The sequence below is a fragment of the Malaclemys terrapin genome, chromosome 10 (assembly GCF_027887155.1).
Source record: "Malaclemys terrapin pileata isolate rMalTer1 chromosome 10, rMalTer1.hap1, whole genome shotgun sequence".
Classification (NCBI taxonomy): domain Eukaryota; kingdom Metazoa; phylum Chordata; order Testudines; family Emydidae; genus Malaclemys; species Malaclemys terrapin.
Window position 1 is genome coordinate 46,764,367 of NC_071514.1, and position 71,898 is coordinate 46,836,264.

General features: G+C 48.0%; 1 protein-coding gene across 1 annotated transcript; it reads left to right on the forward strand.

The window, feature by feature from the left end:
* Window positions 1-14,421: 14,421 nt before the first annotated feature.
* TBC1D21 (TBC1 domain family member 21) lies at window positions 14,422-38,928 on the forward strand. Its single transcript, XM_054042854.1, has 11 exons — window positions 14,422-14,587; window positions 15,498-15,605; window positions 19,026-19,129; window positions 22,415-22,509; window positions 27,060-27,170; window positions 28,721-28,821; window positions 29,925-30,021; window positions 31,076-31,173; window positions 34,847-34,963; window positions 38,700-38,789; window positions 38,875-38,928. The coding sequence occupies exons 1-11, from the start codon at window positions 14,528-14,530 to the stop codon at window positions 38,917-38,919; spliced, it is 1,026 nt and encodes a 341-aa protein (XP_053898829.1). The 5' UTR covers window positions 14,422-14,527; the 3' UTR covers window positions 38,920-38,928.
* The last annotated feature ends 32,970 nt before the right edge of the window (window positions 38,929-71,898 follow it).

Below are 71,898 nucleotides of genomic sequence, written 5' to 3' on the forward strand. Positions count from 1 at the left end.
TTGAGATCAGGGTCCTATTGTTCCTGGTGATGTAGACATTTAATGAGAGACAGCCCTGACCCTGAAATGCTAACAGTAATAGACATGAGAGGCAAAGAAAATAGAGGCTCAGAGAGGTGGAGTAACATGACCAGGGTCACCGTCAAAGCCTGGAACAGACCCCAGATCTCCTAATTTGTTGTCCAGTCCCTTGTTCACTAGATGACCCTGCCAACAAAATGTCTAGTGAGCCACTTAATGGCATTATGCTGAGTAAGGAAAGGTCATGCTCTGTATGCTAGGTAGTGATGGGTTATGCCTTCCAGGCCTAGGGTTTAACCACAGCTAGTTGGTGCCTTTCTGCACCTGAGATGTGCTTGCATGATCTGGGTCAGATATGCTTGTATACCATGGTCGGTCAGCCATGATGTGGGTCAGGTCACCTAGCTTAATGGTTTGAACATGGTTATGTTTCCTAATGCAAACAAAGCTCTTGGATTTTCCACAGTTCAGTTCTATATATTGGGAGAACGTTGCTTCAATTTGTCCCATCTAAGCACATGACCCCAAAATCAGGGCTTTTAAGAAAAACACCAAATATTGCAAGAGCTGTGGTAAAATCACAAGAGATGGCAACTCTGGACTCTCAGCTTCTAACTGGTCTGTCCCAGTCTTAGATTTTCTTCAGAGACACCGGCACCTTGTGGGAGAACTCTCTTGAGTTTGGCTGGATAGAGTCTATTATGCAGCCCCTCTGCTAGTTCTGGCACCATTAATTTCCATCCACCATCGTCACATTGATTAATTAGAGGCCAGTGGGATGGGGTAATGGATAGTGGCATATTTCACCCTCACTGATTTGCAGTCTTTTTGGATCCTCTGTTTTTTCAGGTGAGAAGCATCTGGTGTATCCTTTGTTTTTCAGCTCTTTGGGGCATGGTCTCACTTTTTGTTTTGTGGCTGCATGGTGCCCAGCACAGTGGGGTCCCGGTCTATGACTATGGCTCCTAGTCCATAATGCCAGTAAATAATTGCATGGAGGCCAGATTATCATACCTTCATGCACAACGCATAGCAGCATGTTTCATAAGAAATCCTGTTGACTTCTTGTGAAATAAAGAGGTAATCAATATGTGTAAGGTTATCAGAATCCAGCCCAGACATAGCACTGTTCTCAACTCTCCTCCATTCATCCTTGTTGCCTTGCTGGACTGGTGACATGGTAGATCACATTACGTGATTAACGTGACTGGACCTTATTTAAATCTAACGTGACTGGAGCTTATTTTTTCAAGGCTAGGTGGGGGGGATGCAACTTGATAATAAGGAAGCTGGAAAGTCCTAGATTAGGCCTACATTTGGAGCACTTCCCAGTATAGCTACACCAGTGTACTATCCCACGAAGCACTCCTTGTGTGAATGCAGCTGATAGTGGAAAAATGGTGCTTTTGCTGGAATCATTTATCCCAGTGCAGTTTTGCTGCTATAAGCAGTGTCTAAACTAGGGGGCTTTTGCCTGCACAGCTATATCAGAGAGGGCTCCCATCTCTTCACACCCCTTTCTGAAAAAGCTATATCGTGTAGACAGAGCCCTAGTCACCAGTGCAATCCAACTCCTCTATTGACCTGCAGGCTGTGACATGCAGGTTGCAAAGGTCAAGTCTATTTCAGGCGATTCCTGTCAAGAGTGAGGAATGCCAGAGCCTGCTCTTGTGGAGATGGGCTGTGGAAGTGATGGCTGCTTTCAGTTTGTGTCATCGCTTGCCTTCAGCAGACAGACCCCCTGGTACAAGCTAAGGAAGACTGTCACTTTGTGGGGCAGTGTTACTGAGTTGTCAAATACTTGGGAAGCATCGCAAACGGCATTGAAGGAGGTTCAAAAGCTATGTATCCTCATATAGCAGCAGCTGCTGGCATGTTTCAAGTACATAAAAGGTTGGAGGAGAGAGATAAATTGTTCTTTTTAACCTCTGAGGATAGGACAAGAAGCAATGGGCTTAAATTGCAGCAAGGGTGGTTTAGGTTGGACATTAGGAAAAACTTCCTAACTGTCAGAGTGGTTAAGCACTGGAATAAATTGCCTAGGGAGGTTGTGGAATCTCCATCATTGGGGATTTTTAAGAGCAGGTTGGACAAACACCTGTCAGGGATGGTCTAGATAATACTTAGTCCTGCCTTGAGTCCAGGGGACTGGACTAGATGACCTGTCAAGGATCGAGAGGACTCCGGTTTTACTCTGTGGCTTGGCAGTGAAACATGGGCACCGAGGAAGGCTGATGAGCCTTGGATTGATGAGCACTGGATTGATGTTTTCAATGCTTGGGGCCTTTGTCAACTGCTCCATATTAAGTGGCAGGATGAGATGAGCAACAAAGATATTCATAGCCAAACCCAGCAACCACCTCCATCAGCACTACTTGTTTTTGACAGCTTTCTTGATGTTTATATTTTATTAGGATGGAAGATCAGGGAATGTCATCACTACATGGCCATAAATCACATGGGCACCAAAAGCTTCAGTGGTGTGATAAGATTGCCAGTGGCGGATGTTGACTGAACATCCAAACTTAGCTATAGATGGATCCCAGAGGTGCTAGATCTGCAAGGAGGCAACGTTCTTTGGGATTTGCTAGGATGATGCTGTAACTGAATTGTGTCCCTGCTTTAAGTGAAAAACTCAACTCAACCTGCAACTGACCCTTCTATGACAAATGGCACTGGTTTCAGTTTGCAGGGACTGGCTCAGACAATTTTTTCCATTGTGGCGATATAAGTTCACATCTCCCAGGCTTTACTTTAAGGGTCAGATCATCAGTGAGTAGATTGGCCTAGCTCTATTGCAGTCAATATGAAGTTCAGTTGTCTGCTAGAACTAGCTCCACTGAAGTCAAGAGAGTTATATTAGCAGAAAGTTTGGCCCATCACTTTGTGGTGTGTGTGATGCCTCGATGCCCAGAAGTCACAGTTTTGGGGGCCATCTCCCCAGCTTCACTTTTCTTTGTGAAATAGCTGGGAAAGTGCATAATTTTTTTCATTAAAAATTCATTTTGGAGCGGCTCTGTTTCACAGCACATAATTAACTGAGTTCTACTTCTCCATTAGCCATCCCCAGAGTTTGCAGGGCTCTCACTCATCTCTTTTCCTCTTCATTTCATTCTCTCTCAACCCTTTTGTAACTCTCTCTGGCATCTCTGGAGACGCAGGGAGCCAGAGCAGCAGCTGGTGCAACTCAGCTCCACTCTGCAAAAGTCAGTAGAGCTGTGCTGATTTACACCAGCTGAGGATCTGGCTCAGGTATTTCATCTGGCAGCTGAAGGGGGAGGGAAGAGATAGCTTCCCTTTCTCTCCTACTATTCTCCTTCCCCCAAGATGCACATTTCTTAGCTCTCCCTTGGAAGGATGGTTTTGAGGGGTGAGAAGGGACAGCTGGACTCATGCCCCATGCAGTCCTCTGCCCCTCTGCTTAGACTAGCTACAAGGGAGACAATTACTGATCCATCCATAGGCTATGTCTACTCTCCACACCAGTGCTGGTGGCATGTAGGCAAGGTGTAGCTTAGGGCAGGGCCGGCTTTAAGCCAATTCACCCGATTCCCCGGAATTGGGCCCCGCTCCGGGGGTCTTCGGCAGCATTTCGGCGGCGGGGGTTCCGCTCCGGGGGTCTTCGGTGGCATTTCGGGGGCGAGGGGTCCTTCGGTGCCGTGGAAGACCCAGAGCAGACCTCCTGCCGTGAAGTGCCACTGAAGCCCCGGACTGCCGCTGGGTATTGGAATCGGGCACCGTGGGTCATAAAGCCAGCTCTGGCTTAGGGTGGACAGTCACATGTTCCCACAATACCAGACATTCCAGGACTTCAGGGAATGGCATGGGCCCACCCCTGCTGGTGTGACTCCGTTGCGTGACCTCACATGCACTGTGCCTGCAAAGTTACATTGTACGGGGTGGGGGGTGCCATCTGTAAGAGTGTGCTGTTCCACCCCCATAGGTGTGACCTCACATGAACAGTGCTTTTGAGGTCACGCGGAAAGGGGGAAGAGTGGCACGCTCTTAAAAATGGTGTCCCCCATCCAATACCAGACAAAACCAGGTCCAGTTTTGTCCCAGAGCCAGATAGGGGACAAACCACCCTGAAAGAGGATTGTCTAGGTCAAACCAGACAAGTGGTCTCCCTAGGGTAGCTACATGCCACCGTGAAAAGCAAGCTGTGTCCACACTTCTGGTGTGTAGCAACACATGTCAGGGAAAGACTCTAGCAGTGGGGCAGCAGCGAGACACTACACTGCTAAAAATAGTGTGTAGACAGGGAGACACGGCTTGGGAGAGTAGAGAGCCATGCAGGGTACATATCCCCAGGCTTCAGGGTGTCTTTACTCTACTCGCCTAAGTCATGACTCACCATCTACACTGCTACTGATACCCATGGTAAGTATTACTAGCCAGGTTGGTACTCTACATGCCACCGAAAGAAGTGTGCAGTGTAAACATATCTATGGATTCAAAGGCGAGAAGGAACCATTATGATAATCTAGTCTGACCTACTGGTGACACAGGACAGAGAACTTCAGCCAGTGACTCCTGCCTCACCTCATCTCTCTGTGCCTCCGTTTTCCCATCTGTCAAAGGAGGGTAATGACACTTACCACCCTCATAAAATATTTATGGAAAAAGGCCTACCTCCTGTAACAGCTGTGTTCCTGCCCAGATGATCCGCAGTTGAACTTTGCTCTTTAAAATATCCCCAGAGGGTCTGTTAATACCCCAATGATAGGGCGATTTGCACCTTTGAGATCAGGTTCAGGCTTCCTGCAGACTCAGACAAACATCACTGCAAGGGTTTCTGTTCCTTTCACCTTTGTCAGGTTGGTTTTGTAACTGTAAGTGTGGAGAGACTCAATTTTTTTCTTTTTAAATTTAAGGTTGATTCAGGTTTATTTTTTAACTGACAGCCTGGAACCCAACTGTGCAGTAAATTCAAGAAGAACAATTCTGCTGCAGTTCACAAAGCCTCATAATCACATTATAGATGGAATATGGCCCAAGATGACCCGATCCATTGTAAACAGGTCATCAGCAACCCAATAGAGGGTGACAAAGTTAGTCACCACTAAGTCCTTGGCTGGGGTATGATTTGAGGTAGTGTCTAGAGATGAGCTCTGTGATAAATGAAGGGAGGGGGTAGCTCCCTTTTATGGACACCCACCCAGCCAGTTAGCTATAAAACCCCTGTTAGTAGTACCACCTGCAATAAAGGTTTAACAAGCCCACAGGTAAAAGGAGTGAGCACCTGACCAAAAGAGCCAATGTGAGGGCTAGAAGTTTTTAAAATTGGGAAAAAACTTCCCTTTGTCTGTGTGTTGTGGTTCTCCGGAAAAGAGGGGAACAGGGATCTGTTATGCTGTGAGAAGCTGAAAGCCAGGTATGAAAAACCATCAGATCATACCTAAAGATTTCTTAATTGAAACTGCAGAAATGTAAGTAAATTGGGGAATGTCTAAGAAGACGTGATTAGGGTTATTTCTGTTTATTTCTTATTGGCTTGTGGATGCCTCTGTGCTAACCCCAAATGCTTTTTGTTTTGCTTGTAACCTTTAAGCTGGACCTCAAGAAGGTTATTCTTGATGTTTACATTTTGTAAGAGGGTTTTTTAAATCTAGCAAAAGCCTAAGATCCAGATATATATTCTTTCTGTTTGTTTTTAATAAAATTTACCTTTTTTAAGAACAGCATTGGATTTTTGGTGTCCTAAGAGGTTTGTGCTTTTGTTGTTTAATTAGCTGGTGGCAACAGCTGATTTTCTTTGTTTTTCTTTCTCAGCTCTTCCCTGGAGGGGGGGTTAAAGGGCTTGAGGGTACCCCCACAGGAAGGAATTCCCAAGTGTGCCTTTCTGGTTTCAAAGGGAAGCTAGTAACAGTTGGTGTGGATACCAGAAGAGGCAACCTGAGATTACACCCCACCATTGGGGTCAGTCCAAAGCCCCACCTCACAAAGAATCACATCAGAATTGGAAGGGACCTCAGGAGGTCATCTAGTCCAACCCCCTGCTCAAAGCAGGACCAATCCCCAGACAGATTTTTGCCCCAGATCCCTAAGTGGCCCCCTCAAGGATTGAACTTATAACCCTGGGTTTAGAAGGTCAATGCTTAAACCCCTGAGGTATCCCTCCCCCCAGGAGGAGCCCACCACACAGCCAGGGAGACCCTAGATGCCCTCTCGTCCCACCACCCCACTCTCCAACCACCCACCTTGCCCCAGCCCACTGTCAACTGGGCGATGCTTTAAATCTAATGAGCTGGGACATGTGAAGGGCAACTGCCCCAAGAGCAACAGCTGACTGCAACTCATCACCCCAGAGTCCCACCAAGAGCCTTCAGGCCCAGATGTCTCCCAAATACTCCCAGAGCAAAGGGAAACTGTGAGTGTGGGCTGGAGGAAGATTACTGCATGGAGAGACACTGGAGCACAGGTGTCAGCTATCCACCAGTCCCTGGTGGACCCCAAACTCTTTGAATCAGAGTGATGGTGCAACCCTTTAAGGCCAACTCTTTTAACTTGCCTACAGCCAAGTTGCCTATCCAGTACAAGGGCTGCTCAGGAATATGGACGTTTGCAGTCTATGAGGATTATCCCATTCTCATGCTGCTGGAAGAAGACTTAGCCAACCATGTGAGGCTAACAAAATACGTGGGGATAGTCACCTGCACCCAGGCTAAACAGGCCTCCACAACTAACTCCATTCTTGAGCCTCCTACAGGGACCCAGTCAGAGGTGGTGAAACCAGACCCCAAACCAGAGTTTATGGCAGCAGTTGTAGATCCAGTTCCTGGGACCCAGCCAGAACTAGTCCAAGGATCGGAACTGGTGGAGCAGTCAGCACCAGAGCCTGTGCTTGCAATGCCACCAGAGTCAGGGGAGCCAGCACCAAAGGATGCCACAAAGCCTGAACCTGCAGCAGCAGCAAAACTGGTGCAAGAAGCTCAACCGGAGGCTGAAATACAACCTAGTGTACCAGCGGAGAGTGGTTGACAATCAACGGAGACAACCACATCACCTGCATCGCTTCCAGTGGGACCAAGCCCAAGTCCACAACCCAGCGAGGAACTAATGTCTCCAGCATCAAGGGAGCAGTTCCAGCCAGAGCAGGAAGCAGATGAAAGCCTCAAGCGAGCTTGGACGGCGTCACGGAGCGATCCACCGCCTCTTAGCTCTTCCAATACATATAGGTTTGTTGTAGAAGAAGGACTCTTATACAAGGAGACCCTTTCTGGTGGACAGAAAGAGGACTGGCATTCTCAGAGACAGTTGGTAGTTCCAACTAAGTATAGGGAAAAGCTCTTAAGCTTAGCCCACGATCACCCTAGTGGCTATGCTGGGGTGAACAGAACCAAAGACCATTTGGGGAAGTCAATTCACTGGTAGGGAATGGGCAAGGATGTTCCTACTTATGTCCGGTCTTGTGAGGTATGCCAGAGGGTGGGAAAGCCCCAAGACCAGGTCAAGGCCTCTCGCCAGCCACTCTCCATAGTTGAGGTTCCATTTCAACATGTAGCTGTGGATATTCTGGGTCCTTTCCCTAAGAAGATACCCAGAGGGAAGCTGTACATGCTGTCCTTCATGGATTTTGCCACCTGATGGCCAGAAGCAGTAGCTCTAAGCAATACCAGGGCTAAAAGCATAAGCCAGGCAATGGCATACCTTTTTGCCAGGGTAGGTTGCCCTCAAACATCCTTACAGATTTGGGAACTAACTTCCTGGAAGGGACCATGAAACATCTTTGGGAAGCTCATAGGTTGAACCACTTGGTTGCCACCCCTTACCACCACCAAATAAACGGCGTAGTGGAGAAGTTTAATGGGACTTTGGGGCCCATGATACGTACATTCGTGAATGAGCACTCCAATGATTGGGTGTTATAGCAGTTGCTCTTTGCCTACAGGGCTCCACCATATCTCAGTTTGGGGTTTTCACACTTTGACCTCGTACATGGCCACAAAGCTAAGGGGCCATTACAGTTGGTGAAGCAGCAATGGGAGAGGGTTACATCTTCTCCAGGAACTAACATTTTGGATTTTCTAACCAACCTGCAAAACATCCTCAAGGACTCTCTAGCCCTGGCTCGAGAAAACCTACAGGATGCTCAACAAGAGCAAAAGGCCTGGTATGATAAACATGCCAGAAAGCGTTCCTTCAGAGTAAGTGACCAAATCATGGTCCTGAAAGCGCTCCAGGCCAATAAGATGGAAGCGTCATGGGAGGGGCCATTTATGGTCCAAGAGTGCCTGGGAGCTGTTAATTACCTCATAGTTTTTCCAGAACCTACCCTAAAACCTAAAGTATACCATGTTAATTCTCTAAAGTCCTTTTATTCCTAAGAAATCAAGGTTCTCCAGTTTACAGCCCAGGAGAGAGACGGCACTGAGTGGACTGAAGGAGTCTACTATGAAGGAAAAAGCAATGGTGGCATAGAAGAGATGAGCCTTTCCATGACCTTGGGCGTAAGCAGCTGTGCACCAGGAGCTGTGCACCAGCTTCGCACCAATGTTTTCAGCCACCCCAGCACAGACAGAATGGGTGTACCACTCCATTGACACAGGTGATGCTCTCCCAATTAGAGCCCAACCCTACCGGATGGCTCTGCAAGCCAAAACCGCATTAGAAAGGGAGATCAAGGACATGTTACAGATGGGTGTAATCCGCCCCTCTGAGAGTGCATGAGCCTCTCCAGTGGTTCTGGTTCCCAAACCAGATGGGGAAATCCGCTTTTGTGTGGACTACCATAAGCTAAATGCTGTAACTCACCCAGACAACTATCCAATGCCACACACAGATGAGCTATTGGAGAAACTGGGATGTGCCCAGTTAGTCTCCACCTTAGACTTTAGTAAGGGATACTGGCAAGTGCCGCTAGATGACCCAGCCAAGGAAAGGTCAGCCTTCATCACCCATGTAGGGTTGTATGAATTTAATGTGCTCCCTTTTTGACTGCGAAATGCATCTGCCACCTTCCAGAGACTCGTAGATAACCTTCTGGCTGGATTTGGGGAATTTGCAGTCTCCTACCTTGACAATGTGGCTATATTCTCAGATTCATGGGCAGAACACTTGAAACACCTCCAAGCTGTCTTCCAGCGCATAAGGGAGGCAGGATTAACTGTTAAGGCAAAAAAAGAAGGCAAATAGGCCTAAGCAGGGTAACGTACCTTGGACACCAGGTGGATCAAGGAACTATCAACCCTCTACAGGCTAAAGAAATGTTATCCAAAATTGGCCTGTTCCTAAGTCAAAGAAGTAGGTCCAATCCTTCTCGGGCTTGGCCGGGTATTACCAACAATTGTACCACACTACAGCCAAATTGCGACCCCACTGACAGACCTGACCAGGAAAAAAACAGCCAAATGCAGTTCAGTGGACTGAGAAGGTTCAGAAAGCTTTTAACCACCTTAAGGCGGCACTTACGTCTCACCCTGTTTTAAGGGCCCCAGACTTCGACCAACCGTTCATCGTAACCACAGATGCGTCTGAGCGTGGTGTAGGAGCAGTTTTAATGCAGGAAGGACCATATCAACAATTCCATCCTGTTGTGTTTCTCAGCAAAAAACTTTCTGAGAGGGAAAACTACTGGTCAGTCTCAGAAAAAGAATGTTAAGCCATTCTGTATGCTCTGGAGAAGCTACGCTCATATATTTCGGCGGTTCCACCTGCAGACTGAGCATGCTGCACTGAAGTGGCTTCACACAGTCAAAGAGACTAACAAAAACTTCTTCAGTGGAGTTTAGCTCTTCAAGACTTTGATTTTGAAATACAACACATTTCAGGAGCCTCTAACAAAGTGGCTGATGCAGAAAGTTTCCCAGAATCAGCCGGGTAAAAATGTCCCTGTGTTCTAAGTCATTGTAGTCCTTAAAATGTGAAAAGTACTGTTTAGTTCTTCGTGTAATTATTAGTAAACTTAGAGGTGCATGTATTTTATTAACTGTTTCCTAAATCTCCAGGAAGAAATCCCAGCCGGTGTGGACACAACTTGAACCAGGCTGGCCAGCACCGTCTGTGGTTTGGGGGGGGGGGGGGGGTGATAAATGAAGGTGGGGGTAGCTCCCTTTTATGAACACCCAGCCAGCTAGTTAGCTATAAAACCCCTGTTAGTAGCTGTTCTCTACTTGCTTTACCTCTAAAGGGTTAACAAGCCCACAGGTAAAAGGAAAGGAGTGGGCACCTGACCAAAAGAGCCAAGTTTCTTTGTTTGTTTTTAATAAAATTTACCTTTGTTAAAAACATAAGAATGGCCCTACTGGGTCAGACCAAAGCAGTATCCTGTTTTCTGACAGTGGCCAGTGCCAGGTGCCCCAGAGGGAATGAACAGAACAGGTAACACTGCTCTACAGCCAAAATGCTTCTGAAATAAATGTAGTCAAACTTTACTAATTGTGGGTCACTGAGAACGAAAATGATGCTTAAAATTGTTGATTGGCTCTAGTTTTCAAGATATGCTATTGGGTCAGTATATACGACCCTTGACTTGGGAATGGCGGAGGATAAGTGAGTTATAAAGGGAAGGGATCTCAATTTAAACCAGAAATGATTAAAATACATCTTTGACTGGATCTATGAATAAATCTATGACTGGGTTTGGACAGTACTTGCTTTTTAGGCAAAACAATGAATGATGCAATCTGAAGCTGGCATTGCGTCACACATGATATGAATTGCATCATGTTATTCCTAGAAGTCATGGATGATGCAATCATAATGAAGCTTACATCACTCTGCTGAACAAATTGCCCTATATCAGCTCTAGAAATCATACAGTGTCGTGCTCTCTTATTTGTCAGTGTTTGATTTTGCAAAGGGACACATTTCTGTTTAGCCAAAGTGAGCAGAGATGCCTCGTACTTGTGTGAACAGTGCAGATAATTTCTGCTATGTTTGTGGTGAAGTGACTTTTGCATCACAAAAGCGCAGTATAACCACTATGTTTAAGAAAGCCTATCACCTTTATTTTGGCTGCAAAACTGGAGATCAGGACAAGAGGTGGGCCCCACACATATGCTGCAACACTTGTGCAACAAATCTTCACCAGTGGTTGAACAGGAAAAGGAAATCTATGCCTTTTGCAGTGCCAATGATTTGGAGAGAGACAACAGATCATACCAGCAATTGTTACTTCTGCATGGTGCTTCCAGTTGGGAAAGGTGTATCAAAGAAGAAAAAGTGGACTGTGCATTATCCAAACATTCCATCAGCTATACGCCCAGTACCCCACGGAGAAGGACTGCCGGTTCCTGATGCACCAGAATCATTCTCACTTGAGTCAGACGAGGAAGAGGAAGAGGATGAAACTTCTGGTCCTGAACCATCAATGTCACAGGACCCACATTTTCTCCCATCCTCCTCCTCTGAACCACACCTCATAATACAAGGTGAACTGAATGACCTTGTCAGGGATTTGGAACTACCCAAGAGTAAGGCAGAGCTGTTGGGCTCCAGACCACAGCAGTGGAATCTCCTGGCAGGTGATGTTAGGGTTTCCATGTTCCGTGACCGTCAAAAGGATCTTGTCCCATTCTTCTTCATGGAAGGTGATCTTGTAGCCTGCAACAACATCGATGGTGTGATGGCAGCCCTCAACATCGTTCACGATCCAGATGAGTGGAGACTGTTCATTGATTCATCGAAGACGAGTCTTAAAGCATAATGGTAATGTTTTGCCATCAATTCCAGTTGGTCATGCAGTCCATATGAAGGAAACCTATGACAACATGAAACAACTTTTGAGGTGCGTAAACTATGACCAACATCAGTAGCAACTTTGTGGCGATTTGAAGGTTGTTGCTCTCTTGCTTGGTCTGCAGACTGGATACACAAAGTGCTGCTGTTTTCTCTGCGAATGGGATAGTCGTGCAAGAGATTCCCACTACATCAAGAAAGATTGGCCACTCCGACAGTCATTGGAGCCTGGGAGGAAAAGTGTTCAGCATCCACCACTTGTTGAATCAAGGAAGATTTTGTTACCACCCTTACATATCAAGCTGGGTCTGATGAAGAACTTTGTCAAGGCCATTGACAAAACACAAGCAGCTTTCAAGTACCTCCATGGAAAATTTCCAAGGTTAAGTGAAGCTAAGATAAAGGAAGGTGTCTTTGTTGGTCCTCAGATTCGTGAACTTCTTCGAGATGATGCAATTGACCATGCACTGCGTGGCAAGGAAAAGACGGCATGGAAAGCCTTCCAGTTAGTGGCAATAGATTTTCTCGGAAACAACAAGGCAGACAACTACGGGTTGTTGGTGGAAAACCTCCTCAAGGCATAGAAAAGCCTTGGTTGCAACGTCACTAAAGATACATTTTTTGCACTCTCATCTAGATTTTTTTCCACCGAACTGCGGAGCAGTGAGCGACGAGCACGGCGAGCGATTTCACCAGGACATTGCAACAATGGAGAAACGCTATCAGGGCAAATGGAGCCCATCAATGCTTGCAGACTATTGCTGGACAGTGACAAGAGATGCTCCAGTTAATGAATACAAGAGACAAGCCAAGAAGCACCGAGTAGACACTGAATAGGACTAAACTATGTACATAATAGTTTTTTGCCTTTTGTTTCCTAATAAATTTTATTTATATAACCATTTTGCTGATTTTTAAAGTGTTACATAAACAGGACAGGTGAAATATTATCATGTAAAGCAACCATAAACACATGAAAAGACCTAGGTTTACAATTTATGATTAAAACTCTACTAGCTATACAATATACATAGACATAAAATGTAAAAACTTAAATATCTTAGAAACAGTAGCCAATCAGTTGGTTTAATTGTCATATTTGAATTCAGCACATCAAAATACATAATAAATAGCACATTTTATCTCTGAAGCAGATGACTTCTCAAAAATTGTAGACCAGTGTAATCATCAAGTGATCCATCCCCTGTTGCTCATTCCCAGCTTCTGGCAACAGAGGCTAGGGACACCATTCCTGCCCATCCTGGCTAATAGCCATTGATGGACTGTCATAACTATAAAGGGAAGGGTAATAGCTGTCCTGTGTACAGTACTATAAAACCCCTCCTGGCCAGAGACTCCAAAATCCTTTTCCCTGTAAAGGGTTAAGAAGCTCAGGTAACCTGGCTGGCATCTGACCTAAAGGACCAATAAGGGGACAAGATACTTTCAAATCTTGGGGGGGGAAGGCTGTTGTTTGTGTTCTTTGTTTGGGAGTGTGTTCGTTCTCGGGACTGAGAGGGACCAGACATCAATCCAGGTTCTCCACATCTTTCTAAACAAGTCTCTCCTATTTCAAACTTGTAAGTAAATAGCCAGGCAAGGCGTGTTAGTTTTCCTTTGTTTTTCTCAACTTGTAAATGTACCTTTTACTAGAGTGTTTATCTTTGTTTGCTGTACTTTGAACCTGAGACTAGAGGGGAGTCCTCTGAGCTCTTTAAGTTTGATTACCCTGTAAGGTTATTTCCATACTGATTTTACAGAGATGATTTTTACCTTTTTCTTTAATTAAAAACCTTCTTTTTAAGAACCTGATTGATTTTTACTTGTTCAAGATCCAAGGGGTTTGGATCTTGATTCACCAGGAGTTGGTGGGAGGAAGGAGGGGAATGGTTAATTTCTCCTTGTTTTAAGATCCAAGGGGTTTGGATCTTGATTCACCAGGAGTTGGTGGGAGGAAGGAGGGGAATGGTTAATTTCTCCTTGTTTTAAGATCCAAGGGGTTTGGATTTGTTTTCACCAGGGATTTGGTGAAGGTTTTTCAAGGTTTCCCAGGAATGGAATCCATTGAAATGGTGGCAGCCGAACCAGAGCTAAGCTGGTAGTTAAGCTTAGAAGTTTTCATGCAGGCCCCTACATTTGTGCCCTAAAGTTCAAAGTGGGGATCCAGCCTTGACATGGACCTAAGAACAGTATTGGATTTTTGGTGTCCTAAGAGGTTTGTGCATATGTTGTTTATTCAGCTATTGCCACCAGCTAATTTTCTTTATTTTTTTTCTCAGCTCTTCCCTGGAGGGGGTGTGAAAGGGCTTGAGGGTACCCCACAGGAAGGAATTCCCAAGTGTGCCTTTCTGGTTTCAAAGGCGTTTTCTGCACTTGGGTGGTGACAGCATCTACCCATCCAAGGTCAGAGAGAAACTGTAACCTTGGGAGTTTAATACAAGCCTGGAGTGGACAGTATTAATTTTTAAAATCCTTGCGGGGGCCCCCCTTCTGCACTCAAAGTGCCAGAGTAGGGAATCAGGCTTGACAAGCTGTTATAGAATGTCCTTTGTGGGGATCCATACTCACAAACCCTTTGTGATGAGTCACCTCATATCCCTATGACATCGTGGCAACTATCAGCAACCAGCTCAGTCTCTTTCTGCTCTTGAGACAGGAAGCACCACCTCTACAGTACTCTTGGAGTGGGCAGAGACAGGACAGCCTTTTAAAAAAAAACACTTAAAAAAAGGCGCTACAAAACCCCCAACTTGTTTGGTTTGGTTTCATATGCCCACCTGTCTTGCAGGTCTCTGGTGGGAATTGCCAAAGGCAGGTGGAAAGGGCTATGGAAACCATCTCCCCACATTTGAGCGTCTCACTAATCAAATCTCTCTCATCTCTGCTGGTAAGTGCATCCTCCCCTATTCAAGTGGACTTCCATCCCAGAGTATAGATCCACAGCCCAGGAATATTAATGGAAAGATTCCCTTTGAGCTCAGTGGCAGTTGGAGCAAGCCCCAGAAAACCAGCCATGGTGCCTCTAATAAAGATAGGTTAATAAAGGCATACAAAGGCAAGGGGCTTCCTCCAGAGCAATATTTGCCTCAGCCTGAGACAAACAACTGCTTGCTTTGCCCTCGAGTTCCTGTATGGTCAAGATATTTGGACTCTCTATGCATCAGTTTCCTGTCTTGAAAATAGAGATCACAAACCTATTATAAGGGGAACCATGGAAGAATTGAGATAGAATGTATTTCTGTCACTAATATTCTCTATATGGAACACCTCTTGATCTCAAACCATGAGCTTAAAGCCAACATGTTGGGGATTGAACCAGGGACCTCCAGAACTAAAAGCATAAATGGTTAGAGTTGGAGCTAAGGTTACGTAGCTGGAGGCTGTAACAGATTCTCATCCCAAAGGCAGTCAGAAGATTTTATAAATTCTTGATGAGACAAGCTTTACAATCACTTTACCCGCTACTAAAGTGCAGCCATCTCTGGGGTGAAACATAGCAGCTGTTTAACAGCACAGAGCAACAGTACATAGCAATTTAGGCCAGGACATGAAGGATAATAACTTTCCAGCTGAAGTGCACAGGGAATTAGGTAAGCACAGTGCAATCCCTAAGAGGGAATTTAACCAGGATGCTGGGCACCAATTCTGGAATTTTCCCTGAGTTTTTAACATCCACAGCAGGAGGGACCTGGAGTCGATATCTCCCTGGCTTTCAGAGATTTTTAAGGCCAAATGGGCCCCCTGTGCTCACCTAATTCTTGATTTGAGTTAATTCTGAGCTCTCTTTCTGTCTCCAGGGGATGAAGAAGATGCCTATCGACAAGGCCGAGTGGGAAGGGTATTTTGATGAGAGTGGCCACCTGGTGAAATCTCGGGATTTTATTTCATCCAACATCCTGGACAGGGTGAGCAGGGTGTGCTCTTAAATGTGACAATCAGCAGGGAGGGCTATGCAGGGTGGGCATCGTGTGCCCTGAGGCAGGGTCTCCAGCTGCAGCAAAGAAGCACTCAGGCTGGGCACAAAGGTGGCGTCAAAACTCCTGTATCCTCCCACAGTCCTGAGGCCATACTGGTGCCAGGCTGGACCCTTCCACCAGTGTAAGCGAGAGCAGTCTGCTGCCAATGCAATGCCCCTTCCACACACCTTTTCCCCAGGCCACAGCCTCTGCAGCTGGTGCAGGGAAGAATGATGTAGGAGCAGCTACACTGGCTCTGTGCCAGCCACACTTCTCCCTAGGCGAGGAGCATCCTCCAGGGGGAGGCATGAACCTGCTCCTTCACAAGGAAGGATCTGGTGTTATTTCAGCAATGCCAAACTCCATACAGGGATTAAGAGAAGATTAAGGCTCATTTCAGGACAGCTAATCCATCTGTAGGGTTGGTGACCTCCGCTGGCCATCAGACTTTAGAAGTACCACATGCTGAGGTTGCTATGACGATTTGGAATCCAAGCATTTTTTAGAAGAAATGTCGTTGATCGTTTCAAGTTTGTGCATCACTAGACAAAAAAATCACTGTGAAAAATATTAATTTTTCACTGGCTTCCCAGTAAAACACAGGAATTCCTGGACCACTCCAATACAACCATTATGCTTATTTGGCTTTTGCATTTTGGAGTTTGTTTACAAATGACTCACTTTTGCCCAGTGAGAGAGAACATATTTTATCACAAAATAACCTTTTTTTTTTTAAACCAGTAAAAATAGCTTTTAATTTTCATCAAAGCAGCCATGGAAACCTGAGCTGACTCCGGACAACCTGGCACCTTTTCAGAGAACTGTGACAATGTCCTAGTTCCCCTTCGGCTTTGCTAGTAGTGAGAAATCTTAGTGCTCAGCCTTAAATGCAGGTAGTTAGCTCTTGTGCTGGCTCCTGCAGGCACTAACTTCCCTTGCACAACTCCACTGACCTCAGTTAATTTGCACAAAATCTGATATCTGCATATTTTGCATTTTGTTCTCCTTGTGCCTGTGCTGCAAGATTTCACCTTGTGACTCAAAAATCACCATTGCAGTGCTCTGAGCTTTGGCTATGCTGTGCCCAGAGAAGGGTTATGGCTAGGTCTGTCAAGTAATCACAGTTAACTCATGCAATTAACTCAAAAAAATTAATTGTGATTAAAAAAATTAATCGCAATTAATCACACTTAAATTTCAATTGGTATTCTATTTTTTGTATTAAATATTTTTGGATGTTTTTCTACATTTTCAAATATATTGATTTCTATTACAACACAGAATACAAAGAATACACTGCTCACTTTATATTATTATTTTTATTACAAATATTTGCACTGTAAAAATGATAAACAAAAGAAATAGTATTTTTAAATTCACCTCATACAAGTACTGTAGTGCAATCTCTTTATTGTGAAAGTGTAATTTACAAATGTAGATTTTTTTGTTACATAACTGCACTCAAAAACAAAACAATGTAAAACTTCAGAGCCTAGTCCTACTCAGTCCTACTTCTTTTTCAGCCAGTCGCTAATTTGGTCTACACTACCCCCCCCAATTCGAACTAAGGTACGCAACTTCAGCTACGTGAATAACGTAGCTGAAGTCGAAGTACCTTAGTTCGAACTTACCTTGGTCCACACGCGGCAGGCAGGCTCCCCCGTCGACTCCGCGGTACTCCTCTCGCTGAGCTGGAGTACCACAGTCGACGGCGAGCACTTCCGGGTTCGACTTATCGCGTCCAGACTAGACGCGATAAGTCGAACCCAGAACTTCGATTTCCAGCCGTCGAACTACCTGGTAAGTGTAGCCAAGGCCTTAGACAAACAAGTTTGTTTACATTTACAGGAGATAATGCTGCCTGCTTCTGATTTACAATGTCACCTGAAAGTGAAAACAGGTGTTCGCATGGCACTTTTGCAACCAGTGTTGCAAGGTCTTTAATGCCAGATATGCTAAATATTCGTATGCCCCTTCATGCTTCAGCCACCATTCCAGAGGACATGAGTCCATGCCAAAGATGCTTGTTAAAAAAATAATGCATTAATTAAATTTGTGACTGAACTCCTTGGGGTATGTCTCCTGTTCTGTTTTACCTGCATTCTGCCATATATTTCATGTTATTGTAGTCTCGGATGATGACCCAGCATATGTTGATTTTAAGAACACTTTCACAGCAGATTTGACAAACTGCAAAGAAGGTTCCAATGTGAGATTTCTAAAAATAGCTACAGCACTCAACCCAAGGTTTAAGAATCTGAAGTGCCGTCCAAAATCTGAGAGGGACAAGGTGTGGAGCATGCTTTCAGAAGAGTTAAAAGAGCAACACTCCAATGCACAGGGCCGGCTCCAGGCACCAGCGCAGCAAACAGGTGCTTGGGGCGGCCAACGGAAAGGGATGGCACGTCCGGTTCTTCGGCGGTAATTCGGCAGCGGGTCCCTCAGTCTCTCTCGGAGGGAAGGACCTGCCACCAAATTGCCGCTGAAGAATGAAGCAGCGGCGGTTGAGCTGCCGCCAAAGTGCCACCGATCGCGGCTTTTTTTTTTTTTTCCACCGCTTGGGGCGGCAAAAACGCTGGAGCCGGCCCTGCCAATGCAGAAACTACAGAACCCAAACCACCAAAAATGAAAATCAGCCTTCTGACATCTGACTCAGATGATGAAAATGAATATGTGTCGGTCCGCTCTGCTTTGGATCATTATCAAGCAGAACCTGTCATCAGCATGGACACATGTCCTCTGGAATGGAGGGACATATGAATCTTTAGGGCATCTGGCACGTAAATATCTTGCGACACCGGTTACAACAGTGCCATGTGAATGCCTATTCTTACTTTCAGGTGACATTGGAAACAAAAAGCAGGCAGCATTATCTCCTGCAAATTGTAGCAAAACTTCTTTGTCTGAGCGATTGGCTGAAGTAGGACTGAGTGGACTTGTAGGCTCTAAAGTTTTACATTGTTTTATTTTTGAATGCAATTATTTTTTGTACATAATTCTACATTTTTTAAGTTCAACTTTCATGATAAAGAGATTGCACTACCATACTTGTATTAAGTGAATTGAAAAATACTATTTCTTTTATTTTTACAGTGCAAATATTTGTAATAAAAAATAAATATAAAGTGAGCATTGTACAAATTCAAATTTTTTGCTAAAACTCTGTTTTCATCAAAAAGCTGTTTTCCATCCAAAAAACGTTTTGACCCAAAAATGGTGACCATCTCACCTTATGGCCAAACACCAAGACATGAGGACTAAGGAAATATTCAGAGGTTTGAGGCCGCAGAACTTTCCCTGGGAAATGGGTGCCCCACTGCCCTTTGTGCCAATAAAAACCCCCTGTATTCACTTTGCCATCCCTTTCAGGGTCTGGATCCAGCAGTGAGATCAGAGGCATGGAAGTTTCTCACTGGCTACTACTCCTGGAGGAGTTCGCATGATGAGAGGCTGACTGTTGACAGTATGAGGAGGTATGGATCTATCTGTTTGCAGTGTCCTTCTATATCGGGCTCCAGAAGGTACACAGGTGAAGCCGATGGTTTCACAGGCATCCCTGAAGATTTGATGATGATCATGATGATGATGCAGATTATGGTAGAATCTGTGAACCCCGGCCAAGGATCAAGGCCCCATTGTGCTGGGAGCTCTGCACACAGGAAGCAAAGAAGAGAGCTCACAGTCCACATGTCAGAGAGGGCACTACAAGGAGACGAGACAGACACTCCAGGGTGAATGAGTTGGGAGAAAGAGATATCACAATTGAGCAGAAACCCATCTGTCCCAGCTTGCCACTTGCCAACCCAGTGCACCCTGATGAAGGCTAAGCATCATGGGTGGGTTCCACGGAGGGATTTAACAGGGTAAGGTGGTGGCTTTGCAGATACTGATGGGCCACGCTTATGTCAGCTTTGAATGCGGTAAAATAGATTTAATTAAAACAGGTTCTTAATCTGGTGACAAAAGTCAGGACCCTCATTGTCCACAGGTACCAGCCCCAATGGTGTGATCCCACAGCAACTGTGCTGAGCTTCTCTTTTGGTTTCTTCCCTTCCAGCCTCAGGGCTGCTCCAACTTACACTCTGTTTCCCATGGGCCTCCTATGGTCCTTGGAAAACAGACCAGCTGTAGTACCGAGCATTCGAACTATGTCCCTGAGCCACCCGCTATGCTATGACCTGGCACAGCCCCTATGCCAGCTTTGCACTGGCTGAGGAGGGAATGTTCTGAGACCCCTTTCTATCCCCTTGAAGCTGAGTGGTACAGAATGGCCTTAGCATAAATGAGATGTAGGTTCTAGCCGTTTTAATAACAGGCTCAGTGGCTCCATTACAGTTGCATGGTGGATTTTGCACCTTTCCATGCACTCAGGACCATTACTTTGTAGAGGTCAGACATGGTGTCACGGACTCACAAACAGACTCACAGATCGTGCCCACTTAGCCCCGTGCGGTCCGTGCGGGGTGCCCCTTTTAGTGAGACAGCCCTTCTCGGGGGTCCACTCTCTCTCTGGATCAGGCCCCTCCACCTCCTGGATCCGCACCTCTCTGAGCCTTAGCACGTCTGTCTCTGCCGTGGGCCCCCTCAGGGAGTCTACTCGCTCTGGACCCCCGGGGCCTTCACCCCCGAAGGGGTTGATGCAACCCTGTTCTCTAGACTGGAGTGACTCTCAGCCAGCATGAAACAGGAGGGTTTATTGATAGTTGAACACAGCACAGGAAACATTCTGACCCTCAGGCCTGGCCTCCCTCAGCACAGCACATCCCAGTCTCCCTGCATCCAGGTGGGCTCTGCCTGCTTCCCCTCTCCAGCCCCGAGCCCCCCTGCTCACAGCTGGGCATCTGAGATCCCCGGCCCCAGGCCCCGCCTCTGTCCATTGTCTTCTCTCCAGGTATACAGGGTCGTAAACCAGGGCCTCCACTCCTGCTTCTCTCCTCTGGCTGGAACCGGCTGGTTCAGTCACTGGGTCCTCACTCTGCAGCCCATTGTCCTCCCACTGGCCAGAACCGGCTGCGTCTCCTCAGCTGGGCCTCTGGGTCACCAGGTCGCCAGGTCACCGGTCGCTGGGGTATCCATCCTCCCGGCCATTGGCTGGGTCCCCATGTCCTCTCTCCAGTCCTCTGCAAAACACACTCACCTCACCTCGTTAAACCAGTAACACCCAGGGAAACTGAGTCCCACCCCCTCCGCATGCAAACCATTGAAACTCCACAGAAAACAAGAAAAACCCCCACTTCGTCACACATGGACTGGGTGGAAACAGGTGCAGCAACTGTGCCTCAGTGGGAATGTGAACATATCTGAGGTCAAGCCTTAGGGGTCAGATCCTGCAGCAGTCTGTCCCTGAAATCCCTACTGACATCACAAGTTGCTCCCCAGATGACCTCCAGCTGTCAGCTTCTTTGCATCTCAGTTTGTTTCCAGAATCCTCTGGTCATTAGCACTTGCCTTGGAAGAGACCAGAGGGAAAAGCCTAAATGTGCAAGCAGAGCGTAGGGCTAAAGTGTTGCTATTGCTCCATGGAACTGCAGGTGAGCTCTGCCAAGGGAAACGAGGGTGAGGAGGGAGTTATTACCCATGGCAGAAAAATAACAATAAAAGAGTGGAAGAGACACCTGGATTTCCACGCTGTGACTGGGTCAGCAATAGCAGGGAGCAAACCCAGGACCTCTGCTGCACATGTGACCAGCCACGAGTGGGGTGGACAGAGTGCCATTCTGAAAGGGTGGGGGCAGTTACCATTGAAGATGGCTCCCCAGCAGGAGATGTGATTAGAAGAAGGTGGGGAGGGGCTAGTGGCTTGTCTTCCTATGGTGACCCGGTCTAACACCCCTGCATGCTGCAGTTACCTTTAGAATTTCTATTTTGATACATTTTCTGGAGCCTTCCCTTTTCCCTGCCAAACTGTAACTGCTACATGGAGAACCCTGGCCTTCCACCCAGGTTACTAGGGTGCACGCCAGAGCACCTAAGAACTTCACAGTGACGGCTGGGAGAGAGTCCAGCAGCCACTTTGTTATCAGTGTAATAGTAAATATTTATATAGTGCTATCACCCCTTTGTACTGGGTGCTGTACAAATGTAGAAGAGAGACAGTTCCTGACCTGCAGTATACAATCTAAAAGACTGAATTTCAGGACACTATTCTGCTAGATACCAGCTGAGCATAAGGCCCCAGATCTTCCTGCTCCTAAAACACAGTCTTTTAGCTCTTGAGCTAATGGAGAATCTCTATCAGTTGTTAGCAGTATAGGACTTAGGATGTGTAAACTATGCATTCTGTCCTCTTGTGGTGGCTAGGTCAGCTGGAGATTGATGAGCCTTCCACAGCAGTGTCTAGAAGAGACAGCTCTTTTAGCTCAGAATTTAGGGCTCATATATTAAGATCCAGAGGTCCCGCATTCAATCTTCACTGCCAATGACCCACACAATGCTGTCCAACTTCACATTGGTAATGCTGACAGGTTTGCAGAGGGTAGTGGTGCACACGCACATGCCAGTTCGTTGCAATATTAGCTAGACAACCAAAATTAAAATCTTGGTAAAATTATTAATTTTTCACAACCTAGTTGCAAAACTGGGGACAATTTCTAAATAAAACAGATCAACTGCCTCTTTCCTACCCCCCTGATTTCCTTCATTTACTGTGAATCTTCATTCATCAGGTTCTGATGGTGCAAAACTCTTACCAATCCCTTATGACGTTATGCTCAATTCTTGCAGCGTATTCTCAATAGCTACCTCCCACATTCTTTCAGGAAAAGTTACGAGGCCTTGTGCAACATGTATGACAAGATCCAACCGTTACTGGAGACAGAGCACAGGGACTTCATGCAGGTCCGCAGCTTCATCAGTAAGTTGTCACAGGGGTTGAATTGGGTGTTTCCAGGGGTAGAGGAGCAGGGGGAGAGCAGATAGATGAGTCAATGTGATTTGCCGAGTCGCTAGCCCCTTGTCACATGGATCTCCCTAAGCTCCAGTGATCACCCTTCACTGGAGATTCTGACTCAAATGGCTCAAGACTGTGATCTGTTTGCCTTTCAGAAGTTTAAGGACACCTGTAGTTTGATTTCATTCTTTCACAAGCCTTACTCAGGAGAGATCAGCTTAGCTTTACATGTGATCATTTTCCATCTCGTCTGTTAAGCAGTATTGGACGTAACTTTATCTGGAGGCAGACCTCCAGGTGCAGTCAGGAATATTATTGTTATGATTCACTAGGTATAACTGTTGTTTCTGTGTCATTAATGATTTGGACCACCGCCCTGACACTGTTCGAGGGGGCACTGTACTGCCAGAAGCACTGCCTTTCAAATGAGATGTAAAACCAAGGTCCTGATCACTGCTAGTCATTAACAGTCCCATGATGCTATTGGGAAGAGAAGGAGTGTTAACCCTGGTGTCCTGGCCAAATTCCAACTCAAGTAATTACGTTGCTGCTCACCTAAACTCCCCCCCTGCAGTTCCACTTTGTGATATTCTTCTAGTCCTGAACTGTAGTATTTGATTGCTTGAGCTAATGAATTCCACATCTTTGCCTGGAGCCATCAGCATTTCAGAGATGGGTCAAGTGACCCAGGGAGAGAAAGTTATATAAAGAAAGATACTAGATAGAGATGTAGTAAGAGAGAGACTAGGAGTCTGGAAATCCCCTCGGGGTCAATTGCTTGTGGATGAAAGGAACTACAAAAGTGATTAGCATTATTATATTCAGATTCCCATTTAGTCTTCTCCCAGTTGTACAACAAAAGGAATATTAAACGATACTGCAAACTTAATGTTACACTGATTTGTAACTTGCATAAATCAATCAGCTGAGACAGGAAAGAGCCTTAACACCGAGGTAGGACTGGGTGGATACTTTAGAAGCAATTGATTCTCCATCCTGGCGGAGAGCCTTAGAAAAATCAGAGTCATAGAAATGCATTGGCAGGAACGAGAGGTCATCTAGTGCAGCCCCCTACACTGACCAGGTAAGGACCAAGTAAACCTAGACCATCTCCAGATTTTTGTCCAACCTGTTCTTAAAACCTCCAATGACAGGGATTCCACAACCTCCCTTAGAAGCCTGTTCCAGAGCTTAACTCCCCTTACAGTTAGAAAGGTTTTCCTAATATCTAACCTAAATCTTCCTTACTGCAGATTAAGCCCATTGCTCTTGTCATGGAGAACAATTGATCCCCATCCTCTTTACAACAACCCTTAACATCTTTGCACAATGTTATTAGGTCCTCCTCAGCCTTCTTTTCTCAAGACTAAACATGACCAGGTTTTTTTTAACCTTTCCTCAGAAGTCAGGTTTTCAAAACCTTTTATCGTTTTTGTTGCTCTCCTGTGGACTCTTGCCAGTTTATTCACATCTTTCCTAAAGTTTGGTGAGCAGAGACTTCACCAGTGCTGAGCAGATCGGGACAGTTACCTCCCGTGTCTTGTATACAACACTCCTGTTAATACATCCCAGAATGATATGAGCCTTTTTCACAAGTGCATCATACTATTGACTCACATTCCATTTGTGATCCACTATAACCCCCAGACCCTTTTCAGCAGTACTACCACCTAGACAATTATTCCCCTTGTATAGTTATGCATTTGATTTTTCCTTCCTAAGTGAAGTAGTTTGCACTTGTCTTTATTGAATTTCACCTTGTTTATTTCAGACCAATAATCTAATTTGTCAAGGTAGTTTTGAATTCTAATCCTTTCTCCATGGTACTTGCAATCTCTCCCAGCTTTGCGTCATCTGCAGATTTTATAAGCATACTTTCTGTGACGGGCTGGGTCACAGAAACCCCCTTGGGACTGCCACCTGATGTGCTGGGACTACCTCTGAGCCCGTTTTCCCTGCCAGCTTGGGACTTCAGTACCCTGTCTTGTTGAGCCAGACATGCTAGCCTGCTGCAAACACAGAGCCACATCTGAACCATGTCTCCCAAAAGCTGCAGGCTTAACTGAAAACAGCTTAAGAAGTGCTCCTGTCTCTAGCACCCAGATACCCATTTCCCAATGGGATCCAAACCCCAAATAAATCCATTTTACTCTGTATAAAGCTTATACAGGGTAAACTCATAAATTGTCCACCCTCTATAACACTGATAGAGAGATATGCACAGCTGTTTGCTCCCCCAGGTATTAATACTTGCTCTGGGTTAATTAATAAGCAAAACGTGATTTTATTAAATATAAAAAGTAGGATTTAAGTGGTTCCAAGTAATAACAGACAGAACAAAGTAAATCACCAATAAAAATAAAACAAAAACATGTAAGTCTAAGCCTAATACAGTAGGAAACTAAATGCAGGTAAATCTCACCCTCAGAGATGTTCCAATAAACTTCTTTCACAGACTAGACTCCTTCCTAGTCTGGGTTCAGCAATCACTCACACCCCCGTTGTTACTGTCTTTTGTTCCAGTTTCTTTCAGGCATCTCTTTGGGGTGGAGAGGCTATCTTCTGAGCCAGCTGAAGACAAAATGGAGGGGTTTCTAGGGCCTTATATAGTCTTTCTCTGTGTAACATCACAGCCGCAAGACGGGGTCTCTAGCCACCTGGGCAAGTCACATGTCTATGAATGATTCAGCTTTTTGCAGGCTGACGCCATTGTTTACATGTTAGTTTGAACATTCCCAGGAAAGCTCAGATGTGGATTGGCATCTCCCAAAGTCCATTGTTAGTTAAGTATTCCCAATTACTTGAATAGCCCCTTCACACTATGTTGACCAAATCTGCCTTATGTGCTTCCTACAGCAAACACTTTAAATACAAGCATACAGCCAATGCTCATAACTTCAGATATAAAAATGATACATGCATACAAATAGTATGAATATATTCAGTAGATCATAACCTTTGCAAAGATATGTTACATGGTATATCTAGCATAAAACATATTTTAGTTATGTCATATTTACACTCATAAGCATATTTCTATAAAGCGTTATGGGGTGCAACGTCACGCTCTCCACTCCATAATCCAAGTCATTAATGAACATATTGAATAATATCAAACCCAGGACTGTGGGACTCCACTAGATACGCCCTCCCAATTCAACAGCAAAGCATTGATAACTGTCATGCATTCAGCAGAATGTGTTTTTATCACCTTGACTCCAACTGAGTGTAAAGGAAATCACATTTTGCCTCTATGTAAACAGATATGCACTTAAACAGTGGATACCAACAATTGTCTCCTCCAAGTTCAGTCGTGGTTCCAGTGCAGCTCCCTTGTTCAACTTGGCTTAGAGAAAGTTGTGTTTCCCAACATTCCAAGGTCATACTTTGCCACTCCCCTTGGGCCACTTGCACCCAATCAGAAAGACCCACAGCCAGTAATTCTGGATGCAGAACACTGATTTAAAGTAACACACATTATCTGCCATTTGGTGAGTTATTAGCAGCTGTAGAAGTGTAGTTTAGCAGTAGCTGGTGCTGCCACATCCAGGTACTTGAACAATGTATTCTTCCCTCAGCAGTACATTTTGAGATTTGGATTTCACCTAGCAAAGAGTTTGCCTATTTGAGCAGAATTTCTCTTCTCTTTATTTCTTGCTACTAAGGGGTTATAAGCCCATAGAGGTACATGCAGTACCGCAGCCTACTGAAATCCAACATTCACATTCAAGATGTAGCACTGCCAGCATGCTGGGACTGATTGTGGACCTAGAATACCCTGCCACCTATCAGCAGCTTTGAGATTCTGAGCTCAGAGCCCTTTCATACTGCTCACCTCACCACAGCGGTTTTACCACAACATCCATTCTGTCTATCATAGGCATTTCTAATATACCCATCCCCGGGGTCTCTGCACAGGCCAGTCACATACAGTAAGAGCATTGCAGGGGCCAGATTCTGCACTGTATTAATTTTCCACTCAGTGCAGTATGGAGGGGGAGCTGGTTATGGCTCCCTTATTCTCTACCCAATCCTGGCGCACGATAAAGCACTCCAGGCTAGCATCAGTCTTTCAAAGACTGTCAGCCAGCTGATGATAGCCAGAGCATAATGTGATCTGGACACATCCCCTACTCTTCCCTCCCTGAGCATGCCCCTGTCTGCCTTTGATATGCCCTCTGAACCAGAGCCAGAAGGAGAGGGTGGACCAGAAGCCAGCTGTGCCAGCTGTATGCCCACTGAAGACTCCCTCCAGCCAGGGAAATCCTCAGCAGTGGAGATTGGGTCAGATCCCACACCCGGATCAGTGCAAAGGGAACAGAGCCAGGCAAAGAACCTGTCTCAGTATGTCCAGTCATAATATCACATGCATTTCCTTGGATAGTTCTGCAGCTAGCAAACAAGTAGGAAATAAGGAATCTGTAAGCTCCCCTTCACCTCAGGAGGGCTGCATGATCTGAGCCAGCGATGCAGTCTGCCCCATAAGGGAAACATGGCTGTTTCTCCCACAACAGACTCAGACCTGCAGAGACTGTACCTCCGAGATGCACAAGGCTACGCCATAGTGGACAAGAAACAGCTGGAGAAGATCCTTCTGCTAAGTTACGTATGCAACACGGAGGCTGGTGAGTGCTGGGGCAGCGGCACACCTGGGCATCGGCAAAGGATCCTTATCATGTCTCTGAGGCTTACAGTGATCATATGTCCCGTTTTGGCTGGGACAGTCCCTTTTTTAAGCCCTGTCCTGGCCATCCCAACTTTTTTTCCAAAAGGTGGGCATTTGTCCTGTTTCCTCTTGCTGACTTAATCAGTTGGCAAGAGCAAAATGGTCAAATGCCCTCTTTTGTCACAAAAGTGGGGTACGGTGCTGAGGGGGCAAGTGGAGATATCAGCCCCCTGCAGGGGGGAGGCAGGGCTGGGGGGAGGAAGCAGGTTCCAGAATTCCAGCATGTGTGGCCCCCCCCCGTAGGGTTCCAGCAACAGGCAACAGCCTCCTGCGGGGACTACGCTCCCTCCCGCCCCCCGGTCAGGGTTCCAGGGATGGACATGGCATGGGGGAGGAGGGGGGCAGGGTTCCAGGAACTGGCAATAGCATGGGGGGGGGCTCTGGTGAACCACTGAGGGTGTCTCATTTTCTCTTTGGGAAATATGGTCACCCTACTGAAGCTCATTTCTGAAAGAGGGATGTGCAGGTGCTTTCCACTGAGCGAGATGGCAGAACAGGCGAGGGGTATGCAGAATGGCAGGGGGGAAACCACATGTAGAAGAATAGGAGGTGGTGATTGGGCCAGGGAAATCATGGGCAGTGGGGTGACTGGGAAACAGTGAGGGATCATGGGAAGTGGGGTGAGTAAGGGGCTGGGTGGTAGTGAAAGGGACATGTTTGTATCACTTTCAGGTTTCCTATTCAAGTATGGCCAAAATGCCTCCTCTCCCAAACCAAATGGTGACATGCCAGCCATGCCACAGAATGCACTCCTGGAACATGCCCAGACACTACAGTGATGGGCACATTACAAGGACCTGGTAAAACAGAACACAGTTAAACCCTCCCCCAACCCTGCCTGTGCGGTCCCTGCCCCCCAGTGACCAACTAAGCTCCCACAATCTGCGTTCTGTGCAAGGGCAAATCCCCCAGGGTGTTAGGGAACTGTGCATTGTGCACTCATACAGACTGTCTCACAAAGAGGCCAAGGCTCACGTGGGTCACTGGAACTGAATTCCCCTGTCCCAATTAGTGGTGACCCCTCCCAGTCAGAGCTGTGACCCGGGGTGGAGTAGGGGAGGGGCTAGCAATGGCACTGCCCAAGCTATGGATAAACAAAGGACTTTGATCTCCACTACTGCCCATGTGACTCTTCCACAGGGCAGTGAGCCCCTGGGTTAGACCCTGTAACCTGCACCCCATGCCTGTGCTTCATTCCCTTCTGATCTGTTCATTTCTGGAATTTGTTGCCCCTCCCTCACTTAAGAGGGTGGGGACTTTCATTGTCTTGGTGAGCTCCACCCACAAATCCCTGTTATCGAGTGGGAGGAGAGCTTCCATGAGCATATTAACCTAATCCCCAGGGACATGCTGTTTCGTAGCATGTTTCTGGATTGCTGCAGTAGTTTGTTTGCACATATGTCTATCTGTACACGTGGGTGTGTGTCTGTATGTTCTCTCTCCTGGCAGAGTACCAGCAGGGGTTCCACGAGATGCTCCTGCTATTCCAGTTGCTGGTGGAGAAGGAACATGAGGTCTACTGGCTGTTTCAATTCTTCCTCCAGAAAACAGTAGGTCAGAGAGTTTGTAGGGCCCTGGCTTTGTGCCCTCACTGAGCCATCCAGTTGACCAGCCTGCAGCAATGCTTCCTGGAGGCAATCTGCCTGACCTGACCATCCACACCCAGCTGTGGCAGACACCCCAGAGAGAAGAGGGCCAGTCTTCCCCCTCCTGGTTTGCAAGCCCACCCTCTCATCCCCAGTAATAAGTCACCCAACTCAACTTTTCCTCCCAGCCACCCTGCACCACCCCCTGTATGACAAATGGCGTGACTTGACCCGTGTCCCACCTACCAAGCCACCCTGAGCCAGCCCTACAGGAGATGCCCAAGCTGCTGGTGGAAGCTGGATAGTTGGGGAGGTAGTTGCAACATCAGAAGACCTTGAACAGCAATTTGGCAAAACATCCCCATCATTCAGAATGAAGGGTGGGAGAGAATCAACTGTTTCCTAGCTCCTACTAACCCAATAGGCCAAACTTACCAGAACTGAAGCAAAGAGGCTCCTGGGTTTTGTAGATTGGCACCTTGTTGGATAAAGTCAGCCCAGGAAAGCGGCAAACAAATATCCAATAAGACGCTGTCCTCACCATGACTTCCCACCATGCCCCTCAGGGCATTGCACCTCTCCAAGTTGGCAAGCCAAAGGCGACGCCCCCTGGCTGTCTCAGAAAGACAGACCATCTTGGACACCATGCAAGCCAGGTGTCTATGAGCACCATGCAAGCAGAGGTTATATCTAATGTATGTTTAACTTTAGACATAGTAGTGCATGCTTACGGAAACAGAGAAACATAAGCAACAGTGTGCCCGAAGTTTGTGTCTAATGACTGGTTCGCCAGAGGGTAACATCCTACTGCTGCTACCAGCTACTGGGAGTGTACCTTTTGCTTAAGCAGTAGCAATCTATACTACAATTCAGGAGGTCCCAGGTTGAAACCGAGTTGGTGACTCATGCAGGAGTAGTGTAAACCCTGGCCAGATCCATTCCTGGGGTAAGGCCAATGGAATTATGGGAAGGATGAATTTGGCTTCATGGATTTAACAGGAGGTTGTAGCCAAGCTGGGCCATCTGTTCTCTTCCTGTCCTCCAAGCCTTCCTGAATTGTCTTCCAGGAGCACAGTTGTGTCGTGAACATTGGGGTCGGGAAAAATCTGATAATGCTGAAAGCCGTGATTGCATTTATGGATCCCATCTTTGCAAAGCACTTGGGTAAGTCCTGCTACTCTCCTTCTCTACCCAGAGAACCACAAAGCAAATGCTACTGGAGCTCAGGTGGTGTAATTTCCAGGTGCTGGAAGCAAAACAAAGGAACCATTTGCACAGGTTTCGCCTAGTTCTGCCACATCTCATGTGCATGGAGGCTGAGGCCCTGAGCAGAGGTCCCACATCCTGGATTTCCTGGCATTGGAGCAGGAATCTCAATCCTCCCCCATCCACTTTTCCTGTCTTTCACTACCACAATCTTGTGAATTTCACAAGGATGGGTAGAGGGAGTGGTCCTCTCGCATTTCATAGAATCACGGAGCTGTGGGGATGGAAGGGACCATGCAAAGTCATCAAGTCCAGCACCCTGTGCTGTGGCAGGACCAAGTAAACCAAGACCATCCCTGACAGGAATTTCTCTTTTAAGGCTCCTTTCCTGCATTGAGCTGTCCTTTCCTTAGACTAGAAAGGCCAGACCTGGCTTCTTCTACTGATGTCACCTTGGTGGAAAATCCAAGCTCTTCCTTCCCCTCCAGGTCCTACACTATACCTCCATGCCACTTCCAGGGACATTACATGGGTTTAAATAGGAGGCTTGAGAATGACTGGGGTTGCCAATACATCCCAGTTTCCATGGGACAGTTCCAATATTGACTCACATTCTACATGTCATGGGGATGGGTCGTCAGAGTCTCGGCATTTTTTGGGGCCTGTGTAATTTCCTCTTGTTATGACATAGCATGGAGTTGCCATGACAATGCCTTGACGTTGCACAGCAATGTAACAGCATCCCATTCTGTGACAATGTCACTACATGCTGATGCTGCATTGCCTGATGACAATGAGAGCTGGCAACATGGTGATGCAATGTCGAGGCGTTGCAACAGTATGTTTGCTCTGGAGAACCAACTTTTAAAGGTGGCAACCCAACATGTAGTGCAGCAAACAAAGCAACTGAGAAGAGTGCCCTAGTGTGAGACTCTCTGACTTATACATGCACAAGCTGGATGGTAAGGTGTGTCTCAGTCCCTGACCTGAGTTTATGTTTCTCATCCTCCAGAAGGGAAGAGCAGAGTTGTGCAGTCACTGTTCCCCTGGTTTTGCCTCTTCTTCCAGCAAGTCTTCAAATCCTTTGATGATGTCTGGAGACTGTGGGAGGTGAGAGCTTTCTGCCATTCTCTGGCTTTCTTGGAGCCTGGAGGCATGATGGATACCTGGCATTTGTGACTTTCCTTTTCCCCTACAGAGGGCAAAGATTCTCAGCCAGAGAAGCTGCCTGAGTGACTTGCCAGAGTGGATGTGACTCCAGGGCAATGAACTAATCACCCCTTGCATCATTTCTGTGATTGAGGACTGATGACATGGCCCACTCCAGAGTGGGACTGGAAACTAAGGCTGGTCACAAATGGCCTATAGAAACTGTGGACTTTGACTTTGGAGTCCTGGGCTTTTTCACTAGCCTGCTCGGTGACCTTGGGTAAATCACAGCCCCGCCCTGTGCCTCAGTTTTCCCATCTTTAAAATGGGGTAAGGATATTGCCCTCGTTTGTAAAGCACTTTGAGACATGCTGATGAAAAGCACTTAGATAAGATCTAGGAATGATGATGGTGATTTTTGAGACTGGGAGAATGAGGCAGCTCAATTACAGCTTCCATGAGGCATTGGCAGCAGCATTTCCAAATTGAAATATTTTGGGTTTTGGTTGAAAAGATTCAGTTTTTGCCCACGATCAGATCCGCAATCTGCTAGCCGACTTTTACCTGTATCTGCATCCACACCCACAGCAGCAAACTATCTCACAAGGGCTAGCGATGGGAGGGAGGGGCAGGGGGGGGCAGGGTCTTGCAGGGAAGAGGCAGCGCGATGGTGGTGACTGGGGATAAGGAGTAGTGTGGGGGTGAGGTCTTGAGGAGAAGGGTAGGGTTGCCAGGCATCTGGTTTTCGGCCGGAACGCACGGTCAAAAAGGGACCCTGGTGGCTCTGGTCAGCACTGCTGACCAGGCCACTAAAAGTCCGGTCGGCGGCACAGTGGGGCTAAGGCAGGCTCCCTGCCTGCCCGGCGCCGCGCTGCTCCCGGAAGTGACTGGCATTTTCCTGTGGCCCCTAGGTGCAGGTGTAATCAGGGAAGCTCTGTGCGCTGCCCCAGGGAACTGTGGCCAATGGGAGCTGCGGGGGGCAGTGCCTGTGGGGGCGGACAGTGCACAACGGGCAGAGCCACCTGGCCACCCCTGCACCTAAGAGCCAGACATGCCTGCTGCTTCTGGGAGCAGCGAGGAGCCAGGGCAGGCAAGGAGCCTGCCTTAGCCCTGCTGTACCACTGACCAGGAGCTGCCTCAGGTAAGCGCCGCCTGGCTGGAGCCTGCACCCCGAATCCCCTACCCCAGGTTGGAACCCCATCCTGCACCTTAACTCCTTCCCAGACCCCACACCTCCACCTGCACCCCAACCCCCATTCCCAGGTCAGAACACCCTCCTGCACCCAAATACCCTCCCAGATACCCTAACCCCCTGCTCCAGCCCTGAGCCCCCTCTTGGAGCCTGCACCCCACAGAGTGGGGGGAGAGTGAGTGATGGAGGGAGGGGGGCTGGAGGGAAGGGGGCTGGGACCTCAGAGAAGGGGCAGGGTAGGGGCGGGGCCTTGGGGAAGGGGCATGGCAAGGAAGTTCATTTTTGTGAAATTAGAAAGTTGGCAATCCTAAGAAGGGGCGGTGCAGAGGGGGTGGCTGGGGGGAAGGGGTGGCACATCATGTGCTGCTCCCCAGGGGCTCGTGAGCGATGGCACACAGCAGCAGCAGTGGGTGTTGCATCACAGCGGGGTGGAGGGGTGGGGCGCTGGAGCCCCACCCACTCCAATCCCTATGGCCGTGGGCAGGCCCTGCAGCCCAGGAGCGCGGCCAGAGCTGCCGGGCTGGGCCATGGTGGGGATGCTGGCACTACCTGAGGAGCCCAAGCTGCTGGACACGAAGTGTCGCAGCGAGCGGGTGCTGGGCAATCCTGACTCCAACCTGCCGCTCAGCCCCAGGCACTGGCTGCTGCCACCAGCCTGAGCGTGCCACGCCCCACAGGCTGCCTGAGTCAGACACTGCGGGCCAGGCACCACTGGTGAGTAGAGCCCTGCACGATTGTATTTGCATCCATTCCACTATCTGCGGAGATGAAGTGAATGTCTGCAGAGTTGCAGGGCTGTACAGCGAGGTTCAGATATTTTGAGTGAGCCTCTGAATCTGTGAGACTTTCTTGTGGTTTGCCCACTGGCAGTCTTCACTCATGTAATTCCCCTCAGCTTGAAAGATGACAACATCTAGTGCTCTTCATCAATAGCTCTTAAAGCTGCTCACAAATGAGGCAAGGATCATTACCTTAAATGGGGAAACTGAAGCACAGAGACTTGTCCAAGTCTCACCACAGGTTAGCCAGGGTTAGTATCCAGATCTCCTGAGTTCTAGCCCAGTGCTCTACACACTGGACAATGCTGTCTCATTGTAAATCAGCAGTTACTGATTTCACCAGCTGAGAATTTGCCTACCGCCTTTACCCCAGTAGCTATCCAAAGCCCTGTGTGTGTGTCCAAGTTCCAAGGCTAAGGGAGGATTGCTGCAGCAACAGGATTCTTGCCCCACCAAACCAAACCACTCACTTAGTGTTCTCATTTCCCGGCCCTTTCCCCGGTGGTTTTCATATCTCAATTGGTATTTGCACACAGCTCTCTCTCCATGCTCGCCCTTCCTGCTGAGGTCTCAGGGCTGTGCCATGGAAGGGGAAATTCTCTCTGGGATGGGGAAGATGGTGTCTGAACACCCTGTGCAGACAATGCTGGAAGTGAGATTATTTGGCCAAGTGAGTCTCCAAAAAGATATCAAAAGCTATTTTGCCCTTGGGCAAAACCTAGAATCAGTTCACCCAGCAGCAAATGCAGCTCAGACCATGTGGATGAGTTCATTGAAAGATGAACGACCAATATTGGTTTATGGTTAATTTGCACTTGCTTAATATAGTGGAGTCTGTATGGACCCAGCAAGTCAGGGGGCTCTGTGCTGTTGCAGGTGCCATGTTTTGGCTGAGATGTCAAGCCAAGGGCCTAGGCACTTGTTTTTGATAAAGAGCCCCTACTATGTATTTTCCAAGAGGAGTAGCAGGGGGTTGGACTAGATGACCTCTTGAGGTCCCTTCCAACCCTGATATTCTATGATTCTATGATTAGCTCCAGTGTTGTCGGCCAAGATCAGGGCCCTATTTTGCTAGGTGCTGTACATAGAGCAGGAGACGGTACCTACCCCCTAAGAACATATCCTCTAAATTGATCCCTGCTTTACACTCAGGTGGGAAGCTAAGGTCCAAGAGGATAAGGGAATCTGTGGCAGAGGTGGGAATTGAAGCCAACTCTTCTCAGTTGCATTCATGAGCCCAACCCTCCCTAAAATTGCTCCTGTAATTTCGTGTGCATCAACTGTTTCTCCATTTCCCCTAAAAAAACAACAAGGAGTCTGGTGGCACCTTAAAGACTAACAGATTTATCTGGGCATAAGCTTTTGTGGGTAAAAACCTCACTTCTTATTTCCCCTATTTGTGTAGTGTGCTGCATGCTCTGAAATAGCTGCCTTGTTCCACCACACAGGTGGTTGCATTTGAATGGCAGATGACTCAGTGATCTCAAAGATATAGTCTATGAAAAGCTTTGGGATCCTCCAGCATAAAAGGCACTATAGGCTGCTAGTTCCTCATGTTTGGTTCCTGAAACAAAAGGTTCAGATTCCGCTGGGTTTGGGTGGAGCATGGGAATCACCTCTGATGTTTTTCACTGATTCTGGCCCATGGTCTGTTTCTTCCAAGGTATTCCTGATGGGGATGCCCTGCAGAAATTTCCAAGTGATCGTGGCTTACACTATGCTGCAGAGTGTCAGAGACCAAATCCTCCGCGAAAATATGGGTGGAGATGACATTTTAATGGTGAGCCAGCCAGCAGGGAGCCTGGTGTGTAACACAGCTCCCCGCCCCCCAGGAAATCAATAGATGAGGGGGGAATGGGATGCACTGCATCACCCCTCTAGGAGAGGGGTTCAATTCCAGCCCTTCTCAATAGCAATAGAGGGTTGTTGCCATCAGGCTGCTGTTTGGTGCCCTGAGTGAGATAAGTTGATGGGTCTCAGGCCAGGTCCCAGTGGACAGCTACATCACCTGACATATCTTTCTGCTTGGTATGGATCGGCTCCTGTACAAGGGTTTGCCGGGGCTCGACCCTCTCCGGGGCGTCGGGGAGCCACACCGGTTCACTATACACTGGTGCTTGGGTACTTCGTCTGGCTGCAGGGTCTTCCTCGGCAGCCCTTGCGGTCCTGGAAGACACAGTAAGCCCAACCCTGGCTCAGGGCGGGGCACCAATGCTACGTCAGGGGCTCAGGCCCTCAGTCAGGGCTGAGCAACAATAGTAGGCCCAAGCCTCAAAAGGCCTGGGAGATGGGGAGACTGCCACCCACGGGTTGGGTGGCAGGGGGGACGCAGGCCCTCCCACTCCACTGCGTCCCAGCCCGGGGCCCTAGCAGCGGCAGAAGACCCGCTGCTGTCAGTGGGGATCCTGGCCACAACACACTGACATAGGCTCTGGCAGTGCTGCAGCCAGACTCGGGTCGGCTGTCCCCGGGCTACTTCCACACTTCCTCTCGGGGCCTACCTGGGTCCTGGTGTCAGCCTCTAGGGGATCCAGGATCATGGGTTTGTCAGGCCAGCGATTGATTGACAGGTCCGGCAGCTCCTCTGGATAGCGGGCGCAAGGCAGACCTGGCCAGTCCTGGGCTGCGGGGTCTTCCCAGCCACAAGCTAGGCTGGAGACGTCTGGTCTCTCCAGCAGCTGGGGCCTAACTGAGCTGTGAGGGCGAGCTTTTATACTTCTGGGTCGCCGCCTGACCCTCTGAGGGGCGGGCTCAGAACTCCCTAGCTCCGCCCACTCTGGCCTCTGGATGGGCTCTTCCCCCTCCGGGGAGGTGGGGAGCCACATGGCCTCAGTACAGCCCCCTTGTTGGCAGAGGCCAAACAATGAATGTGAGTGAAAGGACACACTCACCCGCTGAGGTGGGCCTCCCCACTCAGGGATAGGACATATTGGTAGGGAACACTGAGGGAAGCATGCACTTCCACAGCATGAGCTCTGCCTGTCCTGGTTGCCATTCTCCAAAGTAGTCAAGTGGCACTTTTCTCAAATGTGAGTTCAGTGTTTTTAGTGGACATTAGCCCAAATATGAACACAGGATCCTAAACCCCCTGAGCTTTGGGGATATTCAAACCAGGAGCCAGATCCAAAATCTACAACTTGGTCCTTTCCTGATATGCAGAACTTGAAGGAAGCTTGGCATCAGATCTGATTCCTAGCCTGACCTTTGTGAAGAGGTCCCATTTCAATTTTTCAAGCTATAATCTCTGAGAATAGATGGGGAAGGACAAAGGGGCAATTTTCAAGTCAAAAAAGGGAATTAAGAATCTAGATCCCTGGTTCCTACCTAATGCAGCAAATTCATTCTTCAAGAGGACTTATGAGGAAAGATTTATTATAGGTAGAGCTAGTAGTGCTGCCTGGAGTTAAAGTTCTCCAACACTTTCTTTTATATGGCCATGTTTACACTTGCTCAGACGTTTGCCAAACTAACTATTCTGGCTGAAATTTCCCATGCTAGGTGTCAGCCTCAGGCTGATTATTTTTGGAAAGTTTCAGCAAAAGCAATTCAAGACATTTCTGATAACAAGATTAGGGAAAGATACGTTGTTTTGCCCATGTTAAAAATTCTCACAACCATTTTTGGAAGCTCTCCCCTCCTCTCCCCTCCTGCTTTGGGACTAGGACTTGAAATCTGGTGGGGGAGAGGGGCAGGGAGCTCCTACTAAAAGAGGCAGGGGTCCTGTGGAAAAGATAGTATGCAATCATATAATTAAAGACTGTATCATAATGCATACACGCAAGGGGAGCCCAATTAAAGGTGCCCAGAAACCTTAATTCTGGCCCATCCTAATGTTTGAGTACTTGACTTTGCAGTCTTCGTGGTCTTTTAATGTAGGTTTGCATGTGTAATATAGGATAGGTTCCCTGAAGGAAGTGTGGGGGAGGGACAGGAGTGATGGCTGAGTTCAGTATTTAAAGATTTGAAATACCAATAAAGGAAAAGGCTTGTTTGGATGATCAAAAGAGGAATAAATAGGAGTAATCATCAGATAAAAGCCAGTAATGGAAAACGTCTGAGCGACTCTCCTGACAGTTAGATCCGTGAGACTGTGGAGTAGCCTCCTATGGGAAATAGTAGGTATTCCAACACCTAATAGCTCTTTCCTGCCTCTCATTTCTAAGATTCCCTGATATAACCTTTTCATGATTGCCACTTCTCTTGACCCCCCTCTAGTTTTGCATTTGGCACCCCTAAAATTTGCAGATGGTCTAAAAGATGAAGTGATTCAGTTCAGCACCCATGAACATGGATGGTTATCTAAACCTCCTCCAGACTGTCCTGAACTCATTGTCTCTCCAAGCATCTTCAGTGACCGGCATGTCCTGTTGAATGTGCATTACTTTTTATTAATATTACAGTAGGACCACTAGAGATTGGGGTCCTGTTGTGCTAGGCACAATAAGAGACACTCCCTGCCCAACAATCTAAACAGGCAAAGGCCAGGAGGTGAAACAGATGGACAGGGACTTGCCCAAGGTCACCCCACAGTCAATGGCAGAGCCCCAGGTTTTTCATATAAAAATCCTGAGTTTTAAAGGGCCAGTTTCCACTGGACATTCGGTGGGAAGGTTTCTCGGGTCCAGGATGGGATTTCTGGTCAAAACTACAGGGAGCAAATGACCCACTTCAGACCAATCAATAGCCTAGTGATCAGAGCACTCACTTGGGACACTTACGGTCACATTCCTGCTCCCAATCCAGCAGAGCAGGGACTGAAACTGCAGTCTGTCACATCCCAGGGGAATAGCCCCTGGACTATTCTGGGGTGGGGCTCTGTCTCTCTGGTTCATCCTGATGCGGGATGAGATTTTTTTTTAATTTCAAAATTTTTCACAGGACAGGAAAACTGTTTCCTACTCAGCTCTACTCCTTAGGCCTTAGCCTCCATGGGACCAGGTCACCTCTCTCCATCGTAGAATGCGCCAAGGATCTGCAGAGCAGAGTGGAGAGGAGACTGCTGTATATCGTATCAGAACAGAATCTCTCATGAGATTCCCAAACCCTGTCAGGGATGATCTAGGTTTACTTGGTACTGTCTTAATGCAGGGGGTTGGACTAGATGTCCCCTCAAGGTCCCTTTCAGCACTGCATTGCTATGATTGTAATCCCTGGTGGGAAGTAGAAGGAGGGGATGAAATAAAGAATGGGAAACGTGAGAATAAAAAAGTGAAGCAAATGTCAAAAATGCATAGTGTTCAGACTTGGATGAAGATACAGGTAGCTCCTGGGAGCTGAGTCACCCAGTCCTAGCTACCACATCAGATACCCCTTGCCCTGGTTAGAACATTCAGCAGGCAGGAGAGCCAGGTTTTGAGCAGTGGCAGGGTTGGGGGGTGATGGTGCCAGCTTCGGTGATACCTATTGGCTTGAAAAGGCACTCCACATACAGCTAACGGCCACTGGGGGAGCAGCCTCCTGCCCCCTATTTTCTCCACCCTGGTTGGTGGTGTCTCTGGTCTTCTTTCCTCCCGTAGGTCTGCGGGAACATCATAGACCTGGATGCAGATGAGCTGATCTCCAAAGCCTGCTCAATGTACAAACTGCTCATGGAACACAAGGACAAGGTAACGGACAGAGACTTGTGCTGCCGGAATGGGGGGCTGGGAGAATCATCTCATCAGTGTCTCACCCAGCCCCTTTTCTCCACAGGTCCCAGATGAGCTGAAGGAGTTCTTCCTTCAGGGAGATCCATAGAAACAGAAGGGTTAGCAATAAATGTGTGTCCCGGAGTGGGCATCAGAGTCTGGCCCTGGCTGCTGCGCCACCCTGGCAATATAAACAGACTAAGTAATGCCCCCCGTCCCTGGGGGATCTATCAGTTCGGGGGTGGGGCAGGACTGACATAGGTAACTGCTGCTGGAGAGGAAAGGGCTGCAGCTGGAGCTCACTGGCAGCTGGAAGGAAGTCCCAGCAGGGGCTGCTCTGTTGTACACCCAGAGGGCCACCAGCCCTAGACCAGCTCCGAATCCTGGAGGTGCGAGAATGGCATAAAGCCGCCATAGTAATCCCTGGGGCTCCTGGGGCCATGCCCACCCCTTAGTATGTGAGTCCATGTGGCATCAGGCAGAATTGAACCTGCAGTTCACTGTGTCTCTCAGGCCCTGAGCCAAAGCCCCCTGGCATGAAGAGGACTTCCATTGGCTGCAGCAGGCTGTGGCTCTGTGCTGTGTGAATGCCCCAGCTGAGCAGACAGCTTGTGGCACTAGAAGGCAACTAAGGTTCGATTCTACTAGCCCCAGGTGCTGTTAGTAACCCAGGCAAACCAGGTGGTGGGCACCTCTATTAGAGCCCTGCCCCTTGCCCTGAACCCGACGGGACCTGACTATGCGTCAGCTCCAGTCAGGGGAAAATAGCTGGACCTTCTCGGGCTCGGGTCAGCATGGCAGCCCACTGCGGAGACAGCATGACAAGGTGTGGCGGGATACTCAGGACAGTGAGGTGGTGGCTGGCAGGAGCAGGGCACTCAGCCAACAGTGTACATGGCTGCTGCCACTGACTAACCCAACGCACAGGAGGAGCAGAGATGTCCCAGGGCACAAGGCAGTGGCAATGCCGACTCAGATTCAGGGGGAAGGATCAGGGTCAGGTTGGGTGGACCTGGGTCCGGTTTGGATCTGGATTGGGCCTATAAATTAGACCCAAGTAGCCCAATAACTTCTATTGGGTAAATAGGCAACTTGTAACCTTGCAAGGGTCTCTTCAAGGACCAGGGCTTTCCAGCCCCCCAATCCCATTTCTTCCGCCTGTTTGGGCAGCTTTCCTTCACCCTGGGGTACCAACAGTGGGATCCTGTGCTGCTTGCACTGGGTTCCCAGCAGGACGCAGCAGCTTTTCTGGGTGTGCAGCCTTCTCCCAGCTGGGCACAAAATCCTAGCCAAGCTCCCTGCTGTAGCGCCCGGGAAGGGAGGGGGCTGGTAGCTTCCCCTACACAGATCTGCCAATGCACTTCCATGCAGAGCACTGCTGCCTCCAGATCATAGAAGATTAGGGTTGGAAGAAACCTCGGAGGTCATCTAATCCAACCCCATGCTCGAAGCAGGACCAACCCCAACTAAATCATCCCAGCCAGGGCTTTGTCAAGCAGGGCTTTAAAAACCTCTAAGGATGGAGATTCCATCACCTCCCTAGGTGTAACCCATTCTAGTGCTTCACCACCCTCCTAGTGAAATAGTTTTTCCTAATATCCAACCTAGATCTCCCCCACTGCAACTTGAGACCATTGCTCCTTGTTCTGTCATCTGCCAGCACTGAGAACAGCCTAGCTCCATTCTCTTTGGAACCCCCCTTCAGGTAGCTGAAGGCTGCTATCAAATCCCCCCGTCACTCTTCTCTTCTGCAGACTAAATAACCCCAGTTCCCTCAGCTTCTCCTCATAAGTCATGTGCCACAGCCCCCTGATCATTTTTGTTGCCCTCTGCTGGACTCTCTCCAATTTTTCAGATAGTCTGATCTTGTGCAGCACCCCTCCCCCGCTGTTCTTCCAGGATTGGGCCCCCACAGCTCTGCCAATGCACCTGAGTCCTGCCCAGTGGCCCACTCTTGCTACTGTGGTTCTGAGCCTCTGCTGAACTACAGCAGTGCTCCTGGTAAGCCCTGGGACCAAGCACTGGATGCACCAATCCTGCCCCCTGCCAAACTAGTCTACATACAGGCTTTGTTCTGCCTCAGCTTCCCCTCCTCCAGCTCTGCTACTACTTCTCAGTCACGGCCTGCCCTCCAACACCCACTGCTAGAGGTACCCCCACAGCCCATGGTAGGCAATGGAAAGACTCTGGGCTCTGGATCAGGCAATTAGTCCAGTGCCAGGATTCTCAGACCATTCCATCAGTTCTGATCGTACTTGTTGGGGCCCATTTTGACTAGAGTGAATCCTAGTCCCCCAGGGCAGCACTAGTATGCTGAGGGGGCAGGGGGGAAGGAACCTAGGTACATAAACCCATGGTTCTGCCTAACGCCCACTCACATTTGGCTGGGAATCTTAACGCATGTCAAAGCTGGTTCTGATCTGCCCATGTCACGTTAATATCCAGCCTGCTGCAGCCGCTTTATTGAGAATCACCCGTGTTCATTTAAGGGGTTGAGGGGAAGCCAAGAGCGCCCTGCAGAGCTTCCACTTTCTGCAGCCATTCCGACCCCACCGCTCTGCTCTCTTTGCCTTGCTGCTTTGCATGCCATGGGGAGAGCAGATGGCAGGTTCTCTGGTGCCTCACTGTACCAACAAAATAAACAAAGACCGGGAAGAAACACTGTAACTGCAATGGAGCAGGGCTGCCCAGTGATCTGCAGCATGTTCCAAGTGACATGCCAGGCACCTGCGCCCTGCAGGAGACACACCTCAGAAGTGACAGGGATGGACAGGAGATGCTGCTGGAGTGACTCAGGATGTTGGAAAGCCACTAGAGCCCCAGCCAGGTGGCACGGCAGATCGATCCTGCCAAATGGGCTTGGTCACCTTCCCCTGGCATCCATCCCGCAAGGTGCTTGGTGGCTTAATGGGAGGCCTGGGGGTGCTGAAGTCAGTAGTGGTAAGGCTTGTGTAAGGCTGGGTCGTCACATTCAGGGATTGAACCCATGAGCTGTGCATTGAAAGAGTACGAGCCTCCACCCTCTGAGCAAAAGAGCCAGCTATGGTAGGGCAGGGGCAGACTCATAAACATATATATAGATGGTCTGGCCACTAGAGTGGGACAAAGAGCCACAATGCATTCACCAGGGGCACATTTGCATCAACCCTCATCTGAGATACATGCTCTGCCTTGCCTCTTTCTTCCTCTTTCCCTCCCTAACCAAACAGATTGTCCCCAGCTTAGGCTCTGCTTCCTTTATGCTTCACCTCTTCTCTTCCCACACCCTCCAATCCCTCTGAGCTCTGGCTGGCAGGGTTGTTCCCAGCTATGCCTTGGGCATTGCACGGGCAAGGCATGCCCTGAAGTGCTGATGAGCTAAAAAGGCAAAGGGAAGATCATTACCCCATTAGGAACTGAGGCATACTGACTTCTCCAGGATCCCAGAGGATGACTTGAGCACAGCTCTGCACAGGGCTTAACCACAAGACCAGCCTTCACCTCCTAATAAAGCACTGGTGGAAATCAAACCACCAACCACTAGCATGGGAGGGGTAATCCCTCTAGCCACCATCCCCTGGATGTCCTCCATGCCTTTCTCTTCATACTGCTCCTCTCTACATCTCCAGCCAGACAGCCTGTGCCAGTGAAGGCCACCCACCTGGCATATTGTTTCTGCTAACTATCTTTTAATAATTCTCATCTTCACGGGGCATGTATCGACATCAAAGCAGCTTTTGAGTCGACAGGTCAGTATTTTGGCTTGCACTGGAAGGTGTTCCAAATGTTCTGCTGAATCTGGTGTGCAATCATCACACCAGAATTCGTGCGAGAGTGCATGTTGGTTCATCGCTTTTGCCAGGTTTCTTAGGTGTGCAGCAGAGATGCATTCTTGCCCTAGAACTATTCTGTCAAGCTATCGACTGGATATTAGCACTTGCCACTCCACACTTTGGAATCAAGGTTGGTCAAGAAATGTTCACCAACCATCAACAATGCTGCCCTGCTTGTAGAGAAGTCAGAGAATTTCAGCCCTGCCCTCCAAAGTCTCCAAGACATCACCCACACTCTGGGGTTGAACATTGCATGGCAGAACACCAAGATCCAGAAGCTTGGAGTTGGGCCATCAGAACCCCCAGTGCAGGTGGGTGGTGAGTACCATGGAGAATGTTGATGAATTCACCTAGGCTGCAAGCAGAATTCAAACATTCACAGAAAACTGAACATTCTTTGATGAGGAGGTCTTGCCACCTACTGCATGATGTCCATGTCTCACCTATGGACATAAAAATGTCTTTCTTTGAGACCAAGTTGAGGATCTATCAAATGTGTGTACTGCCTGTATTGCTAGATGGATCAGAAACCTGGACCCTCTCACAGGCAAACTTGGAGTGGCTAGAGTCATTCCAGGTTTGCGGTCAGTGCCAAATCCTGAAAATAAAGTGGTTTGACTTTATCAGCCTCTTTGATGATAATGTCAGGGTGGTTTCTGAGGCTGTGGATGGCATTGCGTTCTGCATGACTTAGGTTATGAGGCAAGCGATGTTGTTTTTCCACAATTTCTGCCTGTGCACGTTGGCGGAAGCATTCTATGTATAGGTCCAGACTGTCATTTCGACCCTCAGGAGGAGTCTATTTGGAGTTCTCAAATTCTCCACTGACACGCGAAGGGATGCACGCTTTGGCCTAACTGGTGCCACCCACAGGACCACCACAAAGTTTGGTGGATTAGTAGGAATGAACCAAATCTGGGAACTTCCCTACACGATGCCTGGTGCGACGCCATCAATGCTCAGGTTGGCAGGTGGAGCAGAAAATCTGCCGATATCATATTCAGAGCCCCTAATATGTTCCAAAGGTGTCCAGTGAATATTAACACAGAGCTGCATTTTATCACTTCAGACATTTTTGCTGACACAGGGCTGTTTATTTTGCAGCAGATGCTCCCTAGGCGGGAATTGGGAAGCTGAGCTAATACAGCCTGAAACACTTCATTGGGAGATAAGAAGAGCCGGTGAAGAGAGAAAAAGTTGGAAGGACCTCAGACAGGAGAAGCCTTCTGTGATGGGGTGTCTGCTCCACCGTGGCATGTAAGGGGTTAATGGAGCCCTAGGAAGGCTGTGTAGAAAGCAGCTAATAGAAGAGGGGCTGCAAGGAGCAGCCAATCAGGGCCCAGCAGGCCCATAGAAGAAGAGCTGCAGGGCAGAGCAGGTTCAGTTGCTCCCTGGAGCTCAAGGAGGGAAGTCTTGCTGCCTTGTAGGTGGAAGAAAGCCAGCACTCTGGACAGAGCAGTGCTACTTGAAGGGAGAAAGGGAGCTAGGGAGTGGCTGGAAGTTGCAGGCTGAGGCCTTGAGGCAAAGGCAAAGAAGGTGCTGGGACTGTGAGAAAGTGGCCCAGGGAAATAGACTGATAGGTTTGAGGGTGACGCAGTGGGCGGGCCCGGGTCCCCCCACACACACTTGCCACTGAGGAAGTGGCTGGACTGTGGGATTGTCCCCCAGAAGTAGGGAGCACAGAGTGTGGCACAGCAGGAGGACTGTGTCCTGAAGAGGACACCCTGGTCCTTGGAGTGACACAGGTCCAGGAGCAGAAGTGATGGCGAGTGAGACAGCACCAAGAGTCAGCATGCTAACTTGTGGAGATGATCTACAAGATGACCAGCAGGAGGCACTACGGTGGTGAGTCCCACCCCATCACATGTGGTGGAGAATGTAGGTATGGGGTCACCCCTGAGGGGAAGGGACTGAGTTAGAGACTCACTTAAAGCCCCCCTGATACAAGGGGAGTCGAAAGGCTATAGCAGAGGTACTTGGGTCAAAGGGACAATAGAGCTTCTGTGTGTGGAGGCCTTTTTGGCAGGTGTATCTTCCCAGGCTGGACTCCAGAGTTGCTGCTCCCACTGAAGGGAGTTGATAAGCAACCAAGGAGAATCCAGGCCCTAATGAGCCAGACCCCTAGAGAACCAGCAGCAACAGTAGGAGGCACAAAGAGACCGGCAGGCAGGCCTGAGGCAGTTAGCAGAAGAGCAGCATTATTTGCTCAAGATCCTCCAGGAGAGGAGCAGGAGCCAGAAGCGAGGCCCCAAGGTTAGGAGGGCAGAAGCCTGAGCAGGGCAGTGTTACACCTGTGGGTGGAGGGGACACTTTAGGAGAGAGTGCCCTTGCTGGGATGAGGGACAGAAGCCTTACGCAAAGAGCAGGAAAGAGCAAGAACCCAAGAGAGTCCCACCTGTGAGGCAAACAGGGAGGGAACAGGTATGTTGGGCCTGTAGGTTACAGGGGCACCTGTAGAGGGAGCACCCTAACCTGAGCTGTACGGTTAAGGCTAGCCCCGGGGAAGGGGCTGAGCAAGGGAAAGACGATGGGAGACCCATAGCCAAAGGGAAGCGAAGGGTTTTCTGTCGGTGCCATGAGGCGGGACGTATAAAAAGACATTACCTCCTTAGAAGGCAGGATAGAAAAGGGCTGCCCAGAAACCAGGCTAGGTCAGGGACTGCCCCAAGGGATGTGGCAGTGATGACCATGGACCAGGCATGGAGCCATCTCCCACGCTCAGACTGAACATACAAAAGGGATTGCTCCAGACGCCTCCTGCCTGCTCCCAAGCTGGGAGCCTGCAGCAGATCCCCACTGAGCTGAAGACTGGCCAGAGCTGCTGGAGCCACCTGCTGCCCAGATACCAAGGAGCCACTGGGACTGCCACCGGCTTTCTACCCAGACAAATCAGAGGACCCCCTATGGATCCAGGTACCCCCCGAGGGGAGGAGAAGAAGTGGCCCAGGGGCAGCCGATTCTAGTCTGGCTCCATTGCTGCCAGAGATCCCCATCAGCGTGTTGCAGCTGGATTCCCCACTGACCCAGTGGTGGAAAACTCTGCCACTGTTAGGGCCCTGAGCTGGGAGGCAGTGGAGTCGGGTGGTCCTGTGTCCCCCTACCCCTGCCACCTCACCCCTGGGGTGGCAGTTCCCCCTCTCTACGCCAAGGAGCCTGCGATTGTCAGCCATCTGCCAGAGCTAGGATGCCTGACCTTCTTGCTGCTCAGCCCTGAATACAGGCCCGAGCCATAGATTCTTGGCTGCCCTGCCCTGACAAAGGACTTGGACTCGCAGCTGTTTGCTCCTTTGCCTGGATTGCAGGCTAGAGACCCTAACCGACTACCCCTCCACCTGGAGTGCCATTGTTGTGCTATGTAATGAAACAATGAATTGTTGTTTCATTACATAGCACACAGTGGATCTACCAAGTACAAGACAATGGGCTGTGTTCCCCATATTGCGTCTCCTTTTTTTAAACACCCACTTACAAGTACAACAAAGCTGGTGTATCTATCAATCTAGCTCATATCCCATGGAGATCTATGTATCTGGAAGTTAACATAATTAACAATCAAATTGTGATGTGAAAATGTCTTGAAGATGTAATGCCTGAGAGTTTTGAGATATAGTGTTTAAAAATGCTATATAAGAGCTAGATATTATTACTAATGATTCCATCTGGTGGGTTGGGGCAGAGTTAAGGCTGTTTTTGAGGCTTCAGATGAAGAACGCTAATGGAATTAGATATTCCTAAGTGTCTCTAGCTGGAAATCCCTAAGCATTTCCAGTTTTAAGTATAATGTTCCTTTCCAGTTGTTCTGTGTCAGTAAGGAATAGTTTTAGTTCACCAGGGAGCTTTTTTCAATTTGGTGGTCTTGGTGGTCTAGAAATATAGAAGGACAAAGAACAAAAATAAACCCTAATTGTTACAAATCTTGCAATATAAAAATAGCACTGAGTAGCACAATGGGGTTCTGAATGGCGTGTTTGAAAAGAATTTGCTCATGTTTCCCTCTCTGCGGCTGCTCTGTAAAACAATGAGCGGCTCAGTGTAGTGTCCCTCAGTCCCACCTTTGGCAATCACGTCTTCAGAGCTGCTCATTAATCTCTGTGAAGTGCCATGGGCCCGAATACTTATTGCTCTCACTAACAAAAACATTCTCGCATTACACAGAAGATTATCAGGAGTACTTGTGGTACTCCTGTTCTTCTTTTTGCGGATACAGACTAACACGGCTGTTACTCTGAAACAGAAGATTATGTTTCTGACAGCTCTGGCTCCCATTACTCACAATTCAATATCTTCTCGTCTTGCCCTTAGCCTGCTTATCAAGGAGATCTGCAAGCTGCAGACAGAGGGAAGCAGAATGAAGCTGGAAAGGTCCATATGGTGGGTTTTAGAAAATCCTAGCACTAAAGCTGCCACCCTATCCTCCTTCAAGTTGCTCCTTAAAACTCATCTCTGCCAAAATGCACATGGGAGATTGCCATCTGACCTCAGAGAGGCAGGTAGTGAGTTGGTAGTGCTGCTCCCGATTGGTGAAGAATTAGACTCATAGCAACATGGGGTTGGAATGGACCTCAAGAGGTCATCCAGTCCATCTCCTAGACCATGCCTGACAGGGGTTTGTCTAACTGCGTCTGTGCTACAACATGCCATTAGTTCCGTTACTCCGTCCTCCCGTGCACACTTGTTTCTCGCCTCTCTCTGTTATGCCTTACCTCCAGGGTCCCAAATCAGGAAGGGTGCTTAAGCACATCCATAACTTGAAAAATGTGCTTAAATTGCATCAAACTGAATGGAATTGAGCATATGTCTGCATGGGTGGTCGGTGACCCGGCCATTGCGGGAGGCTAGCTCCCACCCCTCCCCTTGTGCCTGAGGCCCTTCTCCCTCCCCTTCTGCCCACCCTTCTCCGCAGGAGCCCAGAGCACCCCCTCCGCGGCCACAGCACCCCATGCACTAGGTGGACAGGTGGTCCAGTATGAGCACTGACTGGGCAGCACGGGCCCAGCACCAGCTGCCCACGTCCCTGCAGCATGCTGGCCAGCCCCAACCCCAGCTAGCCTGCGCCATGGCAGAGCATGTGGAACTACAGGAGAGGGCCTGGGGGCAGAGTGTGGGTGGGTCCACACCAGGCTCTTTGGGGAGGCACAGCCTCCTTCAGCCTATGGTACCCACCACCCATGATGCTTAAGGTCAAGCCTGGGAATCAAAGCTGAGTTCTCCATACGGCACTTTCCTGCTGTTATTCCCACATCCATGGTCATCTTGAACAAAGCCAGTGTTGTTGGTTGTTGTGAATAATGCTGATTGCAAGTTTAGCCCTATGGAATGGCCTGTGAACCAGTCTTAACTTCTACCACATATCCACCTGTGCCAAATGGAATATGTGTAAAATGAACAAATGTTAGCATGTGGGATATTCATAACCAGTTTACTTGAGATAGCTGCTGTTCAGTGTTCAAGGCATGTGATTGGTCTGCTAAGTCATGTGGTGTTGTTTCCAGTTCATGATTGGGCAACTGGAAGATTGTAAAGACAAGAATGATGACTACTGAATAACATATTTTTGTTCACACTTGAAGCAAAAAATATAATTGTATATTCACTTGCAATATATCATTCAGTCACTAGATGTCTCTAGTATCAGAGGGGTAGCCGTGTTAGTCTGAATCTGGAAAAAGCAACAGAGGGTCCTGTGGCACCTTTAAGACTAACAGAAGTATTGGGAGCATAAGCTTTCGTGGGTAAGAACCTCACTTCTTCCTTCTAGATGTCTCTAGTAACTGCACAGAGCTCTAGGCACTCCCCTACCCACCCATCCCCAGGTAAACAAAAGAGAGAATGTTGGAATTCAAGCTGTGTGGAACTTCTTTGTTTGTGTCCATAGTTTGTAATCATTTTAAGTCTCCTATTTAAGATAGACAGTGCCCAAAACGTCCATGCAAACAAAAAATAATTTGTGTAAATGTTAATGAACAGCGATTAAAAAGAGGCACCAACATAATCAAAGTAGCTAGTGGTTTAGCTGTCAAACAAATGTTTTAAAAGAGGCAGTTCAAACATTCAAAAATACTCTGGAGTATAATTTCCTTTAAAATTAACATTTTTTATTAAAATTTTCATTAAAATATTTGTTTTGGGATGTGAAACTTTTAAATAAACATTTTGAAAAATTTGTTTTTAGTTGGGAAAATACTTTTTCTCCTCCTTACTTTTTTCTTTCCCATTTGCCAGGGTCTTTTTGTTTGTTTGTTTGTTTGTTTGTTTGTTTGTTTGTTTTCCTCCAAATTTTTCCTCCAAATTATTTTTTTCCCAAAATTACAAAAAATCAATATTTTTTGCTTTGAATTTTTAGATCAACTATCCAAATGTATCAAAGAAATCAAACTGATTTCATGAAACATTGTGCTTTCTCTGAAATAGAGTTTATGCAAAATTTATCTTTGACATAAACATTTCCACTAGCTATATTTATTAACAGTGTCTTGCAGAATTTGCCCTGCTCAGGTGTATAAATTTTATTAGTATTTTATTATATTTTTGTATTGCAGTAATGTGTAGGAGCCCCAGGCATGGACCACAACCTCATTGTGCAAGACGCTGTACAAACACAGCAAAGGCAAATGATTATTGTGGTGGTGGTATATTTTTGTATTGTGTGGCATGGACCAGGCCTCCATTGCAGTAGTCACTATACAAATACAGAACAATCAAATTATGAATCATAAATAATCGGCATTGACAATTTAGCTTCTCCCCCCTCTCTCTGTCCCCCATCCATTATTTGTTCACAAACTCGTCTAATTTATACAGACCCAGGACAAAAGGATGGTCTCTGCCCCCCAGCACTTACAGTCTATGTCCCCTCCACAGTATCAACTGCATGTTTCCTAGTCAGCGCAATACATATCTTAGCAGCCTCTTGGGAAAGGCAAGGATTTATTGTGCTTGGAAAGTCCCTGTGTTAATTGCACTTTGTATCCGCCACAATATCACTGAAGAAATATGGCACTGATTTTTTTATCTACCTCTTTGTGATGACGAAATGAGCTGTGTGGCAACTGCTGATTTATTCTGAGGTGAATGAGGGACTGTTCTGAAATGAATTTGTTAGTATTAATTATGTTCTATCCCTGCTGACATTTTTAACAAGATTATTCCTTCCAAGTGGGGTTGCTTCACTTATGCTTTTTTTTTTTTTTTTTTAATTTCAAAGCACATTGTGGGTTTATTGTTTTGTTTAATGAAGTTGGTATTGAAGAGTGAACTGGGGTTTCTGTCGCTGAGAAGTTGTAGCAGAACCAGGGAGTGCTGTGGTTGCATCAAGGCTGAAATATGAGCAGGTGTGGTACTGCCTGGGAAAGCTGTCTTCTTCATGACTGAAATCTGACCTTTGTGGATTCATTTTAAGTGCTCATAAAAGTGACAGACTGCACGAGCTTTGCACAGCACTCTTGCAGTCTGGCTCTTCCACCCTAACTCTGCCAGTGTGTCTTAGGGTACGTCTACACTGCATATTACAGCCCTGGGGCCAGGAGTGTCAGAGTCTGGGTCAGTTGACTTGGCCTCATCTACAGGGCCAAAAATAGCAGTGTGGACATTCAGGCTCAGGCTGGCACCTGGGCTCTGAAACCTGGCTAGGAGTACGGGTCTCAGTGTGTGGGCTCCAGCCTGAGCCTCAACCTCTCCCTGTCCTATTTTTAGCCCCATAATGTTAGTCCCGTGAACCTGAGTCAGTTTAACCAAGCTCTGAGACTCAGTGCTGCAGGTCTTTTTTGCAGTGTAACCATACCCTTTCTCCTGATCTGCAGCTCACCTCTTATCCCAGCTCTGCCCTCTCCCCACCCACTCTGCCAAGACACCCCAATCTTGACCCCCTCTTCCATGTCTGGCCCCCATTTAACTCTGCCAGTATAGCTCATGCCTAACCTGAAACACTGCCTGCCACTCCAGTTTGTGGCCCTCATATCTCTCTGCTAATGCATCTCAGTCTTGATCCATTGAAGACACTGCTGCATAAGTCTTGCACTTCAGTCCTGACCTGCATCCCCCGGCTGTTCCAGGCTTGAGTCCTCCATCCCACAAACTCTGACCACGCATCTCAGTTCTGCTTTGCAAGAACCATACTCTTCCCATTCTGGGACACCCACCAAACTTTACAAAGCATCTCAGCCTTGACCTGCTTCCAGGTTTGGCTGTGCATGGTACCGACCCAGCAAACCAACAGATTGGTAGAGGCAGGGCCAGCTCCAGGGTTTTGACTGCCCCAAGCAGCCAAACAAAACAAAAAAACAAAAAAACAATCTGTGGCGGCAATTCAGCGGGAGGTCCTTCGCTCCGAGCAGGAGTGAGGGACCGTCCGCCGAATTGCTGCCAAACAGCTGGATGTGCCGCCCCTCTCTGAAGTGGCCGCCCCAAGCACCTGGTTGGTAAGCTGGTGCCTGGAGCCGGCCCTCGGTAGAGGGGGAAGTGAGCTGTAAGGCTAGCTCCTCTGAGTTCCATTTAGATCTGGTCAGAAGTAATGGAGCTGCAATCTCTCCAAAACATCCATCAGAGGGTGACATAGCTACAAGCAAGAACAGCTACTAGAAGGCAGCAGTGGCACACAACACACACAGTCAGTTATGATGGCTGCTTGCTTGTGGCTTGACTGTGGCAATCAAGTCACTACTGCTGTTGTGTGCAGCAACATTCAGATACATTTTCTTCTTCAAGTGGATTGTGCTCTGTCTTGTGCACCATTGAGAAAACTCCCAGTCCAGTGCTGATTCCAGCTTCAATAGTGCTGAAGGTGAGCCCCACACAGAAAGCATAGACCTGCATTCTCAGCTCATGTGCCAGTGCCAACCATCAGTTCTTGCTTCTGCCATGCAGGCATGTGTGGCTCTTACATTTACAAAGCTGGAGTGATTTTTGTTTCCTGGGTAGGGCATCTTTAAATATCTAACAGCTCTCTTGACCTGTCTCTGGCCTGCTCCCAGAGCTTTTGTAGCCTGTGATGGAGAGGGGACATACACACACACACACAGTACTCTCTCTTGTTGGGGACTTTACCTTTATTCTTTCTTAACCTAAATTAAAGACAATTTTAGGCTGAAAATCTGTGGTTGCTCTTCACATTTGGAACAGATGGGGGAAGATAGCTTTGGAGCCCAGGTATCATATGGGTGTGACGGTTTCCCTGGGGTGCAACCTGAAATTGGGGTACTGCTGAGCCCTCTGGCTTACCCGCCAGGGCACCCTCTCACACTGTGATGCTGTGACAAGCTGTAAACCTCTCCAGGTACTGCAGTTACACAGACATCCACAGGCAGGGACACACCCAACTGAGTTACATGGATGCTTTTGCCAGCCACTCATGAGGCAACAATAGAGAGGCTCCAGCCAATTCCCCCCAGCTCCTCAGCCTTGCACCCCAGAGCTACACCATCTTGCCTTAACAGAAGTCTGACCAGTGTAAGTTTATAATCTAGTCCACCACTTCCACAAAAGAAAGTGGACATGCACCAGCCCTTGCAACCTGAGCAGATTTCTCAAGCACGTCAACCAAAACACAGTTTATTAGCTACAGAAAGATAGGTTGTAAGTGATTATAAGTAATAAGCGTACAGATCAAAGTTGGTTACCTAAGAAATAAAAGTAAAATCGCAATCTGAGTTCTATAAACTACACAGGATTTGAATCTAGCAGTGTCTCACCCTGATAGATAGTACAAGCAGGTTACAGATCTTCCACACACAGGCTGGAACTCTCCTTTAACCTGGGACCACCTCCCCAGTTCAGTCTTTGTCCTCCAGATGTGTTTACAGGTGTTGAGTTGTGGGGGGAATGAGGCCCAGTGATGATGTCACTTCCAGCTTGCTGGAAAGACCCTTTGCTTTGATGTGAGTGAAGCAGTGCCCATTGTATGTGCTCTTTCTCAGAGGTCTCCATAGTATGCGGTTCCTGGGATAGACCTTGGGAATGTGGATTCCCTTTAATGGGTTATCAGCATGTCTAGCACCTCCATTGCTTGTACCTGAAATATTGGTTGTGGGTGTTTCCCAACCTCACAACACATTTCAGTAACACAGAGAGAGCAAAGCTTCATAACTTCCCATACAATGATAGCACATACAATCCAAGAGGATATTAATATTCAACAGATCACGACTGTCAAGGCTAATTCCCCACTCTGGCACTTTGAGTGCAGAAGGTGGGGGCCCACAAGGATTCTAAAAATTAATACTGGCCACTCCAGGCTTATATTAAACTCCCAAGGTTACAGGTTTTCTCTGATTTTGGATTGGTTGATGCTGCCACCACCGAAGTGCAGAACCCCTCTGAGAGCCCAGGAAGGCGCACTTGGGAATTCCTTCCTGTGGGGTACCCTCAAGCCCTTTCACCTCCCCTCTGGGGAAGAGCTGAGAAAGGGGGGGGGGGGAAGGAAATCAGCTGTTTCCACCAGCTAATTAAATAACACATGCACAAATCTCTTAAAACACAAAAAATCCAAATCTGTTCTAAAAAAAAGGTAAATTTTATTAATAAAAAAAAAGAAAGAAAATACATCTGGGAACTCAGGCTATTGCTAAATTTTAAAAGAGCAATTACAAGGATTAAGCATCAAGAATAGCTTTCTTGAGGTCCATCTTAAAGGTTCCAAGCAAAACAAAAGTACCTGGGATTAGCACAGAGGAATCCACAAACCATAACGAAATAAAAGGGATAAACCTAATCACATCTCTTACCCATGAAAGCTTATGCTCCCAATACTTCTGTTAGTCTTAAAGGTGCCACAGAACCCTCTGTTGCTTTTTACAGATTCAGACTAACACTGCTACCCCTCTGATACTTGACACATCTTCCTAGACATTCCTGATCTACTTACATATCTAGGGTTTTAAATGAGTAGTTTCTAGGTATGATACTGATTATTTTTTCATACCTGGCCCAAGCTTCTTACAGCATAGTTGCTGCCCTGTCCGCCTCTCCCCGGGAGAACAACAACAGACAAACAAAAGGGAAGTCTTGTTTCAATTTTAAAAAGTTCTAGCCTTCCCATTGGCTCTTTTGGCCAGGTACCCACTTACTTTCTTTTACCTATGCATAGCAGAGATACTTTTTAACCCTTTACAGGTAGAGCAATTAGAGAACAGCTACTAAGAGGGATTTTATAGCTACTGGCTGGATGGGTTTCCATAAAAGGGAACTACCCCCCCTTCATTTATCACAAATGTGAAAGTTACTAGTGACCCCCCCTTAATCCGAGCAGTCATTATGTCAGCCAGTGGCCATTAGGGGGAAGCAGACACCTTAAGGACACAGTAGCCTGAACTTTTCAACTGTTTTCCCTTCAAGGCCTTAAGGTAGTTAGAGCTGGTCCCAAGCTGGTTTTCACGGGTCTGACCACCACCAATCAAGTGTTAACACTGCAAGGGCCTTGGTCTAAATGTGTATAAAGGATCTGTAAAATGTGTGTAAGACAGAGTTTTTTGTACCAAGGTGCAAAGCTCTCCTTTCTTCTGCAGAATAAAGCAACTCCTCCTTATCCCTGTCTGGCTGTTATTGGCTCTCAGCTAGGTGGACCCAATATTTCGGTGACACAAAGACTTTTAAAACTATACTTCACAAGGCATACTTGGTACAAAATATATCCTAATTATATGACAGTAGTGAATATGGGGGTTCCAGGGTGCTGCTTTGAAGCACAATAAGCCACAATGGCACATGCTGGGAAGTCATAGCTAGATACTCCTTTTCAGTCTGCTTCAGTATATAATCTAGAATATGGGGGAAAGCATATCTGTATGGATACAGGATTTCTGTTCAGATCCAAACCCAAACTTCACAATTGACTACTGGCTCTGGAATGGGGGCAAAGCAGAACCTTAGAACTGAGCTCCCTGCCCCCAAGCTTTGGGAGAGTTTGAATCTAGATCCGAACTCTTCAGCTCCACCCCTTCTCTAATGCTATCAGTTAGTTAAGTGCTCAAATGCTACAATGATGGACTGTGACATAACAACCAATGTTTGCTAAGTAGGTAGGTAGATGGGTAGATAGCTATGGGAGCAGAGATTAGATAGCTAGCTAGAATGAGAAAGAGAATGTTATCAATATATTTCTCATTGGTGTATTTCTCACCCTTTGGTGAGCAATGGTTGTGGCCCCCTCAGGTCTACCATAAAAATAAGAGGGGGAAATCTATCCATGCTAACAATGTTAAGCATGTATCAGAGAGAGAGAGAGAGAGAGAGAGAGAGTGTTTTGGGAGGTTGGTAGCCCAACATGTTTATGATTGTGTGACTATGTGACCTTGAATGGGGAGGGAATTCCGGGAGTGTGATTTTCTTTGCTTTTGATTGCAATAATATTTTCAATGTTTTCAACATTTCAACATAGTGCAGGGTCTGTTAGCCCTTTCCTGTGTCTCTCTCATGTACATACCCATCCTGATCTGCACCCCCTCACAGCAATCCCAGTCCTATACTGGCAACAACAGGTGAAACAGTTTCTTTGGGGGAGTGGGTTGTTATCAGGAAAAATTAAAAAAGAAAAATCTGTTTCTCTGAGGAAGTAAATATGAAAGGGCCCCTGGGAGTCACAGCTGGCAATCTGAGAGGTCTTTGGCTGTGGTCCGGAAGCATTCATACCTACTGGACTCATACAAGCTGTTCACGGCCATGCAGTTGCAGCCTCTTCAACCATGTCACGAAATCCTAGGAAGCCTAATCCAAAGCCCATTGAGGCCAATAGGAAGGCTTCGATTGATTTCATTGGTCACTGGCTCAGGCCCCTGCCTGGCAGGAAGTTTGATGGTGCTGGTGAAGGGGAGGTGGAGACAGACAAGGAAAGGAAATTTATATTCTTGGGTGCAGAGCACCTCACAGCAGCAGAGGGTAACAGCAGCCTCAGCAGAAGAGTTGATTAATAATAATAAAGATTATTTTATCACTTCCCTAATTAAAGAGCTGCAGCTCCCAGATGAGAGGCAAAGTGAGCATCTCCCATTAATCTTGCCAACCCCAGCAGTGAACAGAAGCTGTTTCTTTAATGAACAATCTTAGGGCCACTTTAGGGCTGGCTTAATGACCGGGCCTTGGGTTGCAGAGCTGGGGAGGGAAAAGCAGGTATGATCTGTGCTGAGGGGGTCTCATTTGGAAAGTGTCCAGGCCTGACCTGTTAACATGAACTCAAGTGTCATTAGAATCCATCCCCAATGTGAGGGGAGCTTGTTATTAAAAACAAAGAAAGTCAAGAGTCAGTAGGAGCCCAGCACTTAACCCTGGAGCCATTTAGCATTGTCTGATCCTAGCCCTGAGCCTGCGATGTCCTCGGATGGGCCTGAGCCTGTAGCACACAGTTGTTGCTCTTCGGTTCACGTGCAAATCAGTCTCACATGAGTGATGAGCCCTCTGCACTGAGTGGTAGCGAGTTCTGGCCTTGAGAGAGCATCAATTAGACATCAGCATATGGGCTATGGGATTCCCCATCACAGGAAGTCTATGACTCCCATGTCAGGAATGAGCGCTTGACAAGCTTTGGTAGGAATTTAAGTGACTGCATAGTACCAACAATGTACTAGTGCATTGCAGACAGATGCAGAGTTGTGCCCCATGAGGCCCTAAATACCTTCTGAGATACCAGAATGCCCAGATTCATTTTGTCCCAGACCTAATGGGCCAGGCTGCATGCAACTCAGCAGTGAGCAGAAGCTGGTTCCTTAGTTCCAGGTCTTTGGGGGCGGAGGTGGGCATGGCCTATGCCCTGTATTTCTTGATACACAATGACATGCCTGGGGACAGGGGCAAGGCTGGGAGTAATAGTGGTACTAACACTAAGGAGCTTATTTATTTGTATTGTGGTAGCAGCTAGGAACCACAGTCCTGGGTGAGGGCCCCATTGCAGTGCTTGACAGACAGAACACAAGGCAGCCCCTGACCCACGGAGCTCTCAGTTACAGTCTGAGACCACAAGCAGAGAAAGACAGCTGAGAGAGCACAAAGCTTATCATTGCTGATGGACATAGGTGTTCAGATACAATGACGATTCAGTCTGCACAGTCTGTGACACATCGTGAGTGGTGCTGAGCCACTTCTACTTCACTCCTGAGCTCTGTCACTACAGGTTACACAAGCAGATTGAGTGGGAGACTAGAGGCTGTGATGTGTGTCGTATGAGTGGGACCAGACATAGAGGGTCAGGTGTCAGGTGGGACCTATTTCTTCTGTGTGGCACCAGAAGGCTCAGGATTGTATGCAGAGGCCAAGCTGTTATCTCTAAAATCACAGAGTCTCAGCATTAATCACTGGCCCCTCAGCATACCTAACAAAGACCTCCCACTATTTTCATTCGCACTAAGTGATGAAGCAGGCCGTAGGGGAGAGCAGTGGGATGGGAGGACTGCTTCTTGTTGACTTGCTAAGTTAGCAACACCCCTGAATATGAGGGGCAGAGAGATTTTGTTTGTGTGTGTGTTGCAGGAGGCCCTGTGGTGACCGATGCTTGCATCAAAGCCATAAGCACTTCCATGGCAGGTGAATACCAAAAATGCTTTGTCCCGTATTGCTAAGGGCTGGAGCCAGGTGTGTGCCTATTTGGTCCCCATGAATGTGGCGGATCCCCAAGGGGATCCCCCATGAGAGGGTAAGGACAAGAAAAAACACAGGGATCAACTGATTCCAGGGGACAACAAATGAAATCTCTGGAGTGAGAGGAAAGGTCAGAGGTTTACAGTCAGGTTTCCACAGTGGGACACCGAGCAGAGAACACCAGACAGTGCCTACTGCTCCATGAAAGAGTCCAAGGAGCTACTGAATGCAGCCCAGAGGAACTCTGCCGGGAGACCTGAATGGACGAGTGTTCAAAATTGACAGGTGTGTGCATGGTGGCTAGGGTTGCCAGGTGTCTGGTTTTCGACCGGAATGCCCGGTTGAAAAAGGACCCTGGTGACTCCAGCCAGCACCGCCAACCAGGCAGTTACAAGTCCAGTCGGCGGTGCTGCAGGTCTAAGGCAGGGTCCCTGCCTGTCCTGGCTCCACACTGCGCCCTGGAAGCGGCCAGCAGGTCCAGCTCCTAGGCAGGGAAGAGATGACCACAGGGCTATGCACACTGCCCCTGCCCTGAGCACTGGCTCCGCACTCCCATTGGCCGGGAACTTTGGCCAATGGGAGCTGGTGGAGCAATGCCTGTGGGAGAGAGCAATGTGCAGAGCCTCCTGCCCCCCACCCCCTGCCTAGAAGCTGGATCTGCTGGCCGCTTCTGGGGCGCAGCATGGAGCCAGAACAGACAGGGAGCCTGCCTTAGCACCGCTGTGCCACTGACTGGGAGCCACCTGAGGTAAGCCCATGCCCCAACCCCCTGCCCCAGCCCTGAGCCCCCCCAAACCCAGAGCCCCCTCCTACACCGTGAACACCTCATCACCAGCCCCATCCCAGAGCCATCACCCCCTTCACACACCCCAACCCCTTGCCTCAACCCGCAGCCCCCTCACGCACGCTGAATCCCTCAGCCCCAGCCTGGAGCCCCCTCCTGCACACCAAACCCCTCATCCCCAGCCCCACCGCAGAGTCCGCACCCCCAGCCATAGCCCTCACTCCCTCCTGCACCCCAACTCTCTGCCCCATCCTGGAACCCCCTCCCACACCCTGAACCCCTCATTTCTGGCCCCACCCCGAAGCCCACACCCCCAGTTAGAGGCCAGTCAGCCTCACCTCAGTCCCTGGAAAAATCATGGAGCAGGTCCTCAAGGAATCAATTATGAAACACTTAGAGGAGAGGAAAGTGATCTGGAACAGTCAGCATGAATTCACCTTGTGAATGGCTATCCAACTACAGAAGCAGTTTCTCCTCCCTTGGTGTTCAGAATGCCACCTCAACTGCTAGCAGAGCACCTCACCCTCCCTGATTGAACTAACCTCGTTATCTCCATACTGATTTATACCTGCCTCTGGAGATTTCCATTACTTGCATCTGAAGAAGTGAGGTTCTTACCCACGAAAGCTTATGCTCCCAATACTTCTGTTAGTCTCTAAGGTGCCACAGGACCCTCTGTTGCTTTTTACAGATTCAGACTAACACGGCTACCCCTCTGATACTTGACACCATGCAAGGCACTGCATTTAGCCGTATGGAATGGAAATCTATCAACCTCATGAAGAAACTTGCACAAATACAGACAGATATCATCTTCCTTTCCAAATGCAAACGGATGGACATCATACCAAATGGACTGAAGGTGAAAAATCCATTGCTATCTACATACTGCACAGACCACAGTGAGAGATTATGCCATACACTATCAAAGAAACTGAGGAACCACCTGATCAGCATCCTATACAGTAAACAGAAAAACATCAAGAAAGAGCTCTCCAACCTGGAGACTTTCATAAATAACCAACCCTCCACACAAATGGACTTTACTAAAATAATACAGGAGATCTACATTACACACCTCACCTCTCTACAAAGGAAAAAGGACCATAAGATGTCTAAAATCCTACCTGCCACATGGGGCCACAACAGGGGTACCCCTAACTCACCCAGCAATATCGTCAATTTTTCCAGCTACACACTCAACCCAGCAGAAGAGTCTGTCCTATCTTGGGGACTCTCTTTTTGCCCTAGCACCCCTACGAAAATGATACAGTTCTGCGGTGATCTGGAAACCTACTTTCGCTGCCTCCGACTCAAAGAATACTTTCAAGATAACACTGAACAGCGCACTGATACACAGATACCCTCCCACCAACAACACAGGAAGAAGAACTCCAAATAGACTCCTCCTGAGGGTCGAAATGACAGTCTGGACCTATACATAGAATGCTTCCGCCAACGTGCACAGGCAGAAATTGTGGAAAAACAACATCGCTTGCCTCATAACCTAAGTCGTGCAGAACGCAATGCCATCCACAGCCTCAGAAACCACCCTGACATTATCATCAAAGAGGCTGATAAAGGAGGTGTTGTTGTCATCATGAACAGGTCTGACTACCAGAAGGAGGCTGCCAGACAACTCTCCAATACCAAATTCTACAGGTCACTTTCCTCAGATCCCACTGAAGAATACACTAAGAAATTGCACCATCTACTCAGGACACTCCTTACACTAACACAGAAACAAATCAACATACCCTTAGAGCCCCGACCGGGGTTATTCTATCTACTACCCAAGATCCACAAACCTGGAAATCCTGGACGCCCCATCATCTCGGGCATTGGTACTCTCACTGAAGGACTGTCTGGATATGTGGACTCCCTACTCAGACCCTTCGCCACCAGCACTCCCAGCTATCTCCGTGACACCACTGATTTCCTGAGAAAACTACAATGCATTGGTGACCTCCCAGAAAACACCATCCTAGCCACCATGGATGTAGAGGCTCTCTACACAAACATCTCACACACAGATGGAATACAAGCTGTCAGGAACAGTATCCCTGATGATAACACAGCACAACTTGTTGCTGAGCTCTGTGACTTTATCCTCATGCACAATTATTTCAAATTTGGTGACAATATATACCTCCAGACCAGTGGCACCGCCATGGGCACCCGCATGGCCCCACAATATGCCAACATTTTTATGGCTGACCTGGAACAATGCTTCCTCAGCTCTCGTCCACTCACGCCCCTTCTCTACCTACGCTACATTGATGACATCTTCATCATCTGTACCAATGGGAAGGAGACCCTGGAAGAATTCCACCATGATTTCAACAGCTTCCACCCCACCATCAACCTCAGCCTGGACCAATCTACACGGTAGGTCCACTTCCTAGACACCACAGTACAAATAAGCGATGGCCACGTTAACACCACCCTATACCGAAAACCCACCGACCGCTATGCCTACCTTCATGCCTCCAGCTTCCACCCCGGACACACCACACGATCCATCATCTACAGCCAAGCGCTGAGGTACAACCGCATCTGCTCCAACCCCTCAGACAGAAACCAACACCTACAAGATCTTCACCAAGCATTCTCAAAACTACGATACCCACACAAGGAAATAAAGAAACAAATCAACAGAGCCAGACGTGTACCCAGAAGCCTCCTGCTACAAGACAGGCCCAAAAAAGAAACCAACAGAACTCCACTGGCCATCACCTACAGTCCTCAGCTTAAACCTCTCCAACGCATCATCAGTGATCTACAACCCATCCTGGACAATGATCTCTCACTTTCACAGACCTTGGGAGGCAGGCTAGTCCTCGCCCACAGACAACCCTCCAACCTTAAGCATATTCTCACCAGCAACCACGCACCGCACCATAACAACTCTAACTCAGGAACCAACCCATGCAACAAACCTCGATGCCAACTCTGCCTACATATCTACACCAGCAACACCATCACAGGACCTAACCAGATCAGCTACAACATCACCGGCTCATTCACCTGCATGTCCACCAATGTTATATATGCCATCATGTGCCAGCAATGCCCCTCTGCTGTGTACATTGGCCAAACTGGACAGTCACTACGCAAGAGGATAAATGGACACAAGTCAGATATCAGGAATGGCAATATACAAAAACCTGTAGGAAAACACTTCAACCTCCCTGGCCACACAATAGCAGATGTAAAGGTAGCCATCTTACAGCAAAAAAACTTCAGGACCAGACTCCAAAGAGAAACTGCTGAGCTCCAGTTCATTTGCAAATTTGACACCATCAGATCAGGATTAAACAAAGACTGTGAATGGCTATCCAACTACAGAAGCAGTTTCTCCTCCCTTGGTGTTCACACCTCAACTGCTAGCAGAGCACCTCACCCTCCCTGATTGAACTAACCTTGTTATCTCCATACTGATTTATACCTGCCTCTGGAAATTTCCATTACTTGCATCTGATGAAGTGGGCATTCACCCACGAAAGCTTATGCTCCAATACTTCTGTTAGTCTTAAAGGTGCCACAGGACCCTCTGTTGCTTTTTACAGATTCAGACTAACACGACTACCCCTCTGATACTTGATGAAAGATAATAAACTTACTCTTGTTTCACTATAAATATATGTACGTGCTGTATGTTCAGAGGAGCTGTGGTCTAAGTTCTGGCTGGGCCGCTGCAATGTAGTGTTCCTTTGGGAACAGCAGGCCTGGTCATTCAGTGCATGTTTGGTGGAGAAGGGGCTGGATGCTGCAGGGAACACGTGGAGGACTTGGTGGTTTGTACCTGTACAAAGAACGAGGACTGGGAGGCAGGGCTCATGGTGGCAGGGGCTGGTGGTTCCAGGGAGCTGGACCACAAAAGGCACAGATAAGCCTTTCTCATCCTAAGGGCAGTGGTGGTGAGGTGCCTCTTAACGCTGGGTACCCTGGGAAGTGGGCACTTATAGCATTTGTTCTTATCCCAACGGTGTCTTCAGCTTACCGTGCTAGCAAGGCACTCACCTCTCAGGCCTGACTCCTTCGTCAGGCAGGTGTAACTTGATAGGTGCATAACAGCTCCGTGGTCATGAAGGGCCCACTTGCCCTGTGTTCTCTGCCCATCACATTTACTCACCGTGCTGTCTAGTGCCAGGAGAAGCAGGATGAGCTATGAAAGGAAGAGATCTTGCTGCGCACAAATATCCCAGTAATCCTCAGTGATGGGGAAAGCACTGCAGCCAAAATACTCACTGATCACATCATTCTATATCTTGAACTTTGCTAGCAGTTGGGGACCTGTCAGCTGCTTAAGGATTATCTCTTCCAAATGACCTTAGAATAACAGCATGCCCAGGGCTCAACAGCTGGGGAAAGCTTCCCTGTAAACAAGGACAGGTGAGTCCTGACAGTTTCACTGCAGTGTGTTTGTTGCAGTCAAATACTTATGCTCTGCCTGGGTCTCTCATTGCCCCCCGAGACAATCCGGCTGTTGCTCATCTTCTCTTCTCCCTCCCGTCTCATCTCTTAATAACTAGAGCTGGGAGATCTGAAGATATAAATAACCTTTTCAAAATTAAGTTGGATTTGCACTTCCATCTGGAGGCAACATCATAAATTGTGAGCCTGCTTGGTTCTGATGTTGATCTCTGTTTAGATTGGGGGTGGGGGTACACAGTCTGACAAAGCTTGCACAAGATAAATTAAAGCACATCGGTAATCAGTCATGTACCAGCTGGGAGCTAACGCTGATGTTATAGAGCTGAGATTTTGCTTTCTACAAAGTCTCTTCATAGGGCTCCAGAGCTGCAAACAGACAGCTGCTTCTGTGTTCCAGTGTCCTCTCTGCTGGGCAATCATGGTGAGGGGGAGATGGCAAATCGCATGGCATTTATTCACCTCTATAGACTGGGCCAGCTCCAGGCACCAGCGCAGCAAGCAGGTGCCTGGGGTGGCCAATGGGGAAGGGGCAGCATGTCCGGGTCTTCGGCGGCAATTCGGCGGTGGGTCCCTCAGTCCCTCTTGGAGGAAGGACCTGCTGCCGAATTGCCACCGAAGAATGAAGCTGATCGCGATCGCAACTTTTTTTTTTTTCTTCCCGCCACTTGGGGGGCAAAAACCCTGGAGCTGGCCCTGTCTATAGAGCCCTGCTGGGGGAAGATTCACTGCCCTCTAACAGGTGTGTAGGGGCCCTGCTGGTAGAGGAATCCCAGTGCCTTGGCCCTGTTCCCCTCCCTGGATGGCATCAGCTAGCTCCTTGGTCTCTTCTGGCACAGCCAGGAAGGAGAATCAGTTAGCGCCCGCCCCCCCTTCCCCACTAGCCATGTAACAGCCCATCAGAGAGTAATAGATTATTTTTGGCCCCTTGTTTGATAGGCTTGCCCCTCCTGGGGGCCACTCTCCAGGAACTGCAGGATACCTGCAAACTTGAATTCACAAGTACGTCTCTTTCCCTTCTCTGGGTGCCAACCTCTCAGTGTCACCTATTCAGTCGTCCTTGAGACACTTCCCCATGTACTTTCCCCCAAAGTGCTTTCATCCCCCATCCTAGGCTCCCTCTCACTATGGGCTGGTTCCCAGCAGAACATGCCAACTGGCTGATATTTCTTTCACAAGGTGTTTTCTTTTCAGTGTGCATCTCCTGTAAAAAACCATTTGCTATGAAAATCCACTGGAATTTATGAAACTCTCACTTTACGTTTTAGTGCTGACCATTTGTTAGCAAATGGCATTTCCTTCCCTGCTGTCAGCTAGGAGATGCACCCCAGTTCCCTGCTGGCCTTCCTCTGCCCCCACCAGCCAAGTGCCACCCCATCAGCTCAGCCTTGAGGCCACTTGCAATGGCTCTTAGTTTTTGGGAGCCTTACCCCGCCTCATGCTGGCTGGGGGATAAGGTGACAACCTTTTGGCTGAGGAATGGAACTGAGAGTCAGATGGGTTCTGTTCCCATTACTGAGTCACTGGTTTATCTTGCACCAGTCACTGCTTGGCCTCCATCTCCTGCCCCGTAAAATGGGGATAATGCTTTTTTCTTAGCCAGGCTTGCTGGGGGGCTCTGGTGGTGCAGATCTTGGATGAAAAGTGCTATATTATTGCACAGCTTCTCGGAATAGCCTGAACAAACCTTAGGGAATTAAGATAAGCTTTATTGAGTTAAATTAGTCCATATTGGATTAGGGGTAACCCCTCTGGGGGCCACTGTACTGAAAAGGCAATTGTGACTGTGGTGATATGGCAGTGTCTGCACCTTCTCTAATAGGGAGGGGGGATGCTCATGAATGTCTTCAGTTATCCGCCTTTAACTACCATGGAAGATATGCATAGACTGGTTAAAACCGGGATCTCCACAGATCTACAGGCAATTAAATGACTTTTGGATAAAAAGACCTGCATTTAGACTGACTCGGCCTGTTTCCTGGACCCAGAGGGCCCCAGTCCTTAGTGAAGGGTTGGAAGAACTTGCTTACTCAGGCTCCATAAGACTGGGTGCTTGTTCAGGGCTGATGTGCTGATGAACTGGAAACCACAAAGCATGTGTGCTCTTTTTGTATGCTGTCCCAGCCCTACACAGATAGGTGGTGCATCAGACCTGGATAGCACCACCCAGAAAGAAAGACCACAGGCAGGGTTCAGTGACACAGGCACTTGGCCAGGTTTAGTGCCCTCAAGTCACAGTCCTAGCACCCTGGCTCTGCAGTTACAGGTACACTGACACATGAGTACCCTGTGGCAAGGAGTGGCTCAGTCAACAGCAGGAGTTTCTTCTGTCGCCCAGCCCCACACAGGGGTAAAGCGAGGTACCCCGACACTTAGATTGAGACAACTTACATACCGCCTTAGGTGTTTCATGACATCTGCTTGTTATTTCCCTTGTATCTTTCTCTAGGTGTCTCAGGCAAAATATCCCTATTTATCACTTCTGTCAAACCTTCTTCTATGGTGGTAGGTCAGGATGTTCCTGGGCTAATCTCTTGGGTGTATTCACACATGAATCCAGTGTCTGTTGCTTCTCAGGCATGTCTGTGTTCTAGCCAGGGCCGGCTCCAGGCACCAGCCGAGCAAGCTGGTGCTTGGGGCGGCAGCTTGTAGGAGGCGGCATTCTGCCCAATCCTAGGGCGGCATGGCCGCTTTTTTGTTGTTGTTATTCCGCTCCAGCTGCCCTGTAGGGGGCGGCGGCGCGGGGGAGGGGTGCGCCCTGCAGCAAGCCCAGCAAGGCAGTCTGCGTCCTTCCCTCCCAGCCCGACCAGAGCGGCGCGGAGCCCTCCCGGCAGGCGGCGCGGCGGGAGGGGCCGCCTGGCGAGTACCCCGCTGAAGCCCTAGCCGCTCCCCTTCTCTCTCTCCCCCTCCCCCCCCACTAGCCGGGGCACATCTGCAGTGCAAGAAGTCCCCCTGCACCTTGACTCAGGCTGCACCGCAGGTTTTTTTTTTTTAGCTTGGGGCGGCCAAAAATCCAGAGCCGGCCTGGTTCTAGCCACGCTAGCTGTACCTTTGCTAATGTCACATATCGGAGTATCTGCTTTAATACCTGGCCTGACTTTGGTTCATGACATGGCGTGACTTTGTTGACTATGGTTCAGGCCTCAGGCCCCAGTGCTCCAGGCTCGCTCTCTCCTACAGAAGGATTTGAGCAATTTGTCCTGTTAAGGGTCTTTGGAGTCATTTAGTGGATGTGAGACAATTGGGGGCAGCGTGCTCAGCCTCTCAGGATTTATGCCTAATACAAAGCTGGGTTTGTTACCCTGCCCAGGGTAGAAGGGAAACCAGAATAAAGGAGAGGGACAAGGAGTGAGATAGCATGGAGGAAGGTTGGGGGTGGACACCAGCAGGACAGCATGGTGTTAACTTATTCCTCCACTACCCAAACATCATTGCCCCCGTTGTGCTTGCACAGATGCTCTATCAATCTCCCTGGCAGATCCCGGTGCTGCTGTCCATTCCTCTGCGCCCCATTCATGTATCTCTGGTGAGAAATAGGAGCAGGCAGCTCTTTTAAGCCCCTGTCACCGAAATATCGGGTCCACCTAGCTGAGAGCCAATAACAGCCAGACAGGGATAAGAAAGAGTTGCTTTATTCTGCAGAAGAAAGGAGTGCTTTGCACCTTGGTACAAAGACTCTGTCTTACACACATTTTACAGATCCTTTATACACATTCAGACAAAGGCCCTTGCCGTGTTAACACTTGATTGGTGGTTGCCAGTCCCGTGCTTCTGCTAGCTGGTCAGTGAAAATCGGCTTGGGACCAGCTCTAACTACCTCAAGGCCTTGAAAGGGCAGACAGTTGAAAAGTTCAGGCTACTGTGTACTTGAGGTGTCTGCTTCCCCCTAATGGCCGCTGGCTGACATAAAGGCTGCTAGCTGTTAAGGGGGGTCACTAGTAACTTTCACAATCCCCCCTTCGGGCCTGACAAGCTCACAAATTGTCAGGCCCATTACGCAATTTGCGATCAAGCTGGAGGGAAAGCTATCTAAAGCCAAGCGGTTCTGGAGAACCATCTGCCTTAGTTTTCTTTGTGCAGTTGCCAAGTCCACCAGGGCATTGGCGGTAGTTTAATTTTCCGGATGTCTCAGTGAATTACCCAATTCCACATGTATCCTCTCCATGGACCTGGCGGGATTCGGTATGTGGGAGCCCACACCCCCCTTATCGGTCCATATGCTTGGAAGGAGCATTGAGAACGTTCGCAGTTCCACCCAGAATGTCTCCAAGTATGTCTCCATGGCCACAGATCAGATAGTACTCCTGATGTGTCTGTAAGGGCAGTGGGCAAAGCCTGAACATGCTAGATCCCACTGCAATGCGTTCCCAGCCTTAGTGATATTTAATACCATTTCTGTCAGCAACTTCTGGGTCATAAAACTAATCATAGAATATCAGGGTTGGAAGGGACCTCAAGAGGTCATCTAGTCCAACCCCCTGCTCAAAGCAGGACCAATTCCCAACTAAATCATCCCAGCCAGGGCTTTGTCAAGCCGGGCCTTAAAAACCTCCAAGGAAGGAGACTCCACCACCTCCCTAGGTAACGCATTCCAGTGTTTCACCACCCTCCCAGTGAAATAGTTTTTCCTAATATCCAACCTGGACCTCCCCCACTGCAACTTGAGACCATTGCTCCTTTTTCTGTCATCTGCCACCACTAAGAACAGCCGAGCTCCATTCTCTTTGGAACCCCCCTTCAGGTAGTTGAAGGCCGCTATCAAATCCCCCCTCATTCTTCTCTTCTGGAGACTAAACAATCCCAGTTCCCTCAGCCTCTCCTCATAAATCATGTGCTCCAGATCCCTAATCATTTTTGTTGCCCTCCGTTGGACTCTTTCCAATTTTTCCACCTCCTTCTTGTAGTGTGGGGCCCAAAACTGGACACAGTATTCCAGATGAGGCCTCACCAATGTCAAATAAAGGGGAACAATCACGTTCCTCGATCTGCTGGCAATGCCCCTACTTATACAGCCCAAAATGCCATTAGCCTTCTTGGCAACAAGAGCACACTGTTGACTCATATCCAGCTTCTCGTCCACTGTGACCCCTAGGTCTTTTTCTGCAGAACTGCTACCTAGCCATTCGGTCCCTAGTCTGTAGCAGTGCATGGGATTCTTCCGTCCTAAGTGCAGGACTCTGCACTTGTCCTTGTTGAACTTCATCAGGTTTTTTTTGGCCCAATCCTCTAATTTGTCTAGGTCCCTCTGTATCCGATCCCTACCCTCTAGTGTATCTACCACGCCTCCTAGTTTAGTGTCATCTGCAAACTTGCTGAGAGTGCAGTCCACACCATCCTCCAGATCATTAATAAAGATATTAAACAAAACCGGCCCCAGGACCGACCCTAGGGGCACTCCGCTTGAAACCGGCTGCCAACTAGACATGGAGCCATTGATCACTACCTGTTGAGCCTGACGATCTAGCCAGCTTTCTATCCACCTTACAGTCCATTCATCCAGCCCATACTTCTTTAACTTGGTGGCAAGAATACTGTGGGAGACCGTATCAAAAGCTTTGCTAAAGTCAAGGAATAACACATCCACTGCTTTCCCCTCATCCACAGAGCCAGTTATCTCATCATAGAAGGCAATTAGGTTAGTCAGGCACGACTTCCCCTTGGTGAATCCATGCTGACTGTTCCTGATCACTTTCCTCTCCTCTAAATGTTTCATAATTGATTCCTTGAGGACCTGCTCCATGATTTTTCCAGGGACCGAGGTGAGGCTGACTGGCCTGTAGTTCCCCGGATCCTCCTCCTTCCCTTTTTTAAAGATGGGCACTACATTAGCCTTTTTCCAGTCATCCGGGACCTCCCCTGATCGCCATGAGTTTTCAAAAATAATGGCTAATGGCTCTGCAATCTCACCCGCCAACTCCTTTAGCACCCTCGGATGCAGCGCATCCGGCCCCATGGACTTGTGCACGTCCAGTTTTTCTAAATAGTCCCGAACCACTTCTTTCTCCACAGAGGGTTGGTCACCTTCTCCCCATGCTGTACTGCCCAGTGCAGCAATCTGGGAGCTGACCTTGTTCATGAAGACAGATGCAAAAAATCATTGAGTACATTAGCTTTTTCCACATCCTCGGTCACTAGGTTGCCTCCCTCATTCAGGAAGGGGCCCACACTTTCCTTGATTTTCTTCTTGTTGCTAACATACCTGAAGAAACCCTTCTTGTTACTCTTAACATCTCTTGCTAACTGCAACTCCAAGTGTGATTTGGCCTTCCTGATTTCACTCCTGCATGCCTGAGCAATATTTTTATACTCCTCCCTAGTCATTTGTCCAATCTTCCACTTCTTGTAAGCTTCTTTTTTGCGTTTAAGATCAGCAAGGATTTCACTGTTTAGCCAAGCTGGTCGCCTGCCATGTTTACTATTCTTTCTACACATTGGGATGGTTTGTTCCTGCAACCGCATAAGGATTCTTTAAAATACAGCCAGCTCTCCTGGACCCCTTTGCTCTTCATGTTATTCTCCCAGGGGATCCTGCCCATCTGTTCCCTTAGGGAGTCAAAGTCTGCTTTTCTGAAGTCCAGGGTCCGTATTCTGCTGCTCTCCTTTCTTCCTTGTGTCAGGATCCTGAACTCGACCATCTCATGGTCACTGCCTCCCAGGTTCCCATCTACTTTTGCTTCCTAAGGGCGGAGATAACATGTAACTCACCAATTCCAGCCTGTACCTGGGTTAGCTGTGCCCCAGAAATAAGGCTAGTGGCCTTTTCTAATTGCCCCAATTTCTCATCATGTTCTTGGCTCTTAAAAATATTCCAAACTGCTGCTGCACTATTGGCCCCATCCCAAAGGGATCCGGTCAAGTCTCTCTTCTTTCTAGAGGAAATAACCCAAGCCCTCTGTTGTGCTAATCTAATGGCAGCCCCCTGTGAGCAATTTGGGTATGTAGAGGTGATCTGCAAACTGGATAAGGGCAATGAAAATTTAACAGTCCCTAGTGTAGTGTTAATCACAGTCCATTGATATCCTAATACATTTCTCTTTGGTGTAGTACTATACCATATTCCCAAGCATGGGTCCCACAAGTTTTTTCCTGCCAGTGTATAATTCTTTGTTTCTTCACCAGGGGTCAGTTCTTAATGTCTCTTGTAGGCAGGAATCCCTGGACTTTGGTGGTTCTAATGAAGCAAGTGTTCCTTCTTCTTTTTTCCTGAAACAGTCATAGTTCAGCATCATACAGGGGAGAGGTTACTAGCACATCACCCTGTAATGGTTTTGCGTCTTCTAAAAAAAAAATTCAAAGGCACAGTAGGTCTGTCAGTGAACAAGGGAGAGCTTACTAGCACTTCACCTTGTCTTTTTTTCCTTTTTCCTGCTGTCCAGAAGGCACAGCAGAGCTAGAAGGAGAAATAGGCTTATCAGTCAGAGAGTCCTCCCGAGGTGGAGGGGTCTTTTTACAGTGAGAAGCATGGGTCCAGGTAGTCAGTCCTTGGCACTTCACAGCGGTGTTGGTGGTTAACAGGACTTGGAAGGGGCCTTTCGAGCCTGGAGCCAAAGCAGTCTTTCGTTGGTGGAACTTTACATAGACTCAGTCTCCTTGTTTCAATGAACGGCAGGGCTGTTAGGGTCTTTGGGTAGCACTTCTTTTATCTGTGAGAAAAGAAACCTAACACATTTCATTAGTGCCTGGCAGTGTTTTGCAGATCTCATAGGTTCTTGGGCACATTCAGGCCCCCCTTTTCTTGGCTGTCAGCCAAGTCTTAGCTGTGGGCAGTGTCCTTGGATGGGGCCAGCATCTTATCTTTGGACTAAGCTTGCTAGCTATTTTTTTTTCCAGTTAACTCGTTCTGTTCTTTTTCCTTCTCCCCTTCTTGGCTTCTTTTAACCTACAAAGGAAACTTCCACTCTTCACTCATACACCTTTTCCCAACAATGAACACATACACATTGCCATTATACAGTACATTAGTCTTATTACTCAATGTATGCCATGTACACCCTTCCAGTAAAATAACTTTATTATAGAGCTTTGGAGCAACAAACCAGGACAAGCACACACAATTTTGAGGAGTCCACTTGGTACAACCTCTGGTGTCCAATAGCTTTCCTCCCTCCCCAGCCCTCTGGCTAGAAATCTGAGGTAGCCAGAAGGATCCCATGGGCAATATGGGGAGTGGGTTAACCTTCCATGTCCTTGCTTCCAAAGACTGTTGGTATGCAAATTTTAACAACAATTTTGGCCATAGAACACAAAAATAATTCCTATTGTGCCAGTAAATGCATGGTATGTTGAATGCTATTCAGCTGGCATCCGTTTTCTCTGATGATCTGAAAGACAAAAGATCAGAGGTCTACCCCTTCTGGGCAGTCAGTCACTGCTTAAAATATTTCCTGTATATACACACACTCTTGTTGATTTTAGGCAAAACAGAGGAATTACCCCATATTTCCTTGTATTTGTGTCATAGGCAGCCCAGGTTTCAGTGGCTTCTACCTTATTAGTTAGAAAATTGCATTAATACAGATGCTTTCTGGCTTGCTTCCAGATCCAAAGCTATCCACAGCTTAAAGATTCTTACTTAAAAAGGGACACAATTAACTTTCCCAGACTTTTGATTGCCTTTTGCTTCTAACTTCTGCTTTCAAATACACAGTGATCTGAAAAAGACAACACAACCTATATTGGTAGGTTTGCATTTCTTTTACCTCTACTACAATATACACTGCAAATGTTCTGGGGAAAATGCACATCCTCTCCACAATTCAATTTCCACAACACTAGCCACATCAATTTTTACACAAGGTGTAACTATTTCTTTTTTGAACAGCGGGTAAAGGCCATTTACTTAACATATCCAAAGGGCTATCCTTAGAGGATTTTACCAGAGACCCACCCATCTGCCTGCTGACACTCTAACAGAGAATTACACAGAGAACAGAGGGAATTATGGCCTAATAGGATCCTAATACAGGAATTTCTACTAATACTGACTGCTACAGGGGACGGGACAGAAGGATCCCAATTTGACCTCAGAGCTTCATCGCACGCGATGGCTTCCACTCTGAGGAATTACGAATGAGAGGCTCAGTTCCGTCCACATACGTAACGCCCAAATGCATAAGACAGAAATTCATTAACCAGTTAACTAGAACAGAACCGGACCAGAACCAGAACCAGATAGTGTCTCCTTATCCTATTAGGACTCACCTTATCGGAACACGAACCCCAGGGGCCTCAGTGAAGCAGAGAAAAGGGGCGAAACACCCCGTTGGCGCCGTTCCCAGTTCGCTGCAGCCGTCCGGAGTCCAATGTCCGAGCTAGGAGAGTCCCTTCGTGGTCGCCAGAAACTGTCACTGAAATATCGGGTCCACCTAGCTGAGAGCCAATAACAGCCAGACAGGGATAAGGAAGAGTTGCTTTATTCTGCAGAAGAAAGAAGAGCTTTGCACCTTGGTACAAAGACTCTGTCTTACACACATTTTACAGATCCTTTACACACATTCAG

Bases quoted from the DNA above. Each gene is read 5' to 3' on its own strand.
- TBC1D21 (XM_054042854.1), top strand. From the start codon at position 14,528: ATGGAAACCATCTCCCCACATTTGAGCGTCTCACTAATCAAATCTCTC. The intron at 27,171-28,720 runs GTGAGTGCTGGG...CTCTCCTGGCAG, and splicing joins CGTATGCAACACGGAGGCTG to AGTACCAGCAGGGGTTCCAC. The intron at 30,022-31,075 runs GTAAGTCCTGCT...CTCATCCTCCAG, and splicing joins CATCTTTGCAAAGCACTTGG to AAGGGAAGAGCAGAGTTGTG.